The sequence below is a fragment of the Heterodontus francisci genome, chromosome 24, assembly GCF_036365525.1.
Source record: "Heterodontus francisci isolate sHetFra1 chromosome 24, sHetFra1.hap1, whole genome shotgun sequence".
Taxonomy (NCBI): domain Eukaryota; kingdom Metazoa; phylum Chordata; class Chondrichthyes; order Heterodontiformes; family Heterodontidae; genus Heterodontus; species Heterodontus francisci.
Genome location: NC_090394.1, coordinates 34,207,953 through 34,280,041, shown reverse-complemented (window position 1 = coordinate 34,280,041; position 72,089 = coordinate 34,207,953). Strand labels below are relative to the sequence as shown.

The 72,089-nt window shown below is 44.8% G+C and overlaps 1 protein-coding gene across 1 annotated transcript; it reads left to right on the top strand.

The window, feature by feature from the left end:
• The first annotated feature begins 31,260 nt into the window (after nucleotides 1–31,260).
• Nucleotides 31,261–69,546, top strand: shmt1 (serine hydroxymethyltransferase 1 (soluble)). Its single transcript, XM_068055867.1, has 11 exons — nucleotides 31,261–31,466; nucleotides 35,290–35,435; nucleotides 36,811–36,926; nucleotides 37,325–37,485; nucleotides 50,439–50,520; nucleotides 51,066–51,278; nucleotides 53,451–53,567; nucleotides 54,980–55,102; nucleotides 57,028–57,144; nucleotides 67,872–67,982; nucleotides 68,452–69,546. Exons 1-11 carry the CDS (start codon nucleotides 31,377–31,379, stop codon nucleotides 68,622–68,624), a joined length of 1,449 nt encoding a protein of 482 aa, XP_067911968.1. The 5' UTR covers nucleotides 31,261–31,376; the 3' UTR covers nucleotides 68,625–69,546.
• The last annotated feature ends 2,543 nt before the right edge of the window (nucleotides 69,547–72,089 follow it).

Here is a 72,089-nt window from a genome sequence, read left to right as displayed (position 1 = left end):
GTTTAGTCATTATAAGATTGTGCTTGGAGACTAACCAATTTATGTCCAAGCCAAATCTGATATCTGTTAGTAAAGGTGCACATTTAAAGTAATGTAATTATATGATACAGACAACTTCCAAATGAAATTGGCCGCTCAGGTTATCTGCCCTCAAACTGGATAGTAAATGATGCACATTGTAGTTATTGATCTTTGACATACTTGTAAAACTTGTCCTTTAATCCAGTTGACAGCAAAATAATCAGTTAATGAATGTTTCTAATATGGTCATTGAAACATAAGTTTTTCCCAAGTCTTCCCTGATACTTTTTAAAACTGCAATTGCAGCATGGATTTTGTTAAGGAATCGTTGACAGTTTATCATAGATTAATGTTTATTAAAGCTATCCGTTATATTATATTTACTAACTATTGTATATGGATCAGCAGCATCCAGTATCACTATCACTCAGCCCCATTACATCTTACTCTTGTATTCATGAGGAACTTACAGTGCTGAATTCTGGAGATTCCTTGGATTTTATTGCCTATTTTCCCCTCAGTACAAGTTCTGGAACAATGTGATTCCAAATGGATAGCAGCAGAATTGTAACATTTATATAGAAGTAAAAGTCCAGCAACTTTCAAAATGTCACTGAGCTTGTATCCCAAGTGAAAGTAATTTGTGCCAGTGAGTAGAAATCGAGACATTCCCTAAGTGACTTTTGCCATTTTAAAATGAGTTTACATAACACAAGCCTTTAAACTTATGTTTTAAAGTAACCTGGCTGCTGGGTTATTTTAAAATGCAAGTTTAAAGGCTTGGAGCAAGACATTTAAAATTACCTGTCACGGACCTCAAAACTTTTACTACTGACACTGGTGTCCATGTACAAACGTTGCTGACCCCAGGTAGGAGTGACTACTGCACTGTCATTATGTGGAAAATGTCCCATCTTCACACTGAGGACACCCTCCAACGTGTTGTGTGGCACTACCACCATGCTAAATGGGATAGATTCAGGACAGATCTAGCTGCTCAAAACTCAGGATAAAAAATCCATGAAGTGCTGTGAACCATCAGCAACAGCAGAATTATATTCCACCACAATCTGTAACCTCATGACCTGGCATATCCCTCACTCCACAATTGCCATCAAGCCAGGGAACCAACCCTGGTTCAATGAGGAATGTGGGAGAGCATGCCTAAAAATGAGGTGCCAATCTGGTGAAGCTAGAACACAGGACTACGTCCATGCAAAACAGCAGAAGCAGCATGTTACAGACAAAGCTAATCGATCCCACAACCAACGGATCAGATCAAAGCTCTGCAGTCATGAATGGTGCTGGACAATTAAACAACTAGCAGGAGGAGGAAGCTCCACAAAAATTCCCATCCTCAACGATGGCAGAGCCCAGCACGTCAGTGCAAAAGGCAAGGCTGAAACATTTGCAACCATCTCCAGCCAGAAATGCTGAATGGATCATAGAATCATAGAATGGTTACAGCACAGAAGGAGGCCATCTGGCCCGTTGTGTCTGTGCCAGCTCTCTGCAACAGCAACTCACTTAGTGCCAATACACTGCCTTTTCCATGTAGCCCTTCAAATTCTTTCTCTTCAGATAATTATCCAATTCTCTTTTGAAAGCCTCAATTGAATTTGCCTCCATCACCCTCTCAGGCAGTGCATTCCAGATCCTAACCACTCACTGCATAAAAAAAAACGTTTCCTAATGTCGCTGTTGCTTTTTTGCCAATCACCTTAAATCAGTTTCCTCTGGTTCTCGATCCTTCCACCAATGGGAACAGTTTCATTCATCTGCTCTGTCCAGGCCCCTCATGATTTTGAACACCTCTATCAAATCTCCTCTTAATCTTCTCTTCTCCAAGGAGAACTGGCCCAGCTTCTCCAATCTATCCACAGGACTGAAGTTCCTCATCCCTGTAACCATTCTCATGAATCTTTTCTGCAACCTCTCTAATGCCTTCCATATCCTTCCTAAAGTGTGATGCCCAGAACTGGACATAATACTCCAGTTGAGTCCGAACCAGTGTTTTATCTAGATTTATCATAATTTCCTTGCTTTTGTACTCTATGCCCCTATTTATAAAGCCCAGGATCCCATATGCCTAATTAATCACTTTCTCAACCTGCCCTGCCACCTTCAATGTTTCATGAACATATATCCCCAGGTCCCTCTGCTTCTGCACCCACTTTAGAGTTTTACCCTTTATTTTATATGGCTTCTCCTCATTCTTCCTACCAAATGAATCACTTCACTCTACTCTGCATTCAATTTCATTTGCCACTTGTCCGCCCATTCCACCAACTTGTCTATGTCCTTCTGAAGTTTATCACTATCCTCCTCACAGTTCACAATACTTGCAGGTTTTGGGTCTTCCACAAATTGTGCCCTGTACACCCAAGTTTAGGTCATTAATATACAACAAGAAAACCACGACCCCTGGTGAACCCCACTATATACCTTCAGTGCGAAAAAAACAAGCATTCACCACTACACTCTGTTTCCTGTCACTCAGCCAATTTCATATCCATGCTTCTTCTTCTTCTTCTACTTCTTTGGCCCCCTTGTCTCGAGCGACAATGGGTAAGCGCCTGGAGGTGGTCAGTGGTTTGTGAAGCAGCGCCTGGAGTGGCTATAAAGGCCAATTCTAGAGTGACAGACTCTTCCACAGGTGCTGCAGAAAAATTTGTTTGTCGGGGCTGTTACACAGTTGGCTCTCTCCTTGCGCTTCTGTCTTTTTTCCTGCCAACTGCTAAGTCGCTTCGACTCGCCTCTCTTTAGCCCCGCCTTTATGGCTGCCCGCCAGCTCTGGCGATCCCTGGCAACTGTGATCAATGTCACAGTACTTCATGTCGCGTTTGCAGACGTCTTTAAAGCGGAGACATGGACGGCCGGTGGGTCTGATACCAGTGGCGAGCTCGCTGTACAATATGTCCTTGGGGATCCTGCCATCTTCCATGCGGCACACATGGCCAAGCCATCTCAAGCGCCGCTGACTCAGTAGTGTGTATAAGCTGGGGGTGTTGGCCGCTTCAAGGACTTCTGTGTTGGAGATATAGTCCTGCCACCTGATGCCAAGTATTATCCGAAGGCAGCGAAGATGGAATGAATTGAGACGTCGCTCTTGGCAAACATACGTTGTCCAGGCCTCACTGCCATAGAGCAAGGTACTGAGGACACAGGCCTGGTACACTCGGACTTCTGTGTTCCGTGTCAGTGCGCCATTTTCCCACACTCTCTTGGCCAGTCTGGACATAGCAGTGGAAGCCTTTCCCATGCGCTTGTTGATTTCTGCATCTAGAGACAGGTTACTGGTGATAGTTGAGCCTAGGTAGGTGAACTCTTGAACCACTTCCAGAGCGTGGTCGCCGATATTGATGGATGGAGCATTTCTGACGTCCTGTCCCATGATGTTCGTTTTCTTGAGGCTGATGGTTAGGCCAAATTCGTTGCAGGCAGCTGCAAACCTGTTGATGAGACTCTGCAGACACTCTTCAGTGTTAGATGTTAAAGCAGCATCGTCAGCAAAGAGGAGTTCCCTGATGAGGACTTTCCGTACTTTGGTCTTCGCTCTTAGACGGGCAAGATTGAACAACCTGCCCCCTGATCTTGTGTGGAGGAAAATTCCTTCTTCTGAAGACTTGAACGCATGTGAGAACAGCAGGGAGAAGAAAATCCCAAACAGTGTGGGTGCGAGAACACAGCCCTGTTTCACGCCACTCAGGATAGGAAAGGGGTCTGATGAGGTGCCGCTATGCTGAATTGTGCCTTTCATATTGTCATGGAATGAGGTGATGATACTTAGTAGCTTTGGTGGACAGCTGACCACATCAAAGGCTTTGGTGAGATCAATGAAAGCAATGTAGAGGGGCATCTGTTGTTCGCGGCATTTCTCCTGTATCTGACGAAGGGAGAACAGCATGTCAATGGTCGATCTCTCTGCACGAAAGCCACACTGTGCATCAGGGTAGACACGCTCGGCCAGCTTCTGGAGCCTGTTTAAAGCAACTCGAGCAAAGACTTTCCCCACTATACTGAGCAGGGAGATTCCACGGTAGTTGTTGCAGTTACCACGGTCACCCTTGTTTTTATAGAGGGTGATGATATTGGCATCACGCATGTCCTGAGGTACTGCTCCCTCGTCCCAGCACAGGCAAAGCAGTTCATGTAGTGCTGAGAGTATAGCAGGCTTGGCACTCTTGATTATTTCAGGGGTAATGCCGTCCTTCCCAGGGGCTTTTCCGCTGGCTAGAGAATCAATGGCATCACTGAGTTCCGATTTTGTTGGCTGTACGTCCAGCTCATCCATGACTGGTAGAGGCTGGGCTGCATTGAGGGCAGTCTCGGTGACAACATTCTCCCTGGAGTACAGTTCTAGGTAGTGCTCAACCCAGCGGTCTATTTGCTTGCGTTGGTCAGTGATTGTGTCCCCTGATTTAGATTTGAGGGGGGCGATCTTCTTGATGGTTGGCCCAAAAGCTTTCTTAATGCCATCATACATTCCTCTGATGTTTCCGGTGTCTGAGGCCAGCTGAATATGACTGCAAATGTGTTGCCAGTAGTCATTTGCGCAGCGCCTGGCTGTTCTTTGTGCAGTGCTTCTGGCTGCTTTAAGTGCTACGGATGTTAACTCGCTGGGGGCTTTCTTGTAGTTCAAAAGTGCAATGCGCTTAGCGGCTATGACAGGTTCCAGCTCTTCAAAATGAGATTGAAACCAGTCTGCATTCCTCTTCGCACGTTTGCCATAGGTGGTCAAAGCTGACTCATAGATGGCGTCTCTGATGTGGGCCCACTTGGTCCCTGCATCCCATGTAGGAGTGTTTTGGAGGGCTTATTCAAGTGAATTTAGAAACTTAGGTAACAGCTGTGGATGAGAAATTCTGTTAGTGTTGATGCGCGGGCAGCCCTTCTGCTTGGAGTGATGCAGCTTCTTTGGTTTGAGGCTAACCTAGCTGCACACCAGGGAGTGGCCGGTGTCGCAGTCCGCACTGTGGAAGCTGCGTGTGATTTGAACACTGATTAAGGAGGCTCGCCTTGTGACAATGAGGTCCAGCTGGTGCCAACGACGTGATCTTGGGTGCCTCCAAGAAACCTGGTGACAGGGTTTAGTATGAAAGAACGAGTTGGTGATGCAGAGATTGTGATAGGTACACAACTCAAGCAGTCTCTGTCCATTCTCATTCATCCTTCCAGTGCCATAGCGCCCAAGGCAGGAGAGCCATGAGTCATGGTCAGCCCCAACCCTGGCATTAAAGTCCCCCAGCAGGAACAGGTGTTCGGTGTTGGGGATGCTACTAATGATATTATGGAGTTCCTCGTAGAACTGATCTTTAGCTTCAGGTGAGGAGCAGAGTGTTGGAGCATAGATGCTGAGTTGGTGTACTGGACCAGAGGCGGTGAGCAGTTGGATGGACAGTACGCGTTCCGAGCCATTTGAGGGAGGCTCTATCATGCTGAGCAAGGAGTTTCTGATGGCGAAGCCCACTCCATGCTGTCTTGGTTCTTCAGGATCCCTGCCCTGCCAGAAGAAGGTGTAGTCTTGCTCTGTTAGAGATCCACTCGCAAGGAGGCTTGTCTCCTGAAGTGCTGCAATGTCTACATTGAGTCTACTGAGCTCGTTGTTAATGATGACGGTCTTCCGAGAATCGTTGATTTGTGTAAGGTCTTCCGACAGGCCAGGACACATAGTTCTGACGTTCCAGCTTGCAAAACGAAGGGTTGGTACCTTCTTTCCTTTTTTCGTGCTGTTTGGTGCGGTGTTGCAGTCCACTTTTCGGGCAATGACCCTGAGCTCCAAGCACCCAGTGAAGCAGGTGGACTGTGGTGGGACAGAACCTTATTGACCGGGGGCTGCCTGGTTTGAGGCGGGCGGTAGCTGTCCAGTGAGGTGCGATGACCTCTCCCACCGACAAAGGCAACCCGTGGCGCCCAATCTGTACGCCAATTGAGCTGGACTTATAACCCGTAACTGCTGCCTTCCGTGTTGTTTCGGTCGCTGTGAGGCGACTATGGAGTGACCCAGGCGCATGCCTGGGCGAACGTATGGAGGTTGAGAGTTGCCCAAGCGTCAAAATCCCCCTCTCGGCCTTTCTGGTGGGGTCCAAAGGAGTGCAGAGCATGACGTTTGGCACCGGTATGGCTGCAGGAACTGCCGGAAACATGCCAAAGGTGACACATGACCACCTACGGGGTTCCGCTCCGGATTTTCTGTTAGGGTTTACTCCCTTCGCCTTGGTCTCTCCCGAGACCCCCACAAGGCAGTGGGGTTGTTAGGGCCCCTACACAGGGGTAGGAGGATGCCGGTGGGAGGAGGGGGAGCGAGGGGGAGGGGTGGAGGGAAGGGGGTGCGAGGGGGAGCTGGGAAGGGGGCTGTAAGGGGGTAGGGGGGGTGCAGGGGAAGATGGTGCGAGGGGGGAGCTGGGAAGGGGCTGTGAGGGGGTGGGGGAGGGGGGTGCGGGGGGGGGATGAGCTGGGAGGGTGGAGCTGGGAAGGGGAAGGGGAAGGGGAAGGGGGGGAGGTGGGGAAAGTGGGTGCAGGTAATAAACCATTTTATCAGTTCCCACCATCGACGCCAGGAAAGCTCATCCGCGTCCTTCGGGAGGTGAGCGATAGCCTCGGGCGCCGGTACCAGCAGGAATTCGCCGACATTGCGCTGCAGATGCTCTCCGAGCCATCTCCTGCGGGCGCTTTGAAGTTGTGGCCGAGGAGCCGTTCTTGGCTTTTTACGTGTTCGGGGCATCTTTTTCTCAAGGCTTCCCCTCTGTGATAGTCTTATTTCTCTAGAGTCCTGCTGCTCCTTCTTCTCTACAATGGACTAACCAAGATGGCTCCAGGGCTATAAGCTCCCTCGGAAGCTCCCTTGCTGTGCAACTCTATCCATGGCCATCTGCTCCCATTCTTAGTGCTTTCTCCCCCAATCTATCCTCCTAGACTATTTAAATTCCCCTGGCTCTTTAATCAGTTCATTTTAGCCCTAACTACAAGCTAACAGCTAGTTTATGTTACCTGGGCCCACTGCCCTCCCCCAGCCATACCTGCTCTTTGTTTTCCTCATTGAGCACTAAATGGAATTGAATGTAATCCGGACGAAATTGCAAAGTACAGCTGGTGATACTTTGATCTTCGATCCTGCTGTCTACACCGTCCAGAGTGTCCGCGGCCACGGCGTGCAGTAAGTCCATTGTAGAGAAGAAGGAGCAGCGGGACTCTAGGGAAATAAGACTATCACAGAGGGGAAGCCTTGAGAAAAAGGTGCCCCAAACATGTAAAAAGCCATGCTTCTATTGTCCCTTTTATTCCATGAGCTCCAACTGAGCTGACAAGCCTATTATGTGGCACTTTATCAAATGCCTTTTGGAAGTCCATGTCCACCACATCAACTGCATTACCCTCATCAACCCTCTATTACCTTAAAAAAAAACTCAAGCAAGTTAGTTAAGCACAAGTTGCCCTTAACAAGCCCATGCTGGCTTTTCTTAATTAATCCACATTTGTCCACATGACTGCTAATTTTGTCCCAAATTTTCATTTCTAAAAGCTTTCCTACCACTGAGGTTAAACTGATTGGCTTAGTTTAGTTTAGTTTAGTTTAGAGATACAACACTGAAACAGGCCCTTCGGCCCACCGCGTCTGTGCCGACCATCAACCACCCATTTATACTAATCCGACACTAATCCCATATTCTTACCACATCCCCACCTGTCCCTATATTTCCCTGCCACCTACCTATACTAGGGGCAATTTATAATGGCCAATTTACCTACCAACCTGCAAGTCTTTTGGCTTGTGGGAGGAAACCAGAGCACCCGGAGAAAACCCACGCAGACACAGGGAGAACTTGCAAACTCCACACAGGCAGTACCCAGAATTGAACCCGGGTCGCTGGAGTTGTGAGGCTGCGGTGCTAACCACTTCTGTCAGGAACCTGGGCATAGATGCTTGTAGTTGCTGGGCTTATCCTGACACCACTTTTTGAACTAGGGTGTAAAATTTGCAATTCTCCAGTCCTCTGGCACTACCCCTATATCTAAAGAGGATTGGAAAATTATGGCCAGTGCCTCCACAATTACCACCCTTACTTCCCTCAGTATTCCTAGATGCATCTCATGTGGTCCTGGTGACTTATTAAATTTAAGTACAGCCAGTCTATCTAATACATCCTCTTCATCAATTTTTAGCCCATCCAGTGTCTCAACTACCTCCTCTTTCACTGTGACTTGGGCAGCATCATCTTCCTTGGTAAAGATAGATTTAGTACCTCAGTCATACCCTCTGCCTCCATACGTAAATCTCCTTTCAGGTCCCTAATTGGCTCCACTCCTCCTTTTACCACACTTTTACTGTTTATATGCCTATAGAACACTTTTGGATTCCCTTCTATGTTAGCTGCCAGTCTCTTCTCATACTGTCTCTTTTCTTCTCTTATTAGTTTCTTCGCTTCCCCTCTGAACCTTCTATATTCAGTCAGGTTCTCAATTGTATTACCCACCTGACATCTATCATATGCATCCTTTTTCTGCTTCATCTCACCCTCAATCTCTTTTGTCATCCAGGGAGCTCTGGATTCGTTCACCTTACTTTTCCCCATCATGGGAAGATCCTTGGCTCTAACTGAACTATCTCCTCCTTGGAGACAGCCCATTGTTGCTTTACAATTTTGCCTGCCAATCTTTGATTCCAATTTATGCTGGACCAGATCCATTCTCACCCCATTGAAATTGCCCCTCCCCCAATTAATTATTTTACTTTGTATCACTCCTTGTCCTTTTACATAGCCAGCCTAAACCTTATGATACTATGATCACTGTACCCTAAATGTTTCCCTACTGACATTTGATTCACATTCCCCAGAACCAGAGTCAACAATGCCACCTTCCTCATTGGACCGGAAACATACTAATGCAGAAAATTTTCCTGAACACACTCTACACACTCTTGTCCCTCTCTGCTCTTTAAACTATTATCCCAACTATATTAGGATAATTAAAGTCCCCCTTCATAACTAAGCTATAATTCTTGCACCGCCCTGTAATTTTCTTGCAAACTTATTCCTCTATTTCTTTCCCACTAGTTGGTAGCTTATAGAATACACCCAGTAATGTAATGTAATGTAATGTTACCTCTATTGTTTCTTAGCTCTAACCAAATAGATTCTGTCCTTGACCCCTCCAGGACACCCTCTCTCTCCAGCACTGTACTGCTCTCCTTCATCAATACTGCAACCCCTCCTGCTTTCCTTCCTTCCCTATCTTTCCTGAACATCTTGTATCCAGGAATATTTGGTACCCAGTCAATTCCTTTTTATGAGCCTGGTCTCTGTTATCACCATATCATATTTTCACATGGCTATCTGTGCCTGCAGTTCACCAACGTTATTTACCATTTATTTATCCATCTCAGCCTCCTCCTGAGGTTCCCATCACAGATGCCAGTCGCCAGCCAATTTGGTTCATTCCATATGATACCAAGAAATGACTGACCATATTGGATACAGCACAGGCAATGGGCCCTGACAAAACCCCAGCTGTAGTGCTGAAAACCTGTGCTCCAGAACTAGCTGTGCACCTAGCCAAACTGGTGGAAAATTGCCCAAGTATGTCCTGTCCACAAAAGGCAGGACAAATCAAATCCGACAAACTACCGTCCCACCAGTATGCTCTCAATCATTAGCAAAGTAATGAAAGGTGTTGTTGACATTGTTATCAAGCAGCACTTGCTCACCAATAACCCACTCACTGATGCTCCATTCGATTTCTGCCAGGATCACTCAGCTCCAGACCTCATTACAACTTTGGTACAAACAGGGACAAAAGAGCTGAATTCCAGAGGTGAGGTGAAAGTGACTGCCCTTGACATCAAGGCAGCATTTGACCAAATGTGATGTCAAGAAGCCCTAGCAAAATTAAAGTCAGTGGGAATCAGAGGGAAAACTCTTCGCTGACTGGCGTCATACCAAGCACAAAGGATGATGATGGTGGTTGTTGGAGGTCAATCTTCTCAGCCCCAGAACATTGCTGGAGGAGTTCTTCAGGTAGTATCCTAGGCCCAACCACCTCCAGCTGCTTCATCAATGGCCTTCCCTCGATCATAAGGTCAGAAGTGGGGATGTTCACTGATGATTGCACATTGTCCAGTTCCATTCACAAAAGACAGGTAAGAAGACAGAATTAAAGGCTGTTTATCCTAATGCATGCAGCATTTGTAACAAGACGGATGAATTGATGGCACAAATAGAAATAAATGAGTATGATATGATAGCCATTACAGAAACATTTTTGCAAGGTTGAGAAGTGAATATTCAAGGATATTTGACATATTGGTACGATCGGAAGAAAGGGAAAGGAGGTGGGGTAGCTCTGTTAATAAAAGATGAGATCAGTACAGTAGTGAGAAATGATTAGCTCATCGAGATGTAATATCATTTTGGGTGGAGATAAGAAATTGCAAAGGAAAGAAGTCACAGATGGGAGTAGTGTTTAGGCCCCCTAACAGTAGCAAGACTGTAGGACAGAGTATAAATCAAGAAATAATGGGGGCCTGTAAGAAATGTACTGCAATTATCATGGGCAATTTTGATCTTCATATTGATTGGATGAATCAAATTGGCAAAGGCAGCCTGGAAGATGAGTTCATAGAGTGTATTCAGGACAGTTTCTTAGAACAATATGTTTCGGAACCAACAGGGAGCAGGCTATTATAGACCTAGTGTCATGCTAGGCCCCCATCTGCCAAGAATGAGGCACATCAATGTTGTCATGAACAATGATTTTTAACTGTTGTTGGAGCAAGGAAATGACATGTTAAACAGATCAGCCGTGGCTGAAAAAAAACATTTACATACTAACAGACCTCAAAGGAGAGGAAGCACATTCCAGGACCTGCTAAGGAGGATACAATCCGCAAGGGCTAGAGCTGGTTAGACCAGCTGGTCACATGTCTAACTGGCTGCTCCAAGGTTTTCTTTTGAACTGGCCACAGAGACTTTGAACTCAAAGATTGTTTTCTCTTGGACTGAGAAGATCTCTCCTGTCTGCTCCCATCTCTTTCTCACAAGCCTCTGAATCCACTGAAGACACATGAACCCCAAGAGAGAAAAGTCTCCTACAGCGAACAAGGTTTAAGAAGAATACTGGGCCCCAACGAAAAGCAAGATCTACCTACAATCAAGGACTCTACAGTGAGCTCGAAGATCCATAACAAAAACTCTTTCAGATTTTGCCTCAAATTCTTTTACTTTATTTTTTCTTCTGTCCTTTTCTGTCTCTATTTTGCATGTGTGCATCGCATATGTATGCTAGCATCGGCACGTCATGTATCCGTAGGTGTCAACCAAATTAGAGTTCATGTTTAATAAATTCCAATCTTTCTTTATAAATTATAAACCTAGTTTCTTTGCCTTATAATTGGAAAGCGGTCATCAAGGATTCACCAAGGGGGAGCTAAAAACTTAAAATTAAACCCTGTTACGGTAAGACCAGGTGAAGGCTGAAAGGGAACCCTAGACACCTTTCTCACCTGGTCGTAACACCTAATAATGTGTAATGAGACAGGATTCATTAATGACTTCATAGTAAAGGATCCTTGAGGCAAGAGTGATCATAACATGATAAAATTTCACATTCAGTTTGAGGTTGAGAAATTTGGGTCTGAAAATAGAGTCTTAAACTTAGATAAAGTCAATTACAAGGGTATGAAGACTGAGTTGGCCAAAGTGGACTGGGAAAATAGGTTAAAAGGTAAGATGGTAGAGAAGCATTGGAAGAAACTTAAGGAGATATTTCATAACGCTCAACAAAGATATATTTCACTGAGAAAGAAAAACTCTATGAGAAAGATGCACCATCTGTAGATATCAAAGGAAGTTAAGGATGGTATCAAATTGAAAGAAAAGACATACAATGCTGCAAAGATTAGTGACAGGCCAGAAGATTGGGAACATTTTAGAAACCAGCAAAAGCTGGTTAAAAAAAGTATAAAGAGGGAGAAATCATAGTATGAGAATAAACTAGCAAGAAATATAAAAACAGACAGTAAAAGCTTCTACAAGTATATAAGAAGGAACAGAGTAGCTAAAGGAAGCGTTGGTCCCTTAGAGGATGAGATTGGGGAATGAATAATGGGAAACAAGGAAATGGCAGAGACTTTGAATAAGTATTTTGTATCTGTCTTCACAGTAGAAGACACAAAAAGCATCTCAAGAGTAGTAGAAAATCAAGAGGCAAAAGGGATGGAGGAACTTAAAACAATCACTATCACTAGATCAAAAGAACTAGGAAAACTAATGGGACTAAAGGCTGACAATTCCCCTGGACCAGATGGCTTAAAAGAAGTGACTGCAAAGATAATGGATGCATCGGTTGTAATGTTCCAAAGTTCCCTAGATTCTGGAAAGGTCCCAGTGGATTGGAAAACCGTAAATGCAGCACCTCTATTCAAGAAAGGATGGAGAAAGAAAACAGGAAACTCTGGGCCAGAGAGCCAAACATCTGTCATTGGGAAAATGTTGGAATCTATTATTAAGGAAGTATTAGCAGGACATTTGGAAAATTATAATACAATCAAACAGAGTGAACATGGTTTTATGAAAGGGAAATCATGCCTAACAAATTTATTAGAGTTCTTTGAGCATGTAACAAGCAGGGTGGATAAAGGAGAAGCAATACACATAGTGTATTTGGATTTCTAAAAAGCATTTTATCAGCTGCCACATGAAAGGTTACTACACAAGATAAGAACTCATGGTGTTGGGGGTAATATATTAGCATGGATAGAGGATTGGCTTACTAACAGGAAACAGAATCGGGATAAATGGGACATTTTCAGGTTGGCAAACTAACTCGTGGAATGCCACAAGGATCACTGCCAGGGCTTCAACTATTTACGATCTATATTAATGATTTGGATGAAGGGACCAACTGTATTATAGCGAAATTTGCAGACAATACAAAGATAGATAGGAAAGCAAGTTCTAAGGAGGACACAACGTCTGCAAAGGGGTATAGATAGGTTAATTCAGTGCCCAAAAAATTGGCAGATGAAGTATAATGTGAGGTTGTCCATTTTGGCAAGAAGAATAGAAAAGCAAAATATTATTTGCATGGAAAGAAACTGCAGAATGCTGCAGTACAGAGATCTGGGTCTCTTCATACATGAATCACAAAAGGTTAGCATGCAGGTACAGCAATAATTAGGAAGGCAAATTGAATGTTGGAATTTATTGTAAGGGGGCTGGAATATAAAAGTAGGGTAGTCTTACTACCACTGTACATGCCATTGGTGAGACCTTACCTAGAGTACTATGTACAGAAGGATATACTTGCATTGGAAGCAGTTCAGAGAAAGTTCACTAGGCTGATTCCTGGGATGAAAGGTTGCCTTATGAGGAAAGGTTGAGCAGTTTGGGCCTACAGTCACTGGAGCTTAGAAGAATCTAATTGAAACATAAGATTCTGAGGGGGCTTGACAGGGTAGATTCTGAGAGGATGTTTCCCCTCATGGGGGAATTTAGAACTAAGGGGCATAGTTTCAAAGTAAGGGGTTTCCATTTTAATACAGTGATGAGGAGCAATTTCTTCTCTCAGCGAGTCATTAAACTTTGGAATTCTCTTCTCCCAAGAGTAGTGCAGCAGTCCATACCCACATGCAGCAAGACCTGGACAATATTCAAGCTTAGGCTGATAAGTGGCAAGTAACATTCACACCACACAAGTGGTGGGCAATGACCATCTCCAACAAGAGGCAAGCGGCACAGTGGCGCAGTGGTTTGCACCGCAGCCTCACAGCTCCAGCGACCCGGGTTCAATTCTGGGTACTGCCTGTGTGGAGTTTGCAAGTTCTCCCTGTGTCTGTGTAGGTTTCCTCCGGGTGCTCCGGTTTCCTCCCACATGCCAAAGACTTGCAGGTTGATAGGTAAATTGGCCATTATAAATTGCCCCTAGTGTAGGTAGGTGGTAGGGAAATATAGGGACAGGTGGGGATGTGGTAGGAATGTAGGATTAGTATAAATGGGTGGTTGATGGTCGGCACAGACTCAGTGGGCTGAAGGGCCTGTTTCAGTGCTGTATCTCAAAACTAAACTATCTCCCACTGCTTCAAATTCTTTCTGTGCAATGCTGCAGTGCAATAAAGTTCTTTCATTGTTTCATTTGTTCCCTCCCCTTCACTTGCTTAAAACCTAATTCCTTTCTAACCTTTGCCAGGTCACTGAGCTGAAACGTTAACTCTGATTGTTCTCTCTCCACAGATGCTGTCAGACTTACTATTTCCAGCAATTTTTATTTCCAAGTTCTTTCATTGATTGGCTACAGTAAATAGCGTTCCATCTCTGATTGGCTACGGTAAATAGCGTTCCATCCCTGATTGGCTTCGGTAAATAATATTCCCTCGTTGATTGGCTGTCATGCCGCTGGCTGGCTGGTGGGCTCTGAGCGCGTGTTTGTTGTTGTCCTGGGCTCAGCTCCTGCGCTGGTAAGTTTGGAGTAAATTTTGTTCGGTTGCGGTGTAATTCGGTGTTAATGTGGCGCAGAACGGTGCAGAGTCCGCCGCGTTACTGAAGTGCCGAGGGGGCACTGGAGCTTTGAACCTGCTTGTGCCGACCGGGGTTGCATTGCTCTGAGTGTTTTAGTGAGGGACTGGGGAAAAGAACAGGATCAGCCCAGCCGGCTGTTAACCTGCAGTTAAAGGATTGTCACTTGACCTTGTGCCAAATGCAAAAAAACAAGCAGGAGTTATGATGTTTGCTAATGAAGCAAAGCAGAACAACACTGAATAATAATTTCTTTCTCTACTTGAAACAGGTGGCTTTTTTTTTAAAAAAAGGGGAAAATAACTTGACGCCTACTTCAGATTTCAGAAACTTTTGGATTGTCCAGTATAAACTTGGACAGGTGGCAGGACTATTGCATACCAACAGTGACTGATAGGAAGAGACCCTCTGTTCCATCCAGTTTGTCCCACTGCAATGCCTTGCGCATCACATTATGTTCGAGAGACTGTTTTTCTAAAGTGAATCTGTGGAGACACAGCCTGACAGTCACCCACGCTGTCCAAGGCCACAGAACAAACTCTGATCTGGCTGCTGGGAGGTCTACACAGCCTGGCTCCAGCTGCCACTCTTTAGTTCAGTTACCAGCAGCCCCCATTAGTCAGATGTTTTGGCTCTGGGACCATTTCCTCTTCAGCCCACATTTCACAAGAATATTGTGCACAATCTGGGGACTATCCAGGGATTGGGTGGGGGTATGGTTGGTGGAGCGTGCACACTGTGGCCATTGAGCACAATCTTTGCATACATTAAAGTCTCTCAGTGAGTCCACAGTACTGGTTTAAAACGGGAGGTGGACGTCCCTCCTACTAGTCAAAACCCACCCCACCATACAAATCCCTGCCCTTTTTATTGACTGACCACAGGATAATTTGGGGCTCACATGACTCCTGAATTGAACCTGCGTCCCCGTTAATAGTTAGGGTATTCATTTGGAGGTGGATTTTGTGGACTGGGGACTTTTCCAGGACATTGTTTGCCCAGAGACATAGTAGTTCAAGTGGGGACTGTCTCTGGAAAACAGGGACATACAGTCACCCGACAATATATACACTCCCAAACCTAGCTGAGAGCCATGTGAGCTCGAGGGAGAAGTGAAAAACTAGAGAAAAATCTAGGGCTATTAGGGAGAAATATCTTTTTACTGATTCTGGAACCTTGTTGCGATGTCTGATGACCTAACAGAATAGTTCATTGGCTTTCAAGTATCTTGGAAAGTTCTAAGAATGTGATAAAGTGTGATATAAATACAAGCTTGTTTGTGACATGTGGATGTCGGGCAAAAACAGGATTGGGGTTAGCAATGATGTCCCCAAAGGGCAAATAGCCTGCTGATACTTACTGTGTAGTTTGCCAATGAAGAATGGGCAATTGGGTGAGGTACTGGCAAAGGGGCAGCATTTGTGAGGAACGATATCGCATGGAGAATTGGTGCTGCTGGGAGAAGAGGCGCAGAAAAGTTTTTTTTTTGGAGGGGGTTGGGGGTTAGAAGAGAAATTGGAGTGCGTCTGAAAGATATGATGCATCTCAAGTATTGCATCTAATCTCTATACTATTGGCGGCTGTGCCTTCAATTGCAAAGGCCCTAAGCTCTGGAATTCTCTCCTTAAACCTCTCCGCCTCCCTCTCCCCCTTTAAGATACTCCTTGGATCTCACCCCTTTGATCAAGTTTTTTGGTCATCTGACCTAATATCTCACATGAAGCTGATGGTGTTAGGAATGGTGGGCTCTCATTCCTGATAACCCTCCTCCCCACCCACCCCCTGGCCACCTCCTTCCTTTTGTGAAGCCTGTCGCTGAAAATATGAGCAAATAGCTTGCGACAGTGTGACAGCAGTTTAGACCACATGGGTTTGGGAGGCTTGGGTTTCAGTGCTGAGACAAAGCATACTTTTGTTCTAAATCTCACTTGGGCAAAGTGTCAAAATAATTGAGCTCTAGTTGCTTCTTTGCTCACAGTGAACAAAACTAGATTTGGAGGAACCAGCTGAGCTTCAATAGTTCAGCTGGTGAGTTTATGCAAGACCTGAAGTTAAGATTTGTTACAACTCTGCATTATAGCATCTTGTGTTTGTAAAAGTGGCCCTTACTAGCTTTGAAGTGACTGTGAAAGCTTTGAACTCAGCATTCCTCGAACTCTGACCTCTTGTGCACCCCTTTCTTCCTTCGCCCACAATTGACAGCTATTCCATCAACCATCCAAGCCTAAACTCTCAAATTCCTTCCCTAAACCTCTCTACCTCTCTCTCTCCTCCTTCAAGACACTCCATAAAACCTCCATCTTGGACCAAACTTTTGGTCAGCTGTCCTAATATCTCCTTGTGTGGCTGAGTGTCAAATTTTTGTCTGATTACACTCCTACAATGACAAAAACTTGTGTTGATATAGCATCTTTAAGTAGTAACACGTGCCGAGGTACTTCACAGGAATGTTATCAAAAAAAATTGACAGAGTCTCATGAGATATTAAGTCAGGTGACCAAAAAACTTGATCAAAGAGGTAGGAACTAAGGAGTGTGTTAAAGGAGGGGAAAGAGAGAGAGGTTTAAGAATTCCAGAACTTAAGGCCTTTGCAACTGAAAGCATAGCGCCACTAGTGGACTGCTTAAAATCCGGGATGTTCAAGAACCTAGAACTGGAGGAGTGCAAATTTTTTTTTAATTCATTCATGGGATTTTGGGTGTCGCTGGCCGGGCTAGCATTTATTGCCCATCCCTAATTGCCCTTGAGAAGGTGGTGGTGGTGAGCTGCCTTCTTGAACCGCTGCAGTCCATTTGGGGTAGGTACACCCACAGTGCTGTTAGGAAGGGAGTTCCAGGATTTTGACCCAGTGATAGTGAAGGAATGGCGATATAGGTCCAAGTCAGGATGGTGTGTGACTTGGAGGGGAACTTGCAGGTGGTGGTGTTCCCATGCATTTGCTGCCCTTGTCCTTCTAGTTGGTAGAGGTCGCGGGTTTGGAAGGTGTTGTCTAAGGAGCCTTGCTGCATTGCTGAATGCATCTTGTAGATGGTACACACTGCTGCCACTGTGCGTCGGTGGTGGAGGGAGTGAATGTTTGTAGATGGGGTGACAATCATGCGGGCTGCTTTGTCCTGGATGGTGTTGAGCGTCTTGAGTGTTGTTGGAGCTGCACCCATCCAGGCAAGTGGAGAGTATTCCATCACGCTCCTGACTTGTGCCTTGTAGATGGTGGACAGGCTTTGGGGAGTCAGGAGGTGAGTTACTCGCCTCAGGATTCCTAGCCTCTGACCTGCTCTTGTAGCCACAGTATTTATATGGTTACTCCAGTTCAATTTCTGGTCAATGGTAGCCCCTAGGATGTTGATAGTGGGGGATTCAGCGATGGTAATGCCATTGAATGTCAAGGGGAGATGGTTAGATTCTATCTTGTTGGAGATGGTCATTGCCAGGCACCTGTGTGGCACGAATGTTACTTGCCACTTATCAGCCCAAGCCTGGATATTGTCCAGGTCTTGCTGCATTTCTACATGGACTGCTTCAGTATCTGAGGAGTCACGATTGGTGCTGAACATTGTGCAATCATCAGCGAACATTCCCACTTCTGACCTTATAATTGAAGGAAGGTCATTGATGAAGCAGCTGAAGATGGTTGGGCCTAGGACACTACCCTGAGGAACTCCTGCAGTGATGTCCTGGAGCTTCGTATGACTCCAGCCACCGGAGGGTTTTCCCCCTGATTCCCATTGATCTCAGTTTTGCCAGGGCTCCTTGATGCCATACTCAGTCAAATGCTGACTTGATGTCAAGGGCAGTCACTCTCAGCTCACCTCTTGAGTTCAGCTCTTTTGTCCATGTTTGAACCAAGGCTGTGATGAGGTCAGGAGCTGAGTGGCTCTGGCGGAACCCAAACTGAGTGTCACTAAGCAGGTTATTGCGAAGCAAGTGCCGCTTGATGGCGCTGTTGATGACACCTTCCATCACTTTACTGCTGATTGAGTGTTGGCTGATAGGGCGGTAATTGGCCGGGTTGGACTTGTCCTGCTTTTTGTGTACAGGACATACCTGGGCAATTTTCCACATTGCAGGGTAGATGCCAGTGTTGTAGCTGTACTGGGACAGCTTGGCTAGGGGCGTGGCAAGTTCTGGAGCACAGGTCTTCAGTACTATTGCTGGAATATTGTCAGGGCCCCTAGCTTTTGCAGTATCCAGTACCTTCAGTCGTTTCTTGATATCACGCGGAGTGAATCGAATTGGCTGAAGTCTAACATCTGTGATGCTGGGGACTTCAGGAGGAGGCCGAAATGGATCATCAACTCGGCACTTCTGGCTGAAGATTGTTGCAAATGCTTCAGCCTTATCTTTCGCACTGATGTGCTGGGCTCCCCCATCATTGAGGATGGGGATGTTTGTGGAGCCACCTCCTCCAGTTAGTTGTTTAATTGTCCACCACATTCACAGCTGGATGTGGCAGGACTGCAGAGCTTAGATCTGATCCGTTGGTTATGGGATCGCTTAGCTCTGTCTATCGCATGCTGCTTATGCAGTTTGGCACACAGATATCTCGGATGGTTGTAGGACTGGAGGAGAGTACAGGGATAGGGAGAGGCGCGGTCATGGAAGGATTTGAAAGCAAGGATGGGAATTTTAAAATCCAGGCATTGCTTAACAGGGAGCCAGTGTAGGTTAGTGAACACGGATGATGGATGAATGGGAATTGGTTCAAGTTAGGATGCGAGCAGCAAAGATTTGGGTGAACTCAAGTTTACGGGCGCAAATGTGGCAGACTGGCCAGGAGTGCATTAGAATAGTTAAGACTAGAAGTAACAAAGGCATGGATGAGGGTTTCAGCAGCAGCTGATCTGAGGGAGGGGCAGAGTCAGGCGATGCTACGGAGGTGAAAATAGTGGAACGAAGCGCCTTGGAATGTTTTCCCACATTAATGGAAGTTGTTGTTGTAGGACAAATGCTGCACGGTTTGTGTGGGGAGAAGAAATCTTCCTAGAATAATGTGAGGTGCTCCAACAGATGGAGCAATTTGTAGTAATGTTGAAATAATGAGTTAACTGTGCTTTGTATAATATTGCCCTTGTGGAGACTCGGCTTTTGCACAGGAAAGAAGTGTCAACAGATGAGTGATTGTGTGTGGACTTGATTCTTTATCTCCAACTTGTTATCTGCCCGATTTTTCTTTTTCCTCCCACCATGAAGATACATGGAGGTATCGCCTGTGTGGAGTTTGCAAGTTCTCCCTGTGTCTGCGTGGGTTTTCTCCGGGTGCTCCGGTTTCCTCCCACAAGCCAAAAGACTTGCAGGTTGATAGGTAAATTGGCCATTATAAATTGTCACTAGTATAGGTAGGTGGTAGGGAAATATAGGGACAGGTGGGGATGTTTGGTAGGAATGTGGGATTAATGTAGGATTAGTATAAATGGGTGGTTGATGTTCAGCACAGACTCGGTGGGCCGAAGGGCCAGTTTCAGTGCTGTATCTCTAATCTAATCTAATCTAATCTTCTTTGGCCTCCTTGTTTCGAGAGACAATGGGTAAGCGCCTGGAGGTGGTCAGTGGTTTGTGAAGCAGCGCCTGGAGTGGCTATAAAGGCCAATTCTAGAGTGACAGACTCTTCCACAGGTGCTGCAGATAAAATTGGTTGACAGGGCTGTTACGCAGTTGGCTCTCCCCTTGCGCTTCTGACTTTTTTCCTGCCAACTGCTAAGTCTCTTCGACTCGCCACGCTTTAGCCCCGCCTTTATGGTTGCCCGCCAGCTCTGGCGATCGCTGGCAACTGACTCCCACGACTTGTGATCAATGTCACAGGACTTCATGTCGCGTTTGCAGACGTCTTTAAAGCGGAGACAAGGACGGCCGGTGGGTCTGATACCAGTGGCGAGCTCGCTGTACAATGTGTCCTTGGGGATCCTGCCATCTTCCATGCAGCTCACATGGTCAAGCCATCTCAAGCACCGCTGGCTCAGTAGGGTGTATATGCTGGGGATGTTGGCTGCCTCGAGGACTTCTGTGTTGGAGATACGGTCCTGCCACCTGATGCCAAGGATTCTTCGGAGGCAGCGAAGATGGAATGAATTGAGACGTCGCTCTTGGCTGACAAACGTTGTCCAGGCCTCACTGCCGTAGAGCAAGGTATTGAGGACACAAGCTTGATACACTCGGACTTTTGTGTTCCGTGTCAATGCGCCATTTTCCCACACACTCTTGGCCGGTCTGGATATAGCAGTGGAAGCCTTTCCCATGCGCTTGTTGATTTCTGCATCGAGAGACAGGTTACTGGTGGTAGTTGAGCCTAGGTAGGTGAACTCTTGAACCACTTCCAGAGTGTGGTCGCCGATATTTATGGATGGGGCATTTGTGACGTCTTGTCCCATGATGTTCGTTTTCTTGAGGCTGATGGTTAGGCCAAATTCGGTGCAGGCAGCCACAAACCTTTTGATTAGTCTCTGCAGACACTCTTCAGTGTGAGATGTTAATGCAGCATCGTCAGCAAAGAGGAGTTCCCTGATGAGGACTTTAAGTACTTTGGTCTTCGCTCTTAGACGGGCAAGGTTGAACAACCTGTCACCTGATCTTGTGTGGAGGAAAATGTTGATTTTTATTTTTGGGCGGCGCAGTGGTTAGCACCACAGCCTCACAGCTCCAGCGACCCGGGTTCAATTCTGGGTACTGCCTGTGTGGAGTTTGCAAGTTCTCCCTGTGTCTGCGTGGGTTTTCTCCGGGTGCTCCAGTTTCCTCCCACAAGCCAAAAGACTTGCAGGTTGGTAGGTAAATTGGCCATTATAAATTGCCCCTAGTATGGGTAGGTAGGTGGTAGGGAAATATAGGGACAGGTGGGGATGTGGTAGGAATATGGGATTAGTGTAGGATTAGTATAAATGGGTGGTTGATGGTCAGCACAGACTCGGTGGGCCGAAGGGCCTGTTTCAGTGCTGTATCTCTAAACTAAACTAAACTAAACTTGAACGCATGTGAGAGCAGCTGGGAGAAGAAGATCCCAAACAGTGTAGGTGCGAGAATACAGCCCTGTTTCACGCCACTCAGGATAGGAAAGGGGTCTGATGAGGCGCCGCTATGCTGAATTGTGCCTTTCATATTGTCATGGAATGAGGTGATGATACTTTAGTAGCTTTGGTGGTCATCCAATCTTTTTTAGTAGTCTGAAGAGACCACGTCTGCTGACAAGGTCAAAGGCTGTGGTGAGATCAATGAAAGCAACGTAGAGGGGCATCTGTTGTTCACGGCATCTCTCCTGTAGCTGTCGAAGGGAGAACAGCATGTCAATGGTGGATCTCTCTGCTCGAAAGCCACACTGTGCCTCAGGATAGACACGCTCAGCCAGCTTCTGGAGCCTGTTTAAAGTGACTCGAGCAAAGCCTTTCCCCACTATGCTGAGCAGGGAGATTCCACGGTAGTTGTTGCAGTCACCGCGGTCACCCTTGTTCTTATAGAGGGTGATGATATTGGCATCGCACATATCCTGTGGTACTGATCCCTCGTCCCAGCACAGGCAAAGCAGTTCGTACAGTGCTGAAAGTATAGCAGGCTTGGCACTCTTGATGATTTCAGGGGTAATGTCGTCCTTCCCAGGGGCTTTTCCGCTGGCTAGAGAATCAATGGCATCACTGAGTTCTGATTTTGTTGGCTGTACGTCCAGCTCATCCATGACTGGCAGAGACTGGGCTGCATTGAGGGCGGTCTCAGTGACAACATTTTCCCTGGAAATGTAAATATAATATAGTATTTCCAAGGCTGGAGGCTGCGGGGGTTGGAAGCAGCGAGGGGTGCGGGGGCTAAAAGCGAGTTCCACAGCTCCAAACACAACAGCCCACCATGCATCAACGTTCCTGGCACAAGCAATGATGCCAAATACCAGCAGTACCTACTGTCTCTCGAACACTTACTACCCACCAAAGGGTTACTGGGAAGTGCAGTGCTGGTATCGAAGCTGGGAAGTCACTAAGCTCAATCATCTCTGAAGCAGCAAAAGCATCATTTGGTAAAGGCGGAACCTGCAACAAGGACTGTTTTGTGTCCTACTCAGCTATCATGATATCTATTGATGCAAAAAAACAAAGCCTACATGATTGTACAGCATAAACTCAACAGCTAAAGACACTGCACGACCTGAAAGTAGCTAAGAAAGCCATGCAAAAGACAGGGAGGTACTGTGCAAACAAACACTGGATCAACTTATGTCAAGAAACTGCATGTGACAAAGGAAATCTACGAGCTATGTACGAAGGAATCAAGAGTGCGCTTGAACCTGCATCACCGAAGTTGCTCCCCTGAAGTCGGCAGATGGTGAAGTACTCACCGACAGAAGTGAACACTACTGTGAGCTGTACTCCTGTGAGTGGGGCATCTCCCAGTCTGCACTCAATGCTCTCCCACAACTTTCTGTTATGGATGAGGTAGATGAAGAACCCTCATCACTGGAGCTTGGGAAGGCCATAGACCGCCTAGTGAACAAAAGGGCGCTGGGCAATCACGGAATCCCAGCTGAACTGCTCAAGAATGGAAACTCCCATCTATTGCCACACCTTGATGACCTCTTTTTCTCTGCTGGAAGGTAGCCTCTGTTCCACAGGAGATGCATGACACAAAAATCATCACACTACGCAAAAACAAAGGCGACAGAGGAGACTGCAACAACTTCGGGGCATCTTACTCCTTAAAGTCACAGGGAAGGCCTTTGCTAGGATCATACTTCAAAGACTCCATCTACTTGCAGACTGAGTATACCTGGAAGCACAGTGTGGTTTCTGTGCCAGCAGCTCTGCTGTGGATATGATCTTCTCCATATGCCAGCGACAAGAGAAGTGTAGGGAACAGGATATACTCCTTCCCAAAATCCACATACAGGATTGTCCTGGTAGACCCATCATTTCAGCCTGTTCCTGCCCCACTGAAGTTATTTCTTCCTATCTTGACTCTATCTTTTTTCCCCTGGTCCAGTCTTTTCCCACATATATACGTGACTCTTATGACGCCCTACATCATTCTGTCAATTTCCAGTTTCCTGGCCCTAACTACCTGCTGTTCACGATGGATGTCCAATCTCTCTACACGTCCATGCCCCACCAGGACGGTTTGAGGGCTCTCCGCTTCTTCCTTAAACCGAGGCCCAACCAGTCCCCATCCACCACCACCCTCTTTCGCCTGGCTGAACTTGTTCTCACATTGAACAACTTCTCCTTCAACTCCACTCACTTCCTTCAACTAAAAGGTGTTACTATGGGTACCCGCATGTGTCCTAGTTATGCCTGTCTTTTTGTGGGTTATGTCGAACATTCCTTGTTCCAGCCCTACTCAGGCCCCCTCCTTCACCTTTTTTTCCAGTACCTTCATGACTGAATCAGTGCCGTTTTCTACTCTCGCCCCGAACTGGAAAACATCATCAACTTTGCTTCCAATTTCCACCCTTCACCTTTACATGGTTTATTTCTGACACCCCTTCCCTTCCTCAACTTCTCTGTCTCTACTTCTGGGGATAGACCGTCTACTAATATTCATTATAAGCCCACCGACTCCCACGGCCACTTTGACTATGCTTCCTCACACCCTGTTTCCCGTAAGGACTCCATCCCATTTTCCCAGTTTCTCTGTCTCCGATACATCTGTTCTGATGATGCAACCTTCCACAACAGCGCTTTTGACATGTCTTCCTTTTTCCACAACTGAGGATTCTCCCCCTCACTGTGGTTGACAGGGCCCTCGACTGTGTCTGACCTATGTCTCGCTATTCTGCCCTCATCCCTTTCCCTCCCTCCCAGAACTGCGACAGGGTTTCCCTTGTCCTCACTTTCCACCTCACCAGCCTCCACACCCAAAGGATCAGCCTCCGCAATTTCCGCCACCTCCAGCGTGATGCCACCACTAACACATCTTCCCTTCCCCTCCCCTGTCAGCATTCCAAAGGGATCATTCCCTCTGTGACACCCTGGTCCACTCCGCCATCACCCCTGACACCTCATCCCCTTCCCACAGTACCTTCCCATGCAATTGCAGGAGGCATAATACCTGCTCTTTTACCTCCTCTCTCCTGACCATCCAAGGCCCCAAACACTCCTTCCAGGTGAAGCAGCAATTTACTTGTACTTCCTTCCATTTAGTATACTGTATTCGCTGCTCACAATACGGTCGCCTCTACATTGAGGACACCAAACGCAGACTGGGTTACCGCTTTGCGGAACCCCTCCGCTTAGTCCGAAAGCATGATCCCGAGCTTCCGGTTGCTTGCCATTTCAACACTCCCCCCTGCTCTCATGCTCACATCTCTGTCCTTGGCCTGCTGCAGAGTTCCAGTGAACATCAACGCATGCTCAAAGAGCAGCACCTGATATTTCGATTTGGCATTCTACAACCTTGTGGACTCAACCTTCAGTTCAATAATTTCAAAGCATTACTAGCCTTTTTTTATATTTTTTATTATTTTATTTTTTAACTGCCTATTTTTCATGTGGACAGAGCTGCTCATTATTCCACCATTAACACTCTCTGGACTAATGCTTTGACTTTCACCACAAGCATTAACACACTCTTTGCCTTTGTCCCATGACAGCTTTGTTATTTAATCTCCCTGCCCTCTGCCCTATCACACACCTTCCCTTTTGTTCTCTTCCCCACCAATGCCTCCCCCGCCCCTCTCTTCACTTGCTTAAAACTTAATTCTTTTCTAATCCTCGCCAGTTCTGATGAATGGTCACAGACCTGAAACGTTAACTCTGCTTCACTCTTCATAGATGCTGCCAGACCTGCTGAGTATTTCTAGCATTTTCAGTTTTTATTTCAGATTTTCGTTATCTGCAGTATTATGCTTTTATTTTAGGGTATGCCCCTTTACTTTACTTTCATAGATTTCACTGAGGTATTCGACACCATCAGCAGAGGGCTTTACAAGATTTTGGGAAATATTGGCTATCCACCGAAGCTCTTCAGTTTCATCCACACCTTCCATGGCAACATGCACTGCATTGTACAGTTTGATGGCTCCACTTCCGACAGTTTCAAAGTGAAACAGGACTGTGTCCTTGTCCCCACTCTGGTATCTTCTTTTCCATGCTCCTGACCTTCACCTTCCCTGCAGATATAGAAGGTGTCTCCTTGTACTCTAGGTCAGACGGCAAGCTCTACAATCTATCAAGGCCGAAAGCAAAGACAAAACACATCACGTTCTGATCAGGGAACTCCTCTACACTGATGATGCTGTGCTAGTCGCTCACATGAAAACTCAGCTACAAAGACTCATGTACCGTCTCTCCCATTCTTATAACTTGTTCTCCCTGACTATAAATGTCAAGAAAACTGAGGTCATGGCACAAGGTGTTGCATCTCTACCCCTGATCACACTAAATAACACCTCATTGGAAGTGGTTAGCAAATTCTGCAACTCGGGTCCACGGTGACAGACAGTCTGTGCCTTGATGCAGAGTTTGATACACACATAGTGAAAGCAGCTACTACCTTTGGCTGGCTCACGAAACACACACGGGGTCATAGAGTTTTACAATACAGAAACAGGTCCGTCGGCCCATCGTGTCGTGCCGGCCATCAAGCACCTACCTATTCTAATCCCATTTTCCAGCACTTGGCCCATAGCCTTGTATGCTATGGCGTTTCAAGTGCACATCTAGATACTTCTTAAATGTTGTGAGGGCTCCTGCCTTTACCACCCCTTCAGGCAGTGTGTTCAAGATTCCAAACACCCTCTGGGTGAAAAAATATTTCCTCAAATCCCCTCTAAACCTCCTGCCCCTTACCTTAAATCTATGTCCCCCCGGTTATTGACCCCTCCGCTAAGGGAAAAAGTTTCTTCCTATCTACCATATCAATGCCCCTCATAATTTTGTATACCTCAATCATGTCCCCCCTCAGCCTTCTCTGCTCTAAGGAAAACAACCCTAGCCTTTTCAGTCTCTTCATAGCTGAAACGCTCCAGCCCAGGCAACATCCTGGTGAATCTCCTCTGCACCCTCTCCAGTGCAATCACATCCTTCCTATAGTGTGGTGCCCAGAACTGTACACAGTACTCCAGCTGTGACCTAACTAGCGTTTTATACAGCTCCATCATAACCTCCCTGCTGTTATATTCTATGCCTCGGCTAATAAAGGCAAGTATCCCATATGCCTTCCTAACCACCTTATATACCTGTGCTGCTGCCTTCAGTGATCTATGGACAAGTACACCAAGGTCCCTCTGACCCTCCATACTTCCTAGGGTCCTACCACCCAATGTATATTCCCTTGCCTTGTTAGTCCTCCCAAAATGCATCACCTCACACTTCTCAGGATTAAATTCCATTTGCTACTGCTCTGCCCATCTTACCAGCCCATCTATATCGTCCTGTAATCTAAGACTTTCCTCCTCACTATTTATGACACCACCAATTTTTGTGTCATCTGCAAATTTACTGATCATACCTCCTATATTCACGTCTAAATCATTAATGCACACTACAAACAGCAAGGGTTGCGGCACTGATCCCTGTGGTACACCACTGGTCACAGACATCCAATCGCAAAAACAACTCTCGACCATCACCCTCTGCCTCCTGCCACTAAGCCAATTTTGGATCCAGTTTGTCAAATTGCCCTGGATCCCATGGGCTGTTACCTTCTTGACCAATCTCCCATGCAGGACCTTATCAAAAGCCTTACTGAAGTCCATGTAGACTACATCAACTGCTTTACCCTCATCTACACATCTAGTCACCTCGTCGAAAAATTCAATCAAATTTGTTAGACACAATCTCCCCCTGTCAAAGCCATGCTGACTATCCCTGATTAATCCCTGCCTCTCCACGTAACACCAAGCTGACCCTTAGGGCCAAACTGATGGTTTATAAGGGCTGTATTCTCAGCACCTTGCTGTATGGTTGTAAAATATATGGTTGTGACTTATAATTACCAGGAAAAGATCTGAACAATTTCCATCTTCAATGTCTATGGCGCATTATGGGTATATCCTAGCAGGACAAAATCACAAATGTAGCAGTCCTCCCAAAGGCAGAGCTCCCAAGTGTGTTGACACTAATCAAACAGAAACAGCTTCAGTGGATCGGACACATCGCAGGATGGAAGATAGTCGCAGACCCAAGGACATTCTGTATGGTGAGGTAGCCGGGCCAGGCGACCAGTGAGGCACCAAATCTCCGCTTCAAGGATGCTTGCAAGCGTGACATGAAGGCCCTAAACATCGACTATCGCACCTGGGAGTTCATAGCTGACGAAAGAGGGAAATGCAACACGTTTTGTGGGCTGGTGTGCACCACCACCAGTGGCGACAGCAGCTTGGCAACAGGCACCAATGCCGAAAACAACAACCCAAAACGTCATCTGGCAGCTTCACGTGTGACATTTATGGCAGAACCTGTCTCTCAAGGATTGGCCTTCACAGCCATCAACAAAAATGCACCATATGAAAACACCCCATCTAAATGTATTGTTTGCTCCATGTCCATCATCTTTTATAGATGGAAGGATGCCAACAATAACATGTTTATCTCCCAATTGCTGGTTCAGATGGCATTGACAGACCTTTGGTCTGAGCCTATGTCTGGCATCCCAACCATTAATTACAGGGTAGCTGTATCTCGATCAACAAAACTCTGCCATTCCAAATGGAGCTTTTATGTTCACTTTATTCACACCATTGCTGCATTTGGTGAAGCAGTCCTCTGATTTCCACTCGAGACTGTTAGATTCAAGTTATACTGCTGGCTGCATCTTGCTGTCTGGCTGAAGAAATCTGGACTCTACATAATAACAACTTGCATTTATAGAGCACCTTTAACATAGTAAAGCATCTCAAGGTGCTTCACAGGAATGATTACCAAATAAAATTTGACACCGAGCCACAAAAGGAGATATTAGGACAGTTGAGCAAAAGTTTAGTTGAAAAGGAATGTTTTAAGGCCATCTTAAAGAAGGGGAGAGAAGCGGAGAGATTTGGGAGGAAATGCCATAGGGATCTGAAGGCACAGCTGCCAATGGTGGGGTGAAGAGGCCAGCATAGGAAGAGTGCAGAGCCATAACATTGAGCATATGGCATTTACTACTGGGTAGGGTAATAGCAAGAAAAGCCATTGAATTGTTTAACAGTATTGGGAAGAAATATAAGTTTGTTCTGATTGGCCTATCCCAGCTACCCCAAATAGCTTTCCTCATCCATATTTATTGAGTGATTTTTGTGAACTTTGTTTGGAACTTGGGTTTGACAAAGAAAGTTAAGAGATCTCATGGAGGTGTTCAAAGTTTGGAAGGGTTTTGAGAAAGTACATGAGGAGAAAAGTCATTTGGGCTTAAATAAAAGCAAAATACTGTGGCTGCTGGAAATCTGAAATAAAAACAAAGTGCTGGAAATACTCAGCAGATCTGGAAGCATCTGTGGAGAGAGAAACAGAGTTAATGTTTCAGGTCAGTGACCTTTTATCAGAACTGGCAAAGGTTAGAAATGTAATAGGTTTTAAGCAAATAAAGCGGGGGTGGGGGAAAAGAGAACAAAAGGGAAGGTGTGTGATAGGACAGAGGGCCGGAGAGATTAACTGACAAGGAGGTCATGGGGCAAAGGCAAAGAGAGTGTGCTAATGGTGGTGAAAGACAAAGCATTAGTGCAGAGCGAGTGTTAATGACAGAATAATGAACAGCCCTAGCCAAAAGCACAGACATGAAAAAGCCAGTAGGCAGACATGATTAAAAAAAAAACAAAAAAAAATTAAATTAAATTAAAATTTAAAAAAGAGCCAATCATGCTCTGAAATTATTGAACTCAATGTTCAGTCCACAATGCTGAAGAGTGCCTAATGGGAAAATGAGGTGCTGTTCTTCAAGCTTGCATTGATGTTCACTGGAGCACTGCAGCAGGCCCAGGACAGAGATGGCATGAGAGCAGGGGGGGTGTGTTGAAGTGGCAAACGACTGGCAGCTCGGGGTCGTGTTTTCGGACTGAGTGGAGGTTTTCTGCAAAGCGGCCACCCAATCTGCGTTTGGTCTCCCCAATGTAGAGGATATTGTGAGCAGCGAATACAGTATACTAAATTGAAAGAAGTAAGTAAATCGCTGCTTCTGCTGAAAGGAGTGTTTGGAGCCTTGGATAGTGAGGAGAGAAGAGGTAAATGGGCAGGTATTACACCTCCTGCGATTGCATGGGAAGGTGCCGTGGGAAGGGGACAAGGTGTTGGGGGTGATGGAGGAGTGGACCAGGATGTCACGGAGGTAACGATGCGTTCAGAATGCTGACGAGAGGGGAAGGGAAGATGTGTTTGGTGGTGGCATCACGCTAGAGGTGGCGGAAAGGATGGAGGATGATTCCTTGGATGTGGAGGTTGGTGGAGTGGAAGGTGAGGACAAGGGGAACCCTGTAGCAGTTCTGGGAGGGAGGGGAAGGTGTGACACCCTGGTCCACTCCTCCATTACCCCTGACATCTCGGCACCTTCCCATGCAACGCAGGAGGTGTAATACCAACCCTTTTACCTCTTCTCTCCTCACTATGCAAGGCCCCCAACACTCTTTCCAGGTAAAGCAGCGATTTGCTTGTACTTCTTTCCATTTAGTATACTGTATTCGCTGCTCACAATGTGGTCTCCTCTACATTGGGGAGACCAAACGCAGATTGGGTGAATGCTTTGTGGAACACCTCCACTCAGTCTGAAAGCATGACCCCGAGCTTCCTGTTGCTTGCCATTTCAACACATCCCCCTGCTCTCATGTCCACATCTCTGTCCTGGGCCTGCTGCAGTTTTCCAGTGAACATCAAGGAAGCTCAAGGAGCAGCACCTCATTTTCCGATTAGGCACTCTGCAGCCTACTGCACTGAACATTGAGTTCAATAATTTCAGAGCATGACTGGCCCTTTTTTATTTTTATTTTATTTTATTTTGTTCCATCTTTTATTTGTTTTTTTACCAAACCTACTGGTTTTTCATGTTTGTGCTTTTGGCTAGGGCTGCTCATTATTCTGTCATTAACACTCGCTCTGCACTAATGCTTTGTTTTTCACCACACCATTAGCACAGTCTCTTTGCCTTTGCTCCATGACCTCTGTCAGTTAATCTCTCCGGCCCTCTGTCCTATCACACACCTTCCCTTTCCTTTTGTTCTCTTTGCCCCACCCTCGCTTTATTTGCTTAAAACCTATTACATTTCTAACCTTTGCCAATTCTGATGAAAGGTCACTGACCTGAAACATTAACTATGCTTCTCTCTCCACAGATGCTGCCAGACCTGTTGAGTATTTCCAACACTTTCTGTTTTTATTAGCCATTTGGACTTGTTTGTCTATCACTAACTAAAGTGTGCCAATTTAAGATCATCGTCTATAGAATAAAGAATAAATTGAATTTTATTTTACATAAAAGATTCTTAGCATATGGAATGATCTACCAGAAATAGTGATGGAAGCAGAATCTATAAAACATTTCTTGGGGGGGAAAAAAAAGGGAAGTGGATAAATATTTGAAAACTAAGAATTTAAGAGGGTGCCTGGAAAAGGTGTAGGGGAACAGGGCCTCGCTGGTAACTCTGCAGTCAGCTGGCACTGACAAGATGCACCAAATTACCTCCTGCTGTGTTGTAAAACTCTACAATTTAGGAAGGTCATCAATAAAAGTTATTTTACTGTGGATATTTTTTTTTGGTACCTGTTGAACTGTTAACAACAGCAAAGTACAACCTGAGCTGGTCTCCGATCTGTGAATGATTATCCAGGATTGTTGAAACATTATTTAGACTGGCGATTAAGCATTTCTGAGGACACTGGTTGCAGACTGAAGCAAACTCCAGGCTTGCTCATTTCTCTTCTGTTTTCATATTTAATGCATCAGATACCCTGACTGGAAAAAGGTTTTTCAGTCATGGCAAACATTGCCATTGGTAACTCCTCAGATAACTGGGAATCTCACACTGCAATGCTGGTGGAGCCCCTTAACACCAATGATCCGGAAGTAAGTAAAAAAAAAAAAACTATATTGTCAATTTTCTTTTAAGAAGTGAATTGTTTCTTAAAACTGTAATGGGCTGTCAGTGGGTTAAGGCACTGTCTAGTATGGGTACCAAACAATACAGACTAGAAGTTTTCAAGTACCAGAACTGAGAGGCTAAATATCAGGAAAGACTAAACCGGCTGGGGCTCTTTTCTCAAGAAAAGAGAAAGCTGAGGGGTGACCTAACAGAGGTCTTCAAAATTATAAAGGGGTTCAGTAGGATAGGCATAGAGAAGATGTTTCCACTTTTTTTTTTGGGGGGGGGGGGGGGGGTGGTCAAAACCAAGGGTCATATATAGAAGATAATCACTAATAAATCCAATAACGTATTGAACCAGAGTTTGGTTAGAATGGGGATCTTTCTTCCACATGGAGTGGTTGAGGCACATAGCAAATACATTTAAGGGGAAGCTAGATAAACACATGAAGGAGAAAGGAATAGAAGGATATCCTGATAGCGTTAGCTGAAGTAGGGTGGGAGGAAGCTCCTGTGGAGCATAAATGATAGCATGGACCAGTTGGGCCAAATGGCCTGTTTCAGAGCTGTAAATTCTATGTAGCATAGAGTAGATAGGGCTTTAAACAAACAAGGGAGAAGGAAAATTCTGATAAAGGTAAATTTATAAGTCTTAAGAGAAGAGTCAAGGCTGTAGAGCAGAGAAGCAATTTGGGTAAAATCAAGCAGATTATGTCAGGGTGGGACAGAAAGTTTAACCATAGTAATAGAGCATCAGTGATTAAGGCTACATTGGGGAAAAATAGTAAAATTAAATTTAAAGGTGCTATATCTGAATGCAAGATGCATTTGTAACAAGATAGAGGAATTAATGGCACAAACAGAGATAAATCAGTTTGATCTGGAAGCCTTGCGAGACACAGCTGCAGGGTGATCAAGATTGGGAACTAAATGCTCCAGGGTGCTTGACTTTGAGTAAAGATAGACAAAGTGGAAAAGGAGGTGGGGTAGCCCTGAGAATAAAAGATCAGATGAGTCAATGGATCTTAGCTCAGAAAATCAGGATGTAGAATCAGTATGAGTGGAACTAAGAAGTAACTGGCTAGAAAACACTGGTGGGAGTAGTTTATAGGCCCCCCTAATAGTAAATTAGAGAAGCATGTAACAAGGGTAATATAATAATTGTGGGGATCTTAATTTTCATATAAACCATATTGGAAAAAGTAGCTTGTAATGAATTTGAGAAGGTTTTCCAGAACAATCTGTTGAGGTACAAACAAGGGAACAGGTTATTTTAGATCCAGTATTGTGTAATCAGACAGAGTTAATTAGTAATCTTGTAGTAAAAGATCTTCTGCTGAAGTCTAACAATTTCCGATTAAGTTTGAGAGTGATGTGGTTTAGTCCGAAACTAGGGTCTTAAATTTAAACTAAACCAATTGCAACAGAATGAGGGGTGAGTTGGCTAAGTTAAATTGGAAATTAGATTTTTTTAAAAATGGATAAGCAATGGTGAACATTTAATGAAATAATTCCCAATTCTCAACAAATATATATTCCCATGAATAAAAATGTCACTGGAAAAGTAGTGCAACCATGCCTAACTAGACAGGTTAAGAATAGTATTAAAATAAAAGAAGAGGCTTACAATGTTGCCAAAAAAAAAAGAGTAGCAAGCCTGAAGATTGGGAGAGTTTCAAAAATCAGCAAAGGCCGACCGAGAAATTAATAGAGGGAGAAAATAGAATATGGGTGTAAACTTGCAAGTATGTAAAAAGAGAAAGTAAATATGGATCCCTTAGAGGCAGAGACAGAAGAAATTATAATGGGATTCTTGATAAGCAAGGGGGTGAAAAGTTATCGGGGGCAGGCAGAAATGTGGAGTTGAGGTTACAATCAAATCAGCCATGATCTTATCGAATGGCGGAGCAGGCTCGAGGGGCCGAGTTGCCTACTCCTGCTCCTAGTTCGTATGTTCGAAATAAGGAAGCGGCAGAGACTTGAAACAAATATATTTTTAATCAGTTTTTACAATGGAAGACACAAGGAACATTCTGGAAATTGTGGGGTCCAAGGGTCCAATGACATTGAGGAACTTAAAGTAACTCATTCGTAAAGAAAACGTACTTAAGAAATTAATAGGACTAAAAGCCGACAAATCTTCTGGACCTGATTGCCCACATTCTAGGGATAGAGATAGTGGATGCATTGATTTTGATCTTCTGGAATACCCTAGATTCCCCATAGATTGGAAGGTAGCAAATGTAACCCCCACTGTTCAAGAAAGGAGGGAGAGAGAATACATGGAGCTGTAGGCCAGTTAGCCTGACATCAGCAGGAGAGAAAATGCTAGAATCTATTATTAAGGAAATGTAACAAGACACATGGAAAATCACAATATGATTAGGCAGAGTCAAAACAGTGTTTTGAAAGTGAAATCATGTTTGATAAATCTATTAGTTTTTTGAGAACGTAACTAGCAGGGTAGATAAGGGGAACCAGTAGATGTAGTATACTTGGATTTTCTGAAGAAATTTGACAAGGTTCCACAAAAGAGGTTGCGTTCATAAGTTAAGGGCTCATGGAATGGGGGTAATATATTAGCATGGATTGAAGATTGGTTGACGGACAGAAAACAGAGAGTAGTAATAATGGGTCATTTTTGGGATGGCAGGTTGTAACAAGTGGAGTGCCGGAAAGATCAGTGTTTGGTCCTCAGCTATTTATAATCTATGTCAATGACTTGGATGGGAGGACCAAGTGTAATATATTCAAGTTTGCTGGTGATCCAAAGCTATGTGGGAAAGTAATGTGTGAGGAGAGGCCGCAAAGGAATATGGAGCAGTTAAGTGATTGGGAAAAAACGTAGTAGATGTGGTCAGAACACTGGAAAAGTAGAATATTTTTTAAAAGTGAGAGACTGGCAAATGTTACTCAGAGAGATTTGGGTTCCCTTGTACAGAAATCACAGAAAGTTAACACGTAGGTAGAGCAAGCAGTTAGGAAGGCAAATGGCATGTTAGCCTTTATGACAAAGAGGTTGGAGTATAAAGGCTTTGGTGAGACCACACCTGGAGTGCCGTGTACAGTTTCGGTCTCCTTACCTAAGGAAGGCCTTAAAGGGGGGTGCAACGAAGGTTCACTAGATTGATTCCTGGGATGAGGGGGCCGTCCTGTGTGGAGAGGTTGAGTAGAGTGGGCCGATATTCTTTGCAGTTTAGAAAAGTGAGAGGTGATCTCATTGAAACAACATGTTCTTAGAGGGCTTGACAGGGTAGATGCTGAGAGGCTGACTTCCCTGAGTGGACAGTCTAGAACTAGAGATTGTAGTCTCGGGGATAGGGCATCGACCATTTAGGACTGAAGTGAGGAGAGATTTCTCCACTCAGAAGGTTGTGAATCTTTGGAATTACCTAACTCAGAGTAAGTAATTAGTTGTTGAGTTTGATAGATATTTAGGCACTAAGGGATATGGGGATAAGGTGGGAAAATGGAGTTGAGATAGAGAGAGATCTTACTGAATGGTGGAGCAGGCTTGAGGGGCTGCATGGTTTATTGCAGCTCCTATTTCTTATCTTAAAAGAGCAGATATGCTATAATTGGATAAAGTGCCCCAGGCTCAGGAGTAGTGGTGAGGTGGGTGGGGACATGGGGGAGAGAATTAGATTGAATTCCAGCTCTTGATTGCTGGGCTCGAGTGACTCAATCTGAGAATGAGTTAGAATAGGAGATGGTGACGATGAGACCTTGTTTCTATATAGGAGGGGTTACTAACCCTTGACCTGTGCTGGGAAAGAGCATTTATGCAGATTTTGTTTTCCCTGCCAGGTGTATGAGATCATTAAGAAAGAGAAGAGTCGTCAGAGACTTGGTTTGGAACTCATTGCCTCTGAGAACTTTGCGAGCCGAGCCGTGTTGGAGGCTCTGGGCTCATGCATGAATAACAAATATTCAGAGGGATACCCTGGGCAAAGGTATGGAATCAACATTCACCCTGCCTTGAATGACTTTATTCTTTGTTCTGATACATGGCTGAATCATACTGAGAACTAAAGGTAGTATGATGGGCTGCTTCAGCTCTTCCAGGCATCATGGAGCAGCAACAATTTGCTTTTATATACAGCGCCTTTAACGTAGTAAACCATCCCAAGGTGCTTCACAGAAGCGTTACCAAACAAATAGTAAATGGGATGAGTTTATTGTAGCTCATCTATTTCACCTGTTGACTCACTTTAGTTGTCGGTTTTCAGCTTTCAACACTTCCATTACACTTGTGACTACAATCCAAAAGTACTTAATTGACTGTAAAGTGCTTTGGGGTGTCCTGAGGTGATAAAAGGCAGCATATAAATGCAAGTCTTTTTTTCTTTTTACTGCCCTGAAGCTAAAACAGCAGCTGTAGTTTGTCTTCTGACCCTCAGACGAGCCAATTGATCAATTTCATTCCTCAGCTTTAATATTGCCCTTAATTGAGCCCAATTCATTGGCTTAACCAATCGCAGTGCTGTGTTCTCTGATCCTAGTTAAGTAATTGTTGATGGAGTTGACAGCGGGGAGAACTCACCGGCTCTGATCTGCACTGCATTGGGTGTTTTTACTTCACCAGATGTTTTGGGTCCTATTTCGGGAGACTGAACCCTGTGCAGCTCCCTTTTACATATGGTGTTTGGGGAAGGGGTGGGGTGCTCATTGCTCTGGGAGTACCAGCTGGTACAGATGCGCAGAATGCAAATGGGACTAGATGGGCTCTCGTTCACTGGCCAGTTTGTTTATGGTTTCATGGGCCTAGGAGGCCTACAGATTCTGCAAGTTCAGTCGTCAGGAGTGCAGCAAATGTAAAGGCTCCTTTTTATAGCAAATTCCAGGTGGAAAACTAACCTTCACCTGCAAAAATTGTGATTTTTCCCTCTCTGCCCTAGTGCCAATTTGTGCTCTCCATTGCTGATCACTTGACTGAACAGAGCTGCCATTGTAGGAGCAAGAGGAGGGCATTCAGCCCCTTGAACCTGTTCCAGCATTCAATTAGATCATGGTTGATCTTAAATTCATTTACCTGCCTTTGTTCTGCATCCCTTGATGCTCTTACCCAACAAAAAAAAAATCAATCACAGTTTTGGAACCTCCAGTTGACTCCCACTCTCAACAGGTTTGCTGGGGGAGAGAGTTCCAGATTCCCATTACCCTTTGCGTGAAGAAGTGAAAGAGATGTAAAGCAAGGTTTGCCGTAACTCAGGTTATCTACACTGCTCCTGCAGGAGCTTCAAGGAAAAGTTTGTTGTTCTCCAGCATGTCTTTTTTATTTGTTGGTAACATTCCTGTTTCGATGCAGTGGCTGTCTTGTTTCTGTAGGTATTATGGTGGTACCGAGTTTGTGGATGAGTTGGAGCGGCTGTGCCAGAAACGAGCGTTGGATCTGTACTGCCTTGACCCACAGAAATGGGGAGTCAATGTCCAGCCATATTCAGGTAAACTCTGCGGGTACAACTCATTCTTCCCTTACTACCCTCAACTTTTCCCCTTCCTTTACTAAAAGCACCAAATCATCTTGAGGGTACACAGCCTATTGGAACCTCAAGAGCCCTGGCTTTACTTAATTGGCTAGACATTGAGTTTCTACAGACTGTTCCACCATGGGTGGAGATGGGGGTCATCTCTACTCCCTACCCAGGCTGGCTCATGTCATCTTGGCAGAGATCAGGCAGCAGAGTGGCTTGGTTACCCACTGGTGGTGTTTCTTTGGAGCAAAGAGTGCCTTGGGATAGACTGGCAACATTTAATGTCAGCCTCCTAGTGCTTTGGAATGCGATTGGAGATTTCCAAAGGGTATCCGTAATCTATGTCTCTCTCTTCTTGGGTTTGGTAGGCTCTCCAGCAAACTTTGCAGTTTATACTGCTCTTGTGGAGCCGCATGGGAGGATCATGGGATTAGATCTTCCCGATGGTGGTCATCTGACCCATGGTTTCATGACAGAGAAGAAGAAAATCTCTGCCACGTCCATCTTCTTTGAGTCTATGCCATACAAGGTAAGAGCATTTGGAAGGTAATTCCTGCCGCAATATTGAATTATCAGTGCCCTTTTGTTTTCACCTCTGAACACATTTTGCACTATCATACAGCACAGGAAGCCATTTGGCCCATCGTGCTTGTGCCGGCTCCTTGAAAGAGCTATCCAATTAGTCCTACTCCACACTGCTATTTGCCCACAGCCCTGCACATATTTTTTCTTTGCAAGTATTTATTCAATTCCCTTTCGAAAGTTACTATTCAATCTGCTTCACACCCTTTTCAGACAATGCATTCCAGATCATAACAATTCCGATGTGATTTTATTTGAGAAGTGATACCTAACTGCACAAAGTAATCCAGGTGTGGTCTCACCAAAGGCCTATACAATTTCAGTAAGTCATCTTCACTCTTGTATTCCAGTCCCTTTGTAATAAAGGCTAGCATGATTTTTTCCTTTCTCATTGCTTGCTGTACCTGCATTTCATATAATTTATGTACAGATCCTTCTGAATAGCAACAGTTCCCAGTCTCAACATTTCAAAAATATTCTGCTTTTCTATTTTTCCTTCCAAAGTGGATAACTTCACACTTCCCCAAATTACAACCTGTCTACGTCCCTTTGCAGACTCTTTGTATCCTCCTCAAAGCTTACTTTCCCACCTACTCATCAAACTTGGATATGTTACACTCGGTCTCCTCATCCTTTTTTTTTTATTCGTTCAAGGGATGTGGGCGTTGCTGGCTAGGACAGCATTTATTACCCATCCCTAATTGTCATTAAAGTCGTTGATATAAATTGTAAATCGCTGAGGCCCAAGTACTGATCCTTGTGGTACACCACTAGCCAACCTGAAAATGACCCTTTATTCCATTAACCAATCCTGAATCCATGCTAATATATTACCCCCAATCCCAGGAGCCCTAATTTTGCATAATAACCGATTGTGTGGCACCTTACCGAATGCTTTATGAAAATCCAGCAAGCTTCAATTGTGGACACGCACTCTAGGTCTCTCTGTTTCCCTATGTTTCTCAATATTCAGCCATTTATTGTGTTTTCGCTTGCCTTGTTTGCCCTTCCCAAATGCATTACCTCACACTTCTTTGGATTGAATTTAATTTCAATTGTAAATTGTAAATTGCCCCTAGTGTAGGTAGGTGGTAGGGAATATGGGATTACTGTAGGGTTAGTATAAATGAGTGGTTGTTGGTCGGCACAGACTCGGTGGGCCGAAGGGCCTGTTTCAGTGCTGTATCTCTTTTTAAAAAAAAAAACATTCTGTGATCTGGAATTGCAAAATTTGTTATGACTTCCTGAAAGAAATGTGTGCAAATAGATAATGCGCTTCCGCACGTCACACCATATACTTAAAATCATAGAATCATAGTAATCTATGACACAGAAGGAGGCCATTTGGCCCATCATGTCTGTGCCAGCTGAAGAAGTGCTATCCAGCCTAATCCCTCTTTCCAGCTGTTGGTCCATAGCCTTGTAGGTTATGGCAATTCAAGTGCATAGCCAAGTAATTTTCAAATGTGATGAGGGTTTTTGCTTCTACCACGCTTTCTGACAGTGGTTTCCAGATCCCCACTACCATTTGGGTAAAAAAATTCTTAACTCCCCTTTAATCCTTCTACCAATGATTTTACATCTTGGTTATTGACCTCTGGTAAGGGAAATGGGTCTTTCTTATCCATTCTATTTAGGCCCCTCATAATTTTTGAACACCTGAATTAAATCTCCCCTCAGTCTCCTCTGTTTGAAAGAATACAACCCCAGCCTATCCAGTATTTCCTCATAGCTAAAATTCTCCAGTCCTGACAACATCCTCGTAAATCTCCTTTGTATCCTCTCTACTGTGCTCACATCCTTCCTGTAATGCAGTGACCAGAACTGTATGTGGTACTCTAGCTGTGGCCTAACTGGTGTCTTTTACAGTTCTAGTATAACCTCCCTGCTCTTATATTCTGTGCCTTGGCGAATAAAGGAAAGTTTCCTGTTTGCCTTCTTAACCATGTGAGAACATAAGAAATAGTAGCAGGAGTAGGCCCTTTATTCCTTCGAGCCTGCTTTGCCATTCAGTATCATCATGGCTGATCTACCTTAACGCCACCTTCCCACACCCTGCTCATATCCCTTAATTCCCTTGGTATCCAAAAATCTATCAATGTCTGTCTTCAATATGCTCAATGACTTATGAGGAAAGGTTGAGCGGGTTGTGCTTATAATCATTGGAGTTTAGCAAAATGAGAGGTGATTTTGTTGAAATGTGTAAGTTTCTGAGGGGGCTTGACAGGGTAGATGAAAGGATGTTTCCCCTCATGGGGGAATCTAGAATTGGGGGTCCAGTTTAAAAATAAGGAGTCTCCTATTTCAGATGGGGATGAGGAGGAATTTCTTCACTGAGGGTCATTAATCTTTGGAATTCTTTTCCCCAGAGAGCAGTGGAGGCTGGGTCTTGGAATATATTCAAGGCTGAGTTAGACAATTTTTTGATGGACAAGGTAGTCGAGGTTTATGGGAGACAGGCAGGAAAGTGGAGTTAAGGCCGCAATCAGATCAACCGTGATCTTATTGAATGGAGGAACAGGCTCAAGGGGCTGAATGGCCTATTCCTGCTCCTATTTCTTATTATCTTATGACTGAGCATCTGCAGCTCTCTGGAGTAGAGAATTCTGAAGATTCACGACTTTTTGAGTGATCTCCATCCTAAAAGGTTGACTCCTTATTCTGAGACTGTCACCCACAGTTCTAGACTCATCAGCCAAGGGAAACATTCTCCTAGCATCTACTCTTATTAAGCTCCTTAAGAATTTCACATGTTTCAATGAGATCACCTCTCATTCTTCTAAATGTTGTGGATATAAAGGCCTAGTGTACACAATCTCCTTTTAGGGCAATCCCCTCATCCCAGGAATTAGATTAGTGAACCTTTGTTGAACTCCCTCCAAGTCATGTATATCCTTTGCACAGTGAAGAGACCAAAACTGCACAAAGTACTCCAGGTGTGGTCTCACCAAAGCCCTATACAATTTCAGTAAGTCATCTTCGCTCTTATTTTCCAGTCCCTTTGGAATAAAGGCTAACATGACATTTTCCTTTCTCATTGCCTGCTGTACCGGCATTTCATATAATTCATGTACAGATCCTTCTGAATAGCAACATTTCCCAGTCTCAACATTTCAAAAATATTCTGCTTTTCTATTTTTCCTTCCAAAGTGGATAACTTCACACTTCCCCAAATTACAACCTGTCTACGTCCCTTTGCAGACTCTTTGTATCCTCCTCAAAGCTTACTTTCCCACCTACTCATCAAACTTGGATATGTTACACTCGGTCTCCTCATCCTTTTTTTTTTATTCGTTCAAGGGATGTGGGCGTTGCTGGCTAGGACAGCATTTATTACCCATCCCTAATTGTCATTAAAGTCGTTGATATAAATTGTAAATCGCTGAGGCCCAAGTACTGACCCTTGTGGTACACCACTAGCCAACCTGAAAGTGACCCTTTATTCCATTAACCAATCCTGAATCCATGCTAATATATTACCCCCAATCCCAGGAGCCCTAATTTTGCATAATAACCCCTTGTGTGGCACCTTACCGAATGCTTTATGAAAATCCAGCAAGCTTCAAGTGCGGACACGCACTCTAGGTCTCTCTGTTCCCCTATGTTTCTCAATATTCAGCCATTTATTGTGGGTGGCGCAGTGGTTAGCACAGCAGCCTCACAGCTCCAGCGACCCGGGTTCAATTCCGGGTACTGCCTGTGTGGAGTTTGCAAGTTCTCCCTGTGTCTGCGTGGGTTTCCTCCGGGTGCTCCGGTTTCCTCCCACAAGCCAAAGACTTGCAGGTTGATAGGTAAATTGGCCATTAGCAATTGCCCCTAGTATAGGTAGGTGGTAGGGAAATATAAGGACAGGTGAGGATATGTGATAGGAATATGGAATTAGTGTGGGATTAGTATAGATGGGTGGTTGAAGGTCGGCACAGACTCGGTGGGCCGAAGGGCCTGTTTCCGTGCTGTTTCTCTAAAACTAAAAAAACTTTTGCTTGCCTTGTTTGCCCTTCCCAAATGCATTACCTCACACTTCTTTGGATTGAATTTCATTTATGAATTTTCTGCCCACCTGACCAGTCCATAAATATCTTCCTGCAGTCTCCAGCTTTCTTCTTCACTATCAACCATATGACCAGCTTTTGTATAATTTGCAAACTTCTTAATCGGGCCCCCTAATTAATGGTATATTGATATATACTACGCGAAGCAAAGGACCAAGTACTGAGCCCTCTGGAACACCACTGGAAACAGCCCTCCAGTCACAAAATCACCTTTCGACCATTACGCTTTGCTTCCAGCCACTGAGACAATTTTGGATCCAACATGCCACTTTCCCTTGGATCTCATCGGCTTTTACTTTTCTGACTAGTCTGCCATGTGGAACCTTGTCAAAAATCTATGTAGACTACATCAAATGTGTTACCCTCATTGACCCTCCTTGTTAACTCCTCAAAAAATTCAATCAAATTAGTCAAACATGACCTTCCCTTAACAAATCAATGCAGAGTGTCCTTGATTAATCCATGCCTTTCGAAATGACGATTTATACTGTCCCCTCAGAATTTTTTCCAATATTTTGTCCACCACCAAGGTTAGGCTGACTGGGCTGTAGTTACTCGGTCTATCCCTTCCTCCATTTTTGAAAAAAAAAAAACAGTACAATGTTATCAGTCCTCCAGCCCGTCAGCACCATGCCTATAACCAGCGAGGAAAGGGAGCCTCCGTTATTTTCCTCCCTTGCTTTTCTTCACAACCTGAGATACATTTCATCTGGGCCTGACGATTTATCTACTTTCAAACCCCTTAATATTTCCTTTCTTGCTATGTTTATCCCATCTACTACTTCAATCTCCTGCTCCTTAACTACATTGTCTACATTGCTTCTGCCTTCACAAAAGAGGGGAACAAAGTATTTACTAAGAACCATGCTCACACCTTTCTGCCTCCATATACGGGTTACCTTTTTGGTCTCTAATAGGCCCTACTCTTTTCTTAGTTACCTTCTTATTCGTTATGTACTTATAAAACATCTTTGGGTTTTCCTTGATGTTACTTACCAATATTTTTGCATACCCTCTCTTTGCTTTCCTAATTACCTTTTTAATTTCACCCCTGCACTTTCTGTACTTCTCTAGGCTTACTCTCATATTGAGCTCTCTGTATCTGACATAAGCGTCCCTTTTTTGCCTTATCCTACCATGCATGCTCCTTGACATCTGGGGACTTCAGATTTGGGAGTCACGTCCTTTTTCTTTGTGGGAACATATTTGTTTTGAACCCTCACTATCTCCTCCTTGAATGCCTCCCACTGCTCTTACTTTAAGTTGGCTGTTTCCAGCCCACATTTGCTAAATCACATCTCGGCTTAGTAAAATTTGTCTGCCCCTAACTGGGAACTTTTGCACCTGGCCTAACTTCATCCTTTTCCACACCTACACTAAATCTAACTGAATTATGATCACTATCACCAAAATGCTCTCCCACTGAAAACGCTTTCACCTGCCCAACTTCATTCCCTAAAACTAAGTCCAGAACCGTCCCCTGTCTTGTTGGGCTTGCTACATACTGGCTAAAAAAGTTCTTAATGCATTTTAAACAGTTGGCATCCTCTACACCAATCCCAATCAATACTAGGCTAGTTGAAATTCCCCCACTATCTCAACTGGACTATTGTGTCCAATTCTGGGCACTGCACTTTAGCAAGGATGTGAACGCTTTAGAGGGAAGAGGAGATTGATGAGAATGGTTCCAGGGATGAGGGGCTTTAGTTACGTGGATAGTATAGAGAAGCTGGGGTTGTTCTCTGTAAAGAAGAGAAGGTTGAGAGTGTTAGTGTCTAATAAGTTTTGTTAATGGATGTTAAATACCTAGTAGTTGAAGGTGATATGGTGAACAGGTGTTGGGTGTTGATTAGTTAATTGTACTCCGATGTATAGATAAAGAAGAGCCAGCCTGCACTGGCTGGGTGGTGTTAGTAGAGGAGAAGTAAGCTCTGTGGCAAACAATAAACGGTCTCCGTCAAAGCATCCTAGTCTCAGTGTCTTCTTCGCAAACAGGCTTGGAAGTTTCTCTAATAAAGAGGAGATTTGATAAAAGTGTTACAAATCATGAAGGATTTAAACAGAGTAGATCAAGAGGAACTGTTTACAATCAGGGCTTTCAAAAAGGGCATTGGATAAGCACCTGAAGGGAGAAAATTTGTAGGGTCTCTGGAAAAAGGCAGGGGAGTGAAACTAGCTGAGTTGCTATTGCAGAGAGCTGGCATGGACACAATGGACCAAATGACCTCCTTTTGTTCAGTACCCATTCTGTGATTCTATTACTGCGCTATTGGTTTTTGCATTCCTCAGAGATTTGCCCTTCAATCTCCCTCTTACTATTTGTGGTGCAATAATCTATTCCCAGCAGTGTGATTGCCCCTCTTTTTGTTCTTCTATTCAACCCACATGACCTTATTTTATGATCCTTTTAGCATATTATCCCTCCTCACAGCTGTACTTGTTTCTTTAATATTGTGATTTCCTCAGCTCAACTGTTTTTTTCACTCAACTCTTTGCATGGAAGTATATACCAGCAAGTACAGCCAATTGTCTATTTTCTAGCCTCTGTTTCCTCTGCCTTCCATTTCCAGCTTTGCTTCTCTCCCTTCTGAACCTACACGCAAATTCCCTGCCCCCTTTCAAACAACTTAAAATATTCCCCCACAGCACGAGTAAACCTCGCTGCAACAACTTCTCAAGTCAAGGATGGTGTCTGCCACGTCAACGTTCCCATCTGCCCTGATATGGTACAGCATGAAGCCCAGGTTGTGTATTCCTCAAGAAGGGAGCAAGAACTGGACTTGAAAAGTACCAGGGACTCCTCATCCTTAGACCCTCAATGTGACCAATTCAGCTAATTAGATAGTTATGGAAAAGGACAAAGATGGATCAGAAATAAAGGTACTGAGCTGGGGGAAGGCCTATTTCAAAATGATAAAACAGGATCTGGCCAAAGTGGACTTGGGAGCAGCTAATTGTAGGAAAGTCTACATCAGACCAGTGGGAGTCATTCAAAAAGGAAATAGTGAGAGTTCAGAGCCAACATGTTCCCGTAAAGGTGAAGGGTAGCACCAATAAGTCTAGGGAACCCTGGATGTCAAGGGATATAGAGGATTGGATAAGGAAACAAAAGGAGACTTATGGCGTATTCAGAGGGCTGAAAACAGCAGAGGCACTAGAGAAGTCTAGAAAGTGTAGGGGGTTACTTAAAAAAAAGTAATTAGGAGAGCGAAGAGGGGACGTGAAAGAACACTGGTGGGCAAGATAAAGGAAAATCCCAAGGCATTTTATAAGTATATTAAGGGCAAGAGGATAACCAGGGAAAGAGTAGGGCCCATTAAGGACCAAAGTGGCAATCTGCATGTGGAGCAGGAGGACGTAGGTGAGGTTTTAAATGATTACTTTTCATCTGTGTTCACTTTGGAGAAGGACAATGTAGGTGTAGAGATCAGGGAGGGGGAATGTGATATACTTGAACAAATTAGCATTGAAAGGGAGGAGGTATTAGCGGTTTTAGCGGAATTAAAAGTTGATAAATCCCTAAGCTTAGAAGGGTAGTAGGGATAAACCAGGTAATTACAGGCCAGTGAGTGTAACATCAGTGGTAGGGAAACTATTGGAAACAATTCTGAGGGACAGGATTAATCTCCACTTGGAGAGGCACTAGTTCAGTGACATTACCACTACACCACCATCTCCCCTCATAATAGTAATGCATGGTGCTTTTTTCACCTTTTGAGCACAAAAAAGCAGAAGTACGAGAGCTAATGCTTCTGCTGCCCCAAAATAGGTTTGTCTAGTCTTTTTCCTCCAGATCCAATAAAATGCGGCACTAACGGGTTCAGGGACCTTAATTTATTGCCCGAGCCATCAACATTCCAGCTCTGCCCTTTTAGTGCTCTGATCATAAAAAATACTTGAAAGAAAGACGTGTACGCAATAGATATATAACTGTCATAAACCTAACAGCAACCCTTCACACACATCTGTGCCCAAAGGACATATTGTTAATTACTGACAATCTGGAATTTAAAGCTAGTCTCAGTAATGGTGCTATGAAACTATCATTGATTGTTGTAAAAACTCATCTGGTTCGCTAATGTCCTTTAGGGAAGGAAATCTGCTGTCCTTACCTGGTCTGGTCTACATGTGACTCCAGACCCACAGCAATGTGGTTGACTCTTAATTGCCCTCTGAAATGGCCTAGCAAGCCACTCAGTTGTCAAGGGCAATTGGGGATGGGCAATAAATGCTGGCCTTGCCAGCGATGCCCACATCCCATGAAAGAATAAAAACAAAATATCTGAACAGAAAATGCTGGAAACATTCACTGGAAGCAGGTCAGGCAGAATCTGTGGAGAGAGAAACCGAGGTAACATTTCGGGTCGATGACCTTTTGTCGGGACTGGAAAATGTTATAGGTTTTTTGCCTTTGCATTTGCATAACACCTTCTACCTCCATGGGATGTCCCAAAGGGCTTTCACAGGGATTACTTTTGAAGAGTAGTGCTGTTGTTACGTAGTCAAATGCAGAAGCCAACTTGTGCACAGGAAGATCCCACAAACAGCAATGGGACATGACCAGCCCATCTGTTTTTTGGTGGTATTGACTGAGGGATAAATGATGGCCAGGATGTTAGTAGAACTCCCCACTCTTCTTTAAATAGCACAATGGGATCTTACATGACGCCCTCAACAGGCAGAGAGAGCTTTAGTTTAATCCCTGATCTGAAAGACTGCACTCTGACGGTGCAGTGCTCCTTCAGTACTGGTGTTGGGTTTGTCAGCCTAGATTATGGGCTCAATACCTGCCGTGCAGCCCAAACCCATGATTTTCTGACTCGGGCAAGAATGCTACCACTAGATAAAACTGCCACTTAAGTGTCGATGATCATGATGCAGGACACAAGCAAGGGAGACGGATCAAAAAGTAGAGAGTAAATTAGTACAAGCTTAAAAGCCTAAGGATTGTAGAAGAGAAGACTGAGGGAAATGAGGGGTTCTACAGGGAAAGAATGAATTACAGTAGGAGATGGTGTGAACTCTGCTGCCCATATCCTAACTCACATCAAGTCCTGATCCTCCGTTCCCCTGAGCTCACTGACCTTTATTGGCTCCCAGTGTGGCAATGGCTCGATTTTAAATTCTCATCCTTGTTTTCAAATCCCTCCCTGGCCTCACCCCTCCTGATCTCTATAATCTCTTCCAGCCCTACAACCCCTCAAGATCTCTGTGTTCCTCCAATTCTAGTTTCTTGGGCAGCCCCGATTTTCATCTCTCCGCCATTGGTGGTTGTGCCTTCAGCAGCTGAGTCCCTAAACTCTGGAATTCCCTTCCTAAACCTCTCCACTTCTCTAACCCCCTCTCCTTTTTAAGATACACCTTAAAACTTACCTCTTAGACCAAGCTTTTTTTCATCTGCCCAGATATCTCCATATGTAGCTTGGTGTTATATTTTGTTTGATAATGCTCCAGTGAATGGCCTTGGGACATTTTACTACGTTAAAGACTCTATATAAACACAAGTTGTTGTTGAATCCTGATTGCAACACATTGAAGATGAAGGAAGGAGGAGGAACTTGTAGGACACAGATTGGGGAAGGAACACCTTTCCCATGTCACCACATTGTGCTCACAGGTCAGGTGTACCCAACACTTCCACTGAGCTCACTGTTCTGTTATTATTGTACACAATTGTTTCACTGTGGAGGAACAAAGGGAGTTGGGTGTGTAGGTACACTGATCACTAAAAGCTAGTGCACAGGTATCGAAAGGTAATCAAAAAGGCTAATGGCAAGGGTAAGTTTAAGAATGGTCTACATCAGCTTGCCTTGGCCCACTAATCCTCCACCCTCTCCATTCCAGTTCACATGAACACTAGACTTGGTCTTGACTCATTGTGTGAAATGCAGTGTGTGTGGAAATATAATCTAAGTCCCCTCCGAGCTGGAAGGTCACGGGTTCAAGTCGTACTCCAGACACTTGAGCACAAAACCAGGCTGACGCTCCCAGTGCAGTATTGAGGGAGTGCTGCACTCTTGGAGGTGGCATCTTTCAAATGTGACATTAAACCAAGACCCTGTCTACCCCCTCGGGTGGAAATAAAAGATCCCATGGGACTATTTCAGACAACAGAAGTTCTCCTAAAGTGCAGGCCAATATTTATGCCCTAACCAACATCACCAAAAAATGATTATCAGAGTCCCGTTTGTGGGATCTTGCTGTGCACAAATTAACAGTCACATTTCCTATATTATGACAGTGGCTATGCTTCAAAAGTACGTCATTGGCTGAAAAGCACTTTGGAGTGTCCTGAGGTCATGAAAGGTGCTATATAACTGCATGTACTAAGGCCAATCTAACTTTGCAACTGATTATGTCTGGTTGATTTAATGGGTGGGCTATTCAGAAGTCGAGGGCTGAATGGGTGGGTTGGGCTTGTGTCAGAAGTTAAAATGCAAAAAATCTGGAACAGGAACTGAAGTTGTTCACTTCTAGCTTTAATGGAGATGGGATGAGGGGCAGGTGACCAATACACTCGCAGGAAGTGGGTGGGTCATTTAATTGTTATAATGAGACTGCATGTCTTCCTTTTAACAGTCATTCTATTTTTAACCACAGGCAGCCGGGTTTCCTGGGCTTCGGGAAACTCGGTAGCTTAAAGGTGGCGAAAAGGTCTGAACCTAAATGGTAAGTGCCTTTACAGCTCTGGTTGTAGACCAGGAGAAGCAGGAGTGTTTCTTCCAGGCCCAACAAGCTGCCCAGTAAGCCCCCCATCGCAGCTGTGATCTGTCTGCTTCCTCCCTGTGCCCCCTCCCTGCCATCGGGACACTCCCCCCACCAGACCACCATCCAGCCATCCCTCTGATCAGAAATCCTGGACCACCATCCAACCCTTACCACATGATCAGGACCCCCTGGACCACCATGGGCAACATCCCCCCCCCCCCCCCCCCCTCAACATATCTCGTTCCCCCAAGACTCTGAGTAACATTTGCTCATGACACAGGTCTGGCCATTTTCTCTTTACAGTATATACATTGCAGAGATATGAAACATTCTATTTCTAATGAGTTTAAACCAAAGTATTAACACTCATAACTCCAAATAGAGACATACTCTCTGAAAATCTTAGCACCTTATGAATCAAATATTATTGTCTAACCAGTATGGTAATGAGAAAGAATTTATAAATTCTAATTAACAACAAACCTACCTGCTCTCGTAGGCTTTGGCCCTGTGAAGCAGGCTTCCCTCCTGAAAGGTCTCCAGCCTGTCAATCAGGCTGCATGTGGGCAGGGGCCCCACTTAAAGGAGCCCTGCAGTTAAATTCTGCAGGACATTTGGGAAACCCATTCTTCCAGTCAACAGTGTCCCCACAGGGGACAGGCTAAAGTGCAGGCTCAAGTCTCTGCCTCTGAGATGCAGGGACCAGGAAGGCTTGAGCTCAGTTGATTTTTGTTGGGTAAGGGTATCAAAGGATATGGAACAAAGATGGTCAAATGGGGTTAAGATACCGATCAACCACGATCTAATTGAATGGCAGAATAGTCTTGAGGGGCTGAGTGGTCTTCTGTCAGGTCAGTTGCCTTGTTTCTGCTGAAATAACTGATTTTAGCTAAGGCAGCTGTGGGCCCCCAACTTAGAACTGAAAAGTCCACCAGTTGAGTTAGGCACGATGCCCTCCACAGTTGAATGCCCTGCCAACTCTCACTATCAAGGCTCACCGATGAATTCCTGTGGGATGCTGTACCAAAGCCTTTAGGATAAGGGAGATGAAAATTGGGAGAGAGAGGGAAAGAAATAGAAATGGATGGGATGGTGATGGTATATGTTGGGGGAAAAGTGAGAGATTCCATTAATTGTGTACTTCCATCTACATAGCATCAGTCCAATCCTTGACTGAAGTTCTGTTCACCAGATGCATTGTATCTGAACGATCCTGATCAGCCCAGGGTATGATGGCCAAAACCCAGGTAGTGATAGTGTTCAGTCTGACCCATTGAGTGCAGTCTATGCCTCCTAATTCTGAATTACTGAATTTTGCAATACCTGTCATTCAATTCTTAAACAAAATGCCACCTGTACTGTTTTATTCATTTATTTAAAATTGATTAATTCATCCTACTGGATATTTCCCCAAAGAAGAATATTTGAGCAGGAACCTTAAAGGGATATGTCAGGGTGCCAGCTAAACATCGCAAACCCCAGACTACATCCATGGGAGGTCTGTCAGTATAGAAAGGTTTCCTAGACACCACTGTTTTTAACTGCATTGCGAAGTTGAGTTTGCATCTTATATGAAATGTGTTGTGTGCCTCTGACTATTTCTGACCTCCTTGAGATTTCTGGTTGAAGGCTACACTCTTCACAATCTCTGCAGATTTCCTCTATGCTTTTTATAGCAAAAATATAAATGTGTACTGTGTAAACATATTTACAATTTCCCTGTTGATAGCACATAGGAATCTTCCAGGGAATGGTGGGATAGTGGGTATGATAATGGACTAGTAATCCAGAAGCCTGGACTGATGATCTGGCGACATGAGTTTAAACCGTACTATGGCAGCTTGGAATTTAAATTCAGTTTTTAAGTAAAAATCTGGAATAAAAAGCTAGTATCAGTAATGGTGACCATGAAACTACCAGATTATCATAAAAACCCATCTGGTTCACAAATGACTTTTAGGGAAGGAAGTCTACCGTCCTTGCTCAGTCTGCCTGAACGTTGACTCTTAATTGCCCTCTGAAATGGCCTAGCAAGACACTCAGTGAAGGACAATTAGAGATAGGAAATAAATGCTGACTTTGCCAGCAATGCCCAACTGCCGTGAATTAGAAAAAAATCTCTGCTGCTCATTCCCTTTAGGTAAACCCTGAGACTGGTTATATTGACTACAACAGGCTGGCAGAGAATGCTCGACTCTTCCACCCAAAGCTCATCATCGCAGGTAAGCACCAGTGGCACCCAGTTCAGAGTATCCACACCTTAACCCCTCCGCCTCCCCCATAAATAAAGACTCCTGGTTGTAGGTAGGGTCATTAGCTCCATATTACGGTGCTCACCACAGCAAGTTCAGATCAAGAGTCCTGCGAGGCAGTTCTGAGTGAAATACTGTTGAATCATGACTGTCTGCCACTGCCTTTCGCTGTGTAACACATCACTGGATTGTGTAGGGGCTAGCGTGCAGCTTTCTTCTTTGCAGTGTTTTGAAGTAGGTAGAAAATGTAAGAAAGGCACCAGGTTGATAGGTTCCCCGAAAGAGAAGGGGACCCTTCCCTGGATGAAGTTTGGTTCCAGTCGACCTTTGGTCAAAGAACTGGGTTCAAAAGAGAGTTTTTAAAGGAGGAGACAGAGGCGGAGAGGTTGAGGGCGGAAATAGCAGAGCTCAGGGTCAAGGTAACTGAAGTTGTATTGGGTAGGGAATGGTAGGAGGATGAATCTCCGTTCAGAGCAGGTTCCTGATCATCTGAACAGCACTCTTGTTGTCGCCAGGTATTAGTTGCTACTCCCGTAACCTGGATTACGCCAGGATGCGGCAGATTGCGGATGAGAATGGTGCCTACCTGATGGCGGACATGGCACACATCAGCGGCCTAGTGGCAGCCGGGGTGGTACCTTCTCCCTTTGAACACAGCGATGTGGTCTCCACAACAACGCACAAAACTCTCCGTGGCTGCAGATCCGGTATGATCTACTACAGAAAAGGTGAGAAAAAGATGTTTGGCTGGAGTGTTTTCCAGCACCATCTCCTGAGTAATGAGCTAATTTGGCAAGACATTGGTAAAATTGTCTATTGCTGTTTATCAACTGGAGTGTCGTGGTCAATAGACCATCACCTTACCCAGTTAGCAGTGTCACTTCAAATTGGTACTTTGTAAACAAGCATCTAATTTTTTATTCATTCATGGGATGTAGGCGTCACTGGCAAGGCTAGCATTTATTTCCCATCCCTAATTGCCCTTGAGAAAGTGGTGATGAGCTGCCTTCTTGAACCGCTGCAGTCCATGTGGGGTAGATACACCTGCAGTGCTGTTAGGAAGGGTGTTCCAGGATTTTGACCCAGCGACAGTGAAGGAATGGTGAGATTGTTCCAAGTCAGGACGGTGTGTGACTTGGAGGTGAACTTGCAGGTGGTGGTGTTCCCATGCATCTGCTGCCCTTGTCCTTCTAGGTGGTAGAGGTCGCGAGTTTGGAAGGTGCTGCCTGAGTAACCTTGGGGCATTGCAGAAGTGCATCTTGTAGATGGTACACACTTCTGCCACTGTGCGTCGGTGGTGGAGGGAATGAATGTTTGTGAACAGGGTGCCATTCAAGCGGGTTGCTTTGTCCTGGATGGTGTCGAGCTTCTTGAATGTTGTTGGAGCTGCATCTATCCAAGCAAGTGGAGAATATTTCATCACACTCCTGACTTGTGCCTTGTAGATGGTGGACAGGCTTTGGGGAGTCAGGAGCTGAGTTATTCGCCACAGGATTCCTTGCTTCTCACCTGTTCTTGTAGCCAAGGTATTTATATGGCTACTGCAGTTCAGTTTCTGGTCAGTGGTAAGCCCCCAGGATGTTGTTAGTGAGGGACTCAGCGATGGTAATGCCATTGAATGTCAAGGGGACATGGTTAGATTTTCTCTTGTTGGAGATGGTCATTGCCTGGCACTTGTGTGGCACGAATGCTACTTGCCACTTATCAGCTCAAGCCTGGATATTGTCCTGGATATGACACCTTCCATCACTTTACTGATGATTGAGAGTAAGCTGTTGGGGTGGTAATTGGCCAGGTTGGATTTGCCCTGCTTTCTGTGTACAGGATATACCTGGACAATTTTCCACAATGCCGGGTAGATGCCAGTGGTGTAGCTGTACTGGAACAGCTTGGCTAGGGCCATGGCAAGTTCTGCAGCACAGATTGAAGCAATACATCTTTACTCCTGTACTCAAATCCCCTTGCAGTGAAGGCCACCATATCATTTGCCTTCCTAATTGCTTGCTGCACCTGCCTGTTAGCTTTCAGTGACTTATGAACAAAGACACCCAGGTCCCTTTGGACATCAACACTTCCCAATCTCACTCCATTTAAGAAATACTCTGCATTTCTGTTTTTCCTACCAAAGTGGATAACTTCACATTTTTCCACATTATATTTCTACCTGCCATGTTCTTGTCCACTCACTTAGCCCCTTGAAGCCTCTTTGCCTCCTCCTCATAACTCACATTCCCACCTAGTTTTGTGTCATTAGCAAACTTGGAAATATTACATTTGGTCCCCACATCCAAATCATTGAGCAAGAGATGCCGGGGGAATGTGAGGAAGATCGTTTTTACGCAGCGAGTGGTAATGACCTGGAACTCACTTCCCACAAGGGTGGTGGAAGCGGGAACAAACAATGATTTCAAATGGAAATTGGATGGGCACTTGTAAGGCTATGGGGATCGAGCGGGGGAGTGGGACTGACTGGATTGCTCTACAGAGAACCGCATGGACTCGATGGGCCGAATTGCCTCCTTCTGTGCCATAAATGACTCCATGAAATGTCAAATGAATTTCAGCTCCTCCACTCTTGGAAATTCAGGAGCGATGCTGGAGAATGGTTGGCAGCTGAAGAATTAAATCCCATAAGAGGAAGTGGTGAAGAACACTCATCCCATAATGTTGCAGTGTTTGGGAATGGGGATATACTACAAGTGGGTCTTTCTCTCTTCAATGGTGGAAACCTCCCTTCCTTCAAAAAGGTGACCCACCATCACCACCTCGAGGGGCAACTAGGGATGAGCAATAAATACCAGCCTTGCCAGCAATGCTCACATCCTAAAAATGAATTTTAAAACAAAAGGCGTCATCTTGATACTGATAACCTGCAAGTTTCTGCTTTGCTAACCCTGCAGGAATCCGCAGCATTGACCCGAAGACGGGCAAGGAGATCATGTACAACCTGGAAAGTCTGATCAACCAGGCAGTCTTCCCGGGGCTGCAAGGTGGGCCCCACAACCATGCAATCGCAGGTAAAGAGTGCCGCTTCCATAGATCCAGCCTTTGGAATTGTTCCAAAAAGGAAGCTGCTTTACAGTCAACTCCATCATGCTTTAATTGTGCTCGGTGAATTGTTGGAATCCCTGCTGGTTGGGGGAAGGGGGTGGAGCGGGGGTTTAGTTCGAAAAACAATACAAATTATTTTTAAAATCCAGAACATCACAAGGGGACAATTTTAACCCAAGCTGTCTATTGGGAAACTGGCAGGATCGGGTGTAACTCTGGTTTTACACCCATCTGATTTCACACTCCATGATTAAAGTCAACGGAGAGTAATATTGGGTGGGGTTCAACCTCATCCCATCCTTTTCCTGATGGCCAGGTCAGGTTAAAATTAGCCCCATCGTGTTTTATTTCCAACAATCAAGATTGATATATAAAATGGGTGCCTTTTCTCCAGCAGTGAATTAGCAAGTGGGTTACAAGTGACCTGCTGCATCCTAAAGCCCACTTCTCCTCTCTTCTTGTACCAGGGATGTTTCACATTATGTGATGCATTTTACATTAGATTGGGCTGACACAGCTTTGGGTAAAGTGAAGCAATAACACACAAGGAGAAATTGAGTTACATCAATGGGAATCTTTAGTACCAGTCGTGGGATAGTATCGTGTGTAGAGTCAGAGTTATACGGCACAGAGTTTGGTGTGGAACTGGAAACTTTAAGACCAACATTCTAATTGTTTGTTGGCCAGGCTGATGGTGCAGTAGGCTAATGAAAAATCAAGAACTTGCAGTTATAACCAGTTAAGCAAACGTGTGAATTGATGGTCATGGCTGATTTGTTTATTGATGCTGATTTTTGTGAACTGTGTATTAGACATAGGAGTGCTGCAGTATCGAAGGGGTGAGCTTTCAGATAAGACATTAAACTGAGGCCCTGTCTCCCCTCTCAGGTGCATGTAAAAGATCCCCTGGCAAGATTTTGAAAAAGAGCAGGGGAGTTCTCCCAGTGTCCTGGCCAATATTTATCCCTCAACCAAAATCACTGAAACAGATTATCTGGTCATTGTCACAGCGCTGTTTGTGGGATCTTGCTGTGCGCAAATGGCTGCCATATGTTTTGTATTATAACAGTGACTACAGTTCAAAGTTACTCGTCGGCTGTAAAATGCTTTGTGATGTTTTGAGGTGATGAAAGGCGCTATAGAAATAGAAGGTTGTTCTTTTGCGCTCTCCCTTTCATTCTCATTCTGCCCTTTTCTCACTCTTTCTTTCTCTTCAGTAAGCAACACAGCATTTCCCTTAGAATAGAGTTAGCAGGGTTCTTTATTTGCTCTGAGTTGATCTGATTGGAACAGTACTGTACGTGAATCATTTTACTCATAATGGAAAGCTTTATCCTTGTCCTGCCTCTGCTGAAATCTCCCGTGTCTGTCTGGCCAGGAGTTGCTGTCACACTCAAACAGGCGATGACCCCGGAATTCAAGGTGTACCAGAAGCAGATTGTGGCCAACTGCAAGGCTCTTTCCACAGCATTGGTGGACCTGGGATACAAGATTGTTACTGGTGAGAATGTGGGGAGCAGCCTGGGGAGATGTTCAGTCTTTGCAGATGGAATTGACCATCGCCTCCTTGTAAACTTGACTAATTTAGCAAGTATACTTAAACTTACCTCTAAGGTTTTAGTAAATGAATTTAGATAAAACACGCTGTGAACTTAGCTCTAAATAAGGATTAATATTAATGTGCAACACAGTTAAATGCAGTTCTAAAGTTATATCCAGCTCAATAATGTGGTTAATGTTCCCAACAAAACACACGAGGCAAATCCCATTTGAGGAATCTCAGTTCCCTCAACCTTTCCTTCTACATTCCAAGTGACAGTTCCCACCCACTTCTCCTCCTCCAGTTTCTTCACACCATCTCCCACGCTTAATTATTGGCCCAGACCTCAAAACTGTGGAACGCCTCATACAGTCTTCTAAAACCAAGAGTTTGGTGCCAATATACCATGACTCATCTTTCTTCCTATTTTCTTGACTTTGATGCTCATTTAGGTTCTCAATGTTTCAAAAAAAGACAAGCCCTCCTTCACTAATTTCCAAAAATAAAACCCATTGCGTTCCCCCAAAAACCTCTCCAACCTGTAGGGGCAATTCTCCCCATTGTGAACTTTGATCAATATATTTCTGGTTCTATTTCAGTCGAGCAGCCTGAGGTAAAGGGAATGTAAGGGTTAAGTATAATCTTGGCAGGAATCGGTCAAGATACAGTCCTGGTTAGCAGAGTTAATGAGCAATGGCGTTGATAAGCCTGATTGAGCTCAATAGTGGCTTTGAATCCGGGTTCGATGTCTTTGAGAGTGCTCTCCCATCCAACCAATGATACTATCCCTAAAACCTCGTTCGAGCTGCATGAAACCAGAATATCCTAACAGTCCGTTTCTGTCAGTGGCATTCCTCTCTTTTAAATACCTCCATGGATTTGTGTAGAATGTTAGATTTTTAGGCTAAGCAAGATCCCAACTAGTCCTCACTCCTCCATATTCCTTGATCTCTCCTTGAGAATCTGACCCAATTGCTTTGACCCTGTTTCTGCTGCTCATCATGATGGTGCTTTCTGGATGACTTATTCCATAAAGCTGCTTCCTTCTGGATGGGGATGGTTCCATCCAAGTCCTGTTTAATAATTTTCAAATGAAGCAAGTCTCATTGAGAGACACTTTGGCTTTGAAATTCCTTAAGGCCATATTAATATTAATTGGGTGATCTGCCTGTGCAGGAGGAAATGATTATCGGGCTGTTTGCCTCATTGACGGCATTCTGCAGGCAAGTCCCTGGAGGAGTGGAGGGGTATAAAGGGGCAATGAGCAGGGGAATGGGGTTGATTCAGCTACTGTGGAGCCAGGAGGAAGGGGTAGTGGGTGGGCAGGGAGTGGGGAGCATTCTTGCCTTTTAAAAAAAAAATGTACCTTTTGTTGGCAGCCACTGCTTGGGCTGCATTGAGTGCTTCAGAGTCCTGGCTGGAGCAGAGTTGGCCCCCACTCTACTGTGCGACATCCAATTTAGCAGAGTGGGGCCTAAAACAGGCATAAGTCTCCTTGTCTACATATGCAGAAGGACCATCGCCAATTTTAGGCAGCCATTAGGGGAACTTGTCGGTGTGAGGGCTTTTTTGTTTTAATTTTCCCTTTAATTCTTTTTTCTGTCTTTAATTTGTGCTCTCACACTGACTGGTGTAAACAGTCTATTCTGAGATATAGCCCCTCGTAATCATAAAGGCTTCTATCAGGTTACTCATCGTGACTCTAGTAACTTCTCAACTCTCCCTCAATAACTACAGCACTTCTAACAACACCCCCCACTCACCCCAGTAACCTCCTCAAAGATATACACACTGAGTGTTTAATTCCCACTGTGTTGGAGTGCTCAGAGCTTTCCTGGATTGTGATGTGAAATGGTTGCATGCTCTGCTTTGTCCTTCTCATACAGGAGGTTCAGATAATCATCTGATTCTGGTGGATCTACGCAACCAAGACACTGATGGGGGCAGAGCTGAGAAGGTTCTGGAAAATTGTGCCATTGCTTGCAACAAGAACACCTGTCCAGGTACGCATCAACAACTTACATTTATATAGCAGCCTTAACATTATAAAAGATCCCAAGGCACTTTACAGGAGAATTACCAGACCTAATCTGACAACGAATCACACAGAGATATTAGAACAAGTTTGTCGAAGAGGTAGATTTTAAAGAGTGTTGTAAAGGATGAAAGAGGAGTAGAGAGGTGGAAAGGTTTAGGGAGGAAATCCAGAGATTAGGACCCAGGCAGCCAGTTATGGAGGGAAGATCCATGAGACCAGGATTGGAGGAATGCAGAGATCTTGGAGGGTTGTAGGGTTTAAGGAGGTTATAGACGTAGGAGTGAGACTAGGAAGGAATTTGAGAACAAGGATGAGAATTTTAAAATTGAGGCATTATTGGACCAGAAGCCAACGTAAGTCAGCAAGCACAGAGATGATGGGTGTCCAGGACTTGGTGTAAGTTAGGATTCCTAGTCATTCCTACAGGGGAATCCCATTCCACACCAGCTGCTCCTTGAAACTACTTGTTTGAATTAACTTTTTCAAAAATATATTCAGGTCTCTGGGATGGAACTGGGTGCGTTAGACACCAGCTGCATGATAAAGTTTCTTTAGCTGATTGAAGAGGTTATAGGCAAGTTGCCTGCAGAAAAGAAATTGCATTTGTATGGCACCTTTCATGACCTAGGGACATCCCAAAGCACTTTACCGTCAATGATAATGACTAGATAATCAGCTTTTAGTGATGCTAATTGAGGGATAAATATTAGCCAGGACACCAGGGAAAACCCCCCTGCTGTTCTTTGAATATTACTCTGGGATCTTCTGTGTCCACCTAGAGGGCAGACGGGGTCTCGATTTAATGTCTCATCTGAAAGAAGGCATCTCCGACAGTGCAGCACCCTGTCAGTAATGTACTCAGGGTAATAGCATCAATTAACCCTTCAAACCCTTCACTCAAGATGTCACTTATTCATCTGCCCACTCAAGCCACACCAGACTGTCAAGATCCCTGACTTCCCACGCTTAGACTCCTATCAGCATTCCAATGTTAGTGCCTGGCCAAAGCAGGGAAAACATAGTGGCCTTGGCACCCAGTTATAGTGTCTCAGCTCGAACTATATCTGGGTCTTTGAGATTCTGCCAAGGTGTTTATCTTTTAGTTCTCATGCAGTATGCTGCCTGTTTGCACACACTGCTAGATTTCTGCTGAAGTTTACTTTTTACCATTTGGTTCCTTTCAAAACCTTCGGGGTCAAAAACACTTGGTCAGTGAAGGACCAAACCAGTTTCCCATCATGTCACCTCTTAGCTGCTTTTACCCAGGATGTATTACAAGCAGGTATAAAATATTTCAGTATAAGATTAAATATAACAATCAGTCATAATATTTAAGTTCGCTTTTATTATTTAACAAGAGAACCTGATGTAGGGATTTCCGAGGTTTCTTACACTGGAAGTGTTGCTCTAGATTATGCTCTCAAGTCTGCGGAGTGCGACTAGAGCACATGGTTTTCCGACTCCGTGGCAGTAGAGCTACCCACTGAGCCACAGGTGACACTTGTGTCAGTTTACTGCAATATGTAGCAGTCAAGATCTGATCGAGGTGCACCACCACCGGCCTAGTGACAGACGGGAGGAATAAACTGTCCTAGGCACATCACTTTCTTATACAGAGTGGCAGTCCAATTTTATCCTCAAAGGAAAGTCTTAGCATTAAGCTGTTCTTTAGGGTTGACTCCAAGTGAGCAGACTCCTACCTGTTGTTACGGCCAGCTGAGGAGGGGGTCTCAGGCTCCCCTCTTGCCCCTTCCTCTTATTTGACCGCAACAGGGTTTATTCCTTTTAAACAGTGTTTGTGCTTACCACCTCTGAGGGTTTTAACTTTTTCATTTACGGTGATCATGAAAGAACCAATCAGACATGTTTTCTTGAGCTTAAACAAGAAAGAAGTAAGTTTATTATACTTAACACTCTAACCCGATTTAAAAATATTAAAAATACACTACACATTGACACGAGAATCACACACGCACAAATAGATTACAGGAGGGAAAATAGATTTGGTGGTTGGATTAAAGTCTAGAATAAATGGAATTTAAATACAGTCAGTAAAGTGGGTGATCCAGTAGTCCTCAGCTGAAGCTGTATTCTTGAAGTTCTTGGTTGGTTAAAGTGTATTTTGGCTGGATTGCTTTGCTGAGGGTTTTCCTGATGGCAGAATCTGTAGTTGGCTCTCTTCCCCTGGGTGCTGGCTGTAGCAGTCTGTAGGCTTGGAGGGTCCCCCAATCGCAGACCGTTTTCAAACTTGATGTTTTCTGGGGAGAGAGAAAGAGAGAGAGGAAGCAAAGTATGCAGCTTTCTGCTGTTGCACATTCAGTTACTGCTCCCGCGTCGAACTGGAAAACTTTATCAACTTTCCTTCCAATTTCCACCCTTCTCTCACTTTTACATGGTCCATCTCTGACACTTCCCTTCCCTTCCTCGACTTCTCTGTCTCCATCTCTGGGGATAGGTTGTCTACTAATATCCATTATAAGCCCAACGACTCCCACAGCTACCTCCAACTACACTTCTTCACACCCTACCTCCTGCAAGGACTCCATTCCATTCTCCCAGTTTCTCCGTCTCCGACGCATCTGCTCTGATGATGCTACCTTCCATGACGATGCTTCTGATATGACTTCCTTTTTCCTCAACCGAGGATTTCCCCCCACTGTGGTTGACGGGGCCCTCAACCGTGTCCGACCCATTCCCCGCACCTCTACCCTCACCCCTTCACCTCCCTCCCAGTACCGTGACAGGGTTCCCCTTGTCCTCACTTTTCACCCCATCAGCCTCCATATCCAAAGGATCATCCTCCGCCATTTCCGCCACCTCCAGCGTGATGCCACTACCAGTCGCATCTTCCCCTCCCTTCCCCTGTCAGCATTCTGAAGGGATCGTTCCCTCCGCGACACCCTGGTCCACTCCTCCATTACCCCCACCACCTCATCCCCGTCCCATGGCACCTTCCCCTGCAATCGCAGGAGGTGTAATACCTGCCATTTACGTCCTCTCTCCTCACTATCCCAGGCCCCAAACACTCCTTTCAGGTGAAGCAGCGATTTACTTGTACTTCTTTCAATTTAGTATACTGTATTCGCTGCTCACAGTGTGGTCTCCTCTACATTGGGGCGACCAAGCGCAGACTGGGTGACCGCTTTGCGGAACATCTCCGCTCAGTCCGCAAGCAGGACCCTGAGCTTCTGGTTGCTTGCCATTTCAACACTCCCCCCTGCTCTCATGCTCACATCTCTGTCCTGGGATTGCTGCAGTGTTCCAGTGAACATCAACGCAAGCTCGAGGAACAGCATCTCATCTACCGATTAGGCACACTACAGCCTGCCGGACTGAACATTGAGTTCAATAATTTCAGAGCATGACAGCCCCCCATTTTACTTTCATTTTTAGTTATTTTTTCTTCCTTTTTTTTTACATTCTTTTTTACATTTTTTACAATCTTTTTTTTTTGCATTTATTTCATTTCATCTTGGTTTGTTCAGTTTGCTTACCCACTGTTTTTTTTCAGGTTTGCACTTGCTGCTGTTCAATATTCAGTGTATTAACACCTAATCTGTACTAATGCTTTGTCTTTCAACACACCATTAACATATTGTTTGCCTTTGCTCCGTGACCTTTTGGTCAGCTATGTGGCCTGGTCCAATCTAGACCTCCTTTGTTATCTCTTGCCCCACCCCCACCTCACTTGCTTATAACCTGTGACTTTTCTAATATTTGTCAGTTCCGAAGAAGGGTCACTGACCCGAAACGTTAACTCTGCTTCTCTTTTCACAGATGCTGCCAGATCTGCTGAGTGGTTCCAGCATTTCTTGTTTTTATTACTGCTTGTCTTCTGTCTGTGTAACAACTCTCAGTTTCCTCAGAGATGAACAGGCGGTCACATGGTTCTGTCAATCCCCTTTGTTTCTAATGAGGTTTTTCTGGAATCTTCTAATGAAATTCAGGGTTCTACCTGCCCCAGGATGGCCATTCAGACTCTGAGGGGGTTGGTTCTCTCAAAGTCAGTGTGTGAGGACGGCCTTGACTGCTGTGCTAATGAAGCCATTCTAGGTAATTCAGTCACTGAGAGCAAGCCATTGTCCTGGCTGGGCTTCTTGTTAGACTTTTTGTCTCCAGTCCAAGCTCCTGGTATTTCAGATGTAAATGGCAGTGACCATCTTGGCTGCTAGCTATTTAAAAGTTACTGTCGGGTTTTTCCCGTTGAAAGTATAATGTAAGTTTCCAACCGATGAAATTAATATTTCCCATTCGGCATATAGGATTTTCCTGACACTGTCTTCAGGTCAAAACACAGCTACAGTCAGGTCCAAGTGACCACAACATGGCCCTTAATTGAGACAAAAGCAAAATGCTGCAGATGCTGAAAATCTGAAATATAATCAGAAAATGCTGGAAACCCTCAGCATCTGTGGAGAACGAAGCACAGTTAATGTTTCAGGTCATTCACTTCATTTGGATCAGGGCCAAACTTGATCAGGCCATGTTGATGTCCCATATTGTCTCCCAGAATGGCAAATGCCTTGATTTTAAAATTTTCATCCTTTCATCAGAGATGGAAAAGTTAGAGATGTAAAAGGTTTCAAGCAAGTACAGAGGCATGGAAAAGGTGGGATGTGGGGTGGGGGGGGGGGGGCAGTGGTGATGAAGAACAAAAGGGAAGGTCTGTGATAGGTTGGAAAGCAGGAATGATTAAATGGCAAAGGGGATGATGGTATAAGGCAAAAAAAAAATGGTAATGGGACAAGTAAAGAAACAAAGGATGGCTGTTGTGGAGGTGTAAATGGCAACACCACAGCCAGTACCAACACACCTAATTGAGGTGTTTAAGGAGTTGATAGGGCAGTTAGAGAGCAACTGTTGCCAGTGTTTAATTGCACCACAAGAGTTGAACTAGATTTCTGGGGGAACCAAGACACCTCCCCACCCCACCACCCCCCCCCACCAGTTTGACTGGAATGGGCAATTTTATCCTGCCTGCTGTAGGGTAATTCAAGGTCTGTGCATTGTGTAGTTTGATCCAGCCATTGGCAGGCAGACTCCAAAGCTCGCAGAGCAAGCACAGACGGCTCATAATCCAGGATTCAGAGAACATGCAGGACTAACACTCCCGAGATCAGGGAACATGCAGGACGAACACTGCCGAGTTCAGGGAACATGCAGGACGAACACTGCCGAGTTCAGGGAACATGCAGGACGAACACTGCCGAGTTCAGGGAACATGCAGGACGAACACTGCCGAGTTCAGGGAACATGCAGGACGAACACTGCCGAGTTCAGGGAACATGCAGGACGAACACTGCCGAGTTCAGGGAACATGCAGGACGAACACTGCCGAGTTCAGGGAACATGCAGGACGAACACTGCCGAGTTCAGGGAACATGCAGGACGAACACTGCCGAGTTCAGGGAACATGCAGGACGAACACTGCCGAGTTCAGGGAACATGCAGGACGAACACTCCCGAGTTAGAGTCAGAGTTTTACAGCACAGAAACAGGCCCTTCGGCCCAACGGACCGACCATCAAGCACTCGTCCAAACTAATCCCATTTTGCCGCACTTGGCCCCTAGCCTTGTATGTTATGGCGTTTCAAGTGCTCATCTAAATACTTCTTAAATGTTGAGTGTTCCTGCCTCTACCACCCCTTCAGGCAGTGTGTTCCAGAGTCCAACTACCCTCTAGGTGAAAAAACTTTTCCTCAACTCCCCTATAAACCACTTGCCCCTTACCTTAAATCTATGCCCCTGGTTATTGACCCCTCCGCTAAGGGAAAAAGTTTCTTCCTATCTATCCTATCAATGCCCCTCATAATTTTGTATACTTCAATCAGGTCCCCCCTCAGCCTTCTCTGCTCCAAGGAAAACAACCCCAGCCTATCCAATCTCTCTTCATAACTGAAATGCTCCAGCCCAGGCAACATCCTGGTGAATCTCCTCTGCACCCTCTCCAGTGCAGTCACATCCTTCCTATAGTGTGGTGACCAGAACTGTACACAGTACTCCAGCTGTGGCCTAATCAGCGTTCTATACAGCTCCATCATAACCTCCCTGCTCTTATGTTCTGTGCCTCGGCTAATAAATGCAAGTATCCCATATGCCTTCCTAACCACCTTATCTACCTGTGCTGCTGCCTTCAGTGATCTATGGACATGCACCCCAAGGTCCCTCTGACCCTCTGTACTCCCTAGAGTCCTACCATCCATCGTATATTCCATTGCCTTGTTAGTCCTCCCAAATTGGATCACCTCACGCTTCTCAGGATTAAACTCCGTCTGCCACAATTCCACCCATCTATAGCGTCTTGTAATCTAAGTCTTTCCTCCACACTAATTACAACACCACCAATTTTCTTGTCGTCTGCGAACTTACTGATCATATCTCCTATATTCACGTCCAAATCATTAATGTACACTACAAAAACAACCTTCGACCATTATCCGCTGCCTCCTTCCACTAAGCCAATTTTGCATCTAATTTGCCAAATTGCCCTGGATCCCATGGGCTCTTACCACCTTAACCAATCTCCCATGCGAGACCTTATCAAAAGCCATACTGAAGTTCATGTAGACTACATCAACTGTTTTACCCTCATCTACACATCTAGTCACCTCCTCGTAAAATTCAATCAAATTTGTTAGACACGATCTCCCCCTAACAAGGCCATGCTGACTATCCCTGATCTATCCCTGCCTCTCCAAGTGGAGATTAATTCTGTCTGTCAGAATTTTTTCCAATAATTTCCTTATCACTGGTGTTAGACTCACTGGCCTGTAATTACCTGGTTTATCCCTGCTACCCTTCTTGAATAATGGTACCACATTCACTGTCCTCCAGTCCTCTGGTACCTCTCCTGTGGCCAGAGAGGATTTGAAAATTTGTGTCAGAGCCTTCACTATCTCCTCCCTTGCCTCACATAACAGCCTGGAATACATCTCATCTGGGCCTGGGAATTTATCCACCTTTAAGCCCACTAATACAGCTAATACTTCCTTTTCAATGCTAATATTATCAAGTATATCACAATCCCCCTCCCTGATCACTACACGTACATCGTCCCTCTCCATAGTGAACACAGATGAAAAGTAATCATTCAGAATCTCACCTATGTCCTCCGGCTCCACACACAGATTGCCTCTTTGATCCCTAATGGGCCCCACATTTTCCCTGGTTATCTTCCTGCCCTTAACATACTTATAAAACGCCTTGGGATTTTCCTTTATCTTGTCTGCCAGTGATTTTTGCATGCCCTCACTTTGCTCTCCTAATTACTTTTTTAAGTACTCCCCTGTACTTTCTATACTCCGCTGTTTTCAGCGCTCTGAATCTGCCATATACCTCCTTTTTCTTCTTTATCCAATCCTCTATATCCCTTGACATCCAGGTTTCCCTTGACTTGTTGGTCCTACTCTTCATCTTTACAGGAACATGTTGGACCTGAACCCTCACAATTTCCTTTCTGAATGACTCCCACTGGTCTGATGTAGACTTTCCTATAAGAAGCTGCTCCCAGTCCACTTTGGCCAGATCCTGTTTTATCATATTGAAATCTGCCTTCCCCCAATTCGGTACTTTTATTTCCGGTCCCTCTATGTCCTTTTCCATAACTACCTTAAATCTTAATCACTATCCCTGAAATGCTCCCCCACTGCCACTTCTACCACTTGTCCGGCTTCATTCCCGAGGATTAAGTCCAGCACTACTGCTCCTCTTGTAGGACTCTCTACGTGCAGGCTCAAAAAGCTTTTCTGAATACACTTGAAGAATTCCGCCCCCTTTAAGCTTTTTGCACTAATACTATCCCCTCTAATATAGAGGAAGTTAAAATCCCATACTATTATTACCGTATTATTTTTGCACTTCTCTGAGATTTGCCTACATATCTGCTCCTCTATCACTGCCTGACTGTTTGGAGGTCTGTAGTACACTCCCAGCCAAGTGATTGCCCCCTTTTTATTTTTAAGTTCTACCCATATGGCCTCATTAGAGGAACCTTCCAGGATATCATCCCTCCTTTCTGCAGTAATTGACTCTTTAATCAATGTCACCTCCTCTTTTACCTGCTCCTCTATCACGTCTGAAGATTCTATACCCTGGGATATTAAGCTGCCAGTCCTGCCCTTCCCTCAACCATGTCTCAGTGATGGCAATAATATCATAATCCCATGTGCTAATCAACGCCCTCAATTCATCTGCCTTACTAGTAAGACTCCTTGCATTAAAATAGATACAATCCAACCTTGCATTATTTGCTTGAGTCTCAACAGATCTACATTTACTCTGCCCCCCAGATTGACTTAGCTTCTTATTTATATTTGATTGTATATCACCCCCTACTGTGCTTCCACTCTGTATCCCATCCCTCTGCCAAATTAGTTTAAACCCCAACAGCACTAGCAAACCTCCCAGCAAGGATGTTGGTCCCATTCCGGTTCAGGTGCAGCCCGTCCAACTTGTACAGGTCCCACCTTTGCCAGAAACAGGCCCAGTGATCCAGGAAACTAAAGCCCTCCCTCCTGGACCATCTCCTCAACCATGCATTCATCCGCTCTAACTTCCTATTCATATACTCACTAGCCCGTGGCACCGGAAGAAATCCAGAGATTACAACCTTTGAGGTCCTACTTTTTAATCTGCTACCTAGCTCCCTAAATTCTTTTTGCAGGACCTCATCCCTTTTTCTACCTATCTCATTGATACCAATGTGGACCACGACCTCCGGCTGTGCACCATCACCCTCTAGAATACTCTGTAACCGTTCTGTGATATCTATGACCCTTGCACCAGGGAGGCAACATACCATCCTGGAATCACGTCTGTGACCACAGAAATACCCATCAGTTTCTCTAATCATAGAAACCCCTGCCACTATTGCCCTCTTGTCCCTTTTTCTCCATCCCAGGACAGCTGAGTCACCATGATATTCCGGTTATGACTCTGTGCATTCTCCAGAGGAACCCTCTTTCCCATCGCTACTCAAAACTGAATACCAGTTAGAAAGTGGGATGTCCTTTGGGGACTCCTGCACTATCTGCCCTGACTTCTTTGTCCATCTGGCAACCACCCAGCACTCCCCCCTCCCTGGGCACCTGCTTGACTACCTCCTGAAACGAGCCATCCACATAGTCCTCCACCTCACAGATGCGCCACAGTGACTCCAGCCGCCGCTTGAGCTCTGAAACCCGAAGCTCAGGCTTCTGCAACCAGGACACTTTCTGCAGACATGTTCGCCAAGCTCACATGGCACTTCCACGACTTCCCACATTGCACAGGAGGTACATTCCGCTTGGCCAAGCTGCCCTGCCATTTCTTAACTTTACAATGAAAACTTGCTCGTTGAAATAACTTACCAGCTTTTTACAATCAGCTTTTATCCCCTGTACCTTTGAGGCTGAGAAAGAAAAAGACCAAAGGGCACCTTTCACCGCCCCCAGCCAATGAAAATACCCACACTTACAGCCTCACTCCATGCAAACAGCACTAGTATAGCCAGTAAATACTAATACTAATAATACTAATACTAAATTCTAATAATTTACAGGTAGCTATCCTGGGGCTTTACTTTAAAAGGAAACTTTTTTTTAACTCCAATCAATCTCAACTATCCTCAGCAATAACAGCTGCCACCCACCCACCAATCAGCGCACAGAATTAGTGATGTCACTATTCCTTTTTTTACACTAAATCCAAACAGAGCGCGTGCAGAAACAGTCAGAGAGTCTGCCGCTGCCCTGGACTTCAGGTTAGTGAAGGGCCTCGAGCCCCGCTCTTTCTTTTATAGGTCTCCTTCCAGTCCCGATTCCTTCCAGGTCTGACACTGCCCCGGACTTCAGGTTAGAGTTCAGCGAACATGGAGGGCTTACACTCCCGAGTTCAGAGAATATGCAGGGCTCACTGTCTAGAGTTCAGATAGGTAGGTGTGAGGCATGGAAGCGTTTCAACTGGACGAGGTGAACTTTAATGTTGAGGCATTGCTGGATCGGGAGGCAGTGTAGATCAGTGAACACAGGAGTGATGGGTGAAGGGTATTGCTGTGAGTTAGGATTGGTGCAGCAGATTTATAGATGACTTCAGGTTTATTGAGGGTGGCTGAAGATGGGAGGCTGACCAGGAGAACACTGGAATAGTCGAGTCTGGCAAATAACACGTCAATGTAATGCCATGCATTTCGATAGAAATTTTTTTTAAGGTTGTCAGCGTTGGCCCCGATACAGGTGGACCAGCGCTGTAGGACAACTGAAAAACCTTGCAACTAATCACTCCGGAAACTATTATCCTCTGGTGTGAGAGTCCTGAATAATGGGGCATAACATTATATTTAGTGCTTAGCAGTTCAGGGGTGATGTCAGGAAGCATTTCTTTGCACAAAGGGTCGTGAAAATCTGGAGCTGTCTCCTCCAATAACATGTTGAGGCTGGGGTTCAAATGAAAATGTCAAAACTGAGAATAGATTTTTGTTAGAAAGGGATATTAAGGGATGCAGTACCAAGGGTCTGGGTAGATGGAGTTACTATATAGATCACACAGGTTCTGTCTGAATGATGGAACGGGCTTTAGATGCTGAATGGCCTCCTCTTGTTCCTATAACCACAACAAAAAAGAAAAAAAAACTGGTGTAGATTTGTCTCTGACCATGGAAAAATGTGAAGTAATGAAGTGGGAGTGAGGTGATTTTAACCTGTCATTGTCCTACAGGTGACAAGAGTGCCTTACGACCCAGTGGCCTACGCCTGGGGACACCAGCCCTCACCTCCCGAGGGTTACAAGAGGAAGATTTCCAGACAGTGGCAGCTTTTATTCACAGAGGTAAAGTTAATTGGCACGGACCGGGCAAACTGAAGAGTCGCCGTGGACTTCAGAAGGCAGCGCCAATATTCCCCGGAGCTTAAACAGCGAGGTTTCGGAAGCTTTTGTCAGAGGGAGAGGGTGAATGCAGCACTGCGTGTGACTGAATCACAAAGATCAGTGTGCTGATCAGTTGGTGGGCGGGTCTATGCCAACTGGAGCAGAGTTCGGGGGAGGAAGAGCCAATACCAGCTGGAGGAGGGGTCAGGGCAGTCTTATAATATGGTCAGCCAAATGATCAATGAATTGTCCAGAGTTCCCCCTCTTCTTTCTCCCACTTGGAGGAAGGGTCAGGAGGTTCATCCCAGCTGACAAGGTTACTGTTATGTGGTAGACCCTTCAGGTACCTGGTGTCACTGTGAGGTTGATGAGTAGGAAGCTGGACCCATTTCTGACTGCTGAAATCCAGGGGTTTTTTTTGCCTCTACAGGGATCCAGATAACATTGGAGATTCAGAGACACGTTGGGGCAAAGGCACCGCTCAAGGAATTCAAAGAGAGGATGCTGACCGACAAGGACCACCAGAGCAAGATCAGACAACTAAAGGAAGATGTGGAGACGTTTGCATCAAAGTTCCCACTCCCTGGATTGGTTGATCTTTAAAGGGGCAGAGCGTAGCATTGCAGGATCTAATGGGTATAGCTAAGATGTGGGACTTGTTTTGTTTTAAAAAGCTGGTGATGATGCTTTTACAATCCCTCCTTTTCCAAAGTGATTAGAAATAATTACAAGCAGTGTCTCCTGTGACTGAATAATTCCAATTCCTTTCTTAATACATGGGATTCCTGATTTTCACTGGCGTTTTTGGCCATCGCATTCCGTGATGCCAGCCATTTTCCCATGACCATGGAAAACCAATGGCCTGACCTGTAATTCTCAAGTGGTCTCCTGCTCACTATAGTCAGGATCACTGATTTACTGTCAACTGATAAAATCAAATTACATTTTGATACATGGAATTTTGTGTATTTTTACCAATTTTTACAATTTGTTTTTTCCATGAAAACCACAAATCAGTCTCTTTAATCATGTTGTGTTGATATTGATGCCTCATGAAAGTGCATGAGAGCCTTATTTACAACAGCAACAACAACTCTGGCCTCTTGTGCCTCCTTGATTTTAATCACTCCGCTATTGGCGGCCGTGCCTTCAGCTGCCTAGGCCCTAAGCTCTGGAATTCCCTCCCTAAACCTCTCTGCCTCTCTACCTCTCCTCCTTTAAGACACATCTTAAAACCTATGTCTTTGATCAAGCTTTTGGTCACCTGTCCTTAAATCTCAATGCGTAACTCATTGTCAAATTTTGCTTTACAACTCACCTGTGAAATGCCTTGGGATGTTTCACTATGTTAATCGTAATGAATGTGATCCCAGTTAGTGTGCCTTATTTAAAGATCAATTCCTTCCCATTGCTCATATTCATTGTTAGTTCGGTGTAATTTCTAAAGAAGATTCTGAATGCACAATCTGATTCTTAAAACTGTAGACGTGATGTTAGGAATGGCATTAAACAGAAAATTAGAGACGCATGTGATAAAGGAACATCTGTAATTATGGGTGACTTTAATCTGCATATAGATTGGGCAAATCAAATTAGCCACAATACCGTAGAGGAGGAATTCTTGGAGTGTGTATGGGATGGTTTTCTGGAGCAATACGTTGAGGAACCAACTAGAGAACAGGTCATCCTAGACTGGGTATTGTGTAATGAGAGAGGAATAATTGGCAATCTAGTTATGTGAGACCCCTTGGGGATGAGCGATCATAATATGATAGAATTCTTCATCAAGATGGAGAGTGAAATAGTTGATTCTGACTAGGGTCCTGAATCTTAGTAAAGGAAACTACGAAGGTACGAGGCGCGAGTTGGCTATGATGGATTGGGAAACGTTACTTAAAGGGATGATGGTGGAAAGGCAATAGCAAACATTCAAAGAGCGCCTGGATGAACTGTAACAATTGTTTATTCCTGTCTGGCGCAAAAGTAAAACGGGAAAGGTAGCCAAACCATGGCTTACAAGGGAAATTAGAGATAGCATTCGATCCAAGGAAGAGGCATATAAATTTTCCAAAAAAAACAACAGACCTGAGGATTGGGAGCAGTTTAGAATTCAGCAAAGGAGGACCAAGGGATTGATTAAGAAGGGGAAAATAGAGTATGAGCGCAAGCTTGCGAGGAACATAAAAACTGACTGTAAAAGTTTCTATAGGTATGTGAAGAGAAAAAGATTGGTGAAGACAAATGTTCCTTACAGTCAGAAACAGGGCAATTTATTATGGGGAACAAAGAAATGGCTGACCAACTAAATGCATACATTGGTTCTGTCTTCACAAAGGAGGACACAAATATCATACCAGAAATGTTGGGGAACACAGGGCTTAGTGAGAGAGAGGAACTGAAGGAAATCCGTATGAGTAGAGAAATGGTGTTGGAGAAATTGATGGGATTAAAGGCCGATAAATCCCTAGGGCCTGATGGTCTGCATCCCAGAGTACTTAAGGAAGTGGCTCTAGAAATAGTGGATGCATTGGTGGTCATCTTCCAAGATTCCATAGACTCTGGAACAGTTACTACAGATTGGTGGATAGCTAATGTAACCCCACTATTTAAAAAGGTAGGTAGAGAGAAAGCAGGGAATTATAGACCAGTCAGCTTGACATCGGTAGTGGGGAAAATTCTAGAGTCCATTATCAAAGATTTTATAGACGAGCACTTGGAGAACAGTGGTACAATCGGACAGAGTCAGCATGGATTTACAAAACGGAAATCATGCTTGACAAATCTACTAGAATTCTTCGAGGATGTAACTAGTTGAGTTGATGAGGGGGAGCCAGTGGATGTGGTCTATTTGGACTTTCAGAAGGCTTTCGACAAAGTCCCACATAAGAGATTAGCGTGTAAAATTAAAGCGCATGGGATTGGGGGTAGTGTACTGCGATGGACAGAAAATTGGTTGACAGGAAACAAAGAGTGGGATAAATGGTCTTTTTTCCGAATGGCAGGCAGTGACTAGTGGGCTACCGCAGGGATCGGTGCTAGGACCCCAGCTATTCACAATATATATTAATGATAGATGAGGAAACTAAATGTAATATCTCCAAATTTGCAGATGACACAAAACTGGGTGGGAGGGTGAGTTGTGAGGAGGATGCAGAGAGGCTTCAGGGTGATTTGGACAAGTTGAGTGAGTGGGCAAATGCATGGCAGCTGCAGTATAATGTGGATAAATGTGAGGTTATCCACTTTGGTAGCAAAAACAGGAAGGCAGATTATTATCTGAATGGCTATAAACTGAGAGGGGAATATGCAACGAGACCTGAGTGTTCTCGTACACCAGTCGCTGAAGGTAAGCATGCAGGTCCAACAGGCGGTAAAAAAAGGCAAATGGTATGTTGGCCTTCATAGCGAGAGGATTCGAGTACAGGAGCAGGGATGTCTTGCTGCAATTATACAGGGCCTTGGTGAGGCAACTCCTGGAATATTGTGTGCAGTTTTGGTCTCCTTATCTGAGGAATGATGTTCTTGCTATAGAGGGAGTGCAGCAAAGGTTTACCAGACTGATTCCTGGGATGGTGGGACTGTCGTATGAGGAGAGATTGAGTCAGTTAGGATTATATTCGCTGGAGTTCAGAAGAGTGAGGGGGGATCGCGTAGAAACCTATAAAATTCTAACGGGACTTGATGACAGGGTAGATGCAGGAAGGATGTTCCCGATGGTGGGGGAGTCTAGAACCAGAGTTCATAGTCTAAGGATATGGGGTAAACCATTCAGGACTGAGATGAGGAGAAATTTCTTTTCCCAGAGAGTGGTGAACCTGTGGAATTCACTACCACAGAAAACAGTTGAGGCCAAAACTTTGTATGTTTTCAAGAAGGAGGTAGATAAAGCTCTTGGGTTTAAAGGGATCAAAGGATATGGGGCGAAAGCAGGAACAGGTTACTGAATTGGATGATCAGCCATGATCATAATGAATGACGGAGCAGGCTCGAAGGGCTGAATGGCCTACCCCGCTCCTATTTTCTATGTTTCTAATGCAGTCTCTCTTGTTTTTAACCTGAAATGAAAAG

What these genes read in the sequence shown, in the direction of transcription:
- shmt1 (XM_068055867.1), top strand. Translation starts at nt 31,377, where the DNA reads ATGGCAAACATTGCCATTGGTAACTCCTCAGATAACTGGGAATCTCAC. An exon ending in CAATGTCCAGCCATATTCAG is followed by an intron (nt 36,927 to 37,324) that starts GTAAACTCTGCG and finishes TGGGTTTGGTAG; the next exon opens with GCTCTCCAGCAAACTTTGCA. An exon ending in CCCAAAGCTCATCATCGCAG is followed by an intron (nt 50,521 to 51,065) that starts GTAAGCACCAGT and finishes TGTTGTCGCCAG; the next exon opens with GTATTAGTTGCTACTCCCGT.